This window comes from Anthonomus grandis, chromosome 8, assembly GCF_022605725.1.
Source record: "Anthonomus grandis grandis chromosome 8, icAntGran1.3, whole genome shotgun sequence".
Lineage (NCBI taxonomy): Eukaryota > Metazoa > Arthropoda > Insecta > Coleoptera > Curculionidae > Anthonomus > Anthonomus grandis.
In genome coordinates, this window is record NC_065553.1 from 17,011,826 (window position 1) to 17,083,914 (window position 72,089).

Sequence of the window (72,089 nt, forward strand, 5' to 3'; positions counted from 1 at the left end):
GCCATTTCACAACATTCACACTATGTAAATAGGCAAAAATAAAAATTATAAAAATATAACGTAACAAATAAAGATTCAGCTAAAATTGAACCTACCACTTCAACTTCCACCCCTGGAAAAAAGAATTATAAGTATAGACTCGTAAATGGTTAGTTAACGTTAATTTGGTATCATTGATCTTGATATTTTTATGTTTTTTAAAAATCTAGATTCTTCTACCAGATTTACCAATATATACTGCATTACAATCCCCGCACTTTAAGGAATAAATAGATTCCTGATATAGAAAACATGCTTGTCTTGTCCACTACACTAACCTATTGGTTCTTTAAATTATTGACCGTCTTAAAAGCAATTTAAGAATTTAGGTATTTTAAAAATCTAGCTAAATTTAAGGAGATTAAACCAAAAAGCACAGAAATCTAAAGGAACTTTTCGTTTCATTTTGTTTAGACTAATTTTTTAATTTTTGGTCTGATGATGCTCTAGCTAGAGCAGAACATATTTCTTTGTTCCCTCAACTATATCTTTATAATATTCATTTATACATATACATAATTTTTATATTTCCAATATAATGATTGACGTTGGTCTATATTAAATATAAATATATATATTTTCTTATAAAAAATGTACCTGAATATTTCACTGGAGTAAAAATAGGTTCCCAACGTTAGAAACTTGTTTCTTGTTCCTAGCTTTTTTCAATAAATTATACTATGGATGATTGTACTGATTTATAGTAATATGAAATATTTTAAATAGAAAGAGAATCCAATAACTTTTTTTTTTCTAATTAGAAACGAAAAAGTATTCGAGTGGTCAAAAAATATACATATTTTAAAAAAAATCAAAAAATACGAAAAGAAAGTTTAATTTTCTAAAATATTAGTAAACTTTTTTTGTTCTTAAAATTTTTATATTTATTCTAAATAAAAAAAAATCAGTATTTAAAATTGTTTATATTATCTTAAAAAGCAAAATTTAAAAATAAAAATAGCGGTTCCATGAGCGCCCTTTAGAAACAATTGGGAACCCAAAAGGTATGTACTTTCCATCTCTTTACAACTTTCGTATTTATTTAGTATTATCTTACCTATTAAATTTATATCCTATAACATATTATTAAAAAAAAAAGCAAATTTTATACATTGTTCGTCAAAAATATAAATATTTTTTTTAAGAACTACATACTTTAAATAAATATTTAATTAAATTCTTATTTTTTCTTTAAAAAAATATTCTAAAGTTCTTTCAAAAAAAATTAAGAAGTTTCTATGAAAAAGCTTCTTAATATATTAGTTTGAAAATTAATTGATATACAGGGTTTTAAAATTAAATACATCAACCCATAAGCTATACATTTTTATATGAAAAAATGGGAATATAATGATTCCTTTTAGAAATATATTCTTTTATTTTGACTTTTTTATTTTTCATGTCATCGTTTAGCGGCTGCTATTTTATTAAGTATTTTTTTCGCAGAAAAGTATTTTAAATATTTAAGGAATTTATAAAATTAGTAGCGATAAAGAAACATCAAGTCAGTTTAAATACCTAAAACATAAGTATTCTTAAAATATAATTTTTTTTGTTGATAACATTAAATAAGAGAATTTATATATAAAATTTCTTAAGCTATCTTAAATCATTTTATATTTTAAGTAAATATATAACCGAAGTTTGTCCTTCGCAACTTACAAAAAAAAAAACAAGTTTAAGCTCCCAATAAAACATTTTATAGGGCTCAACTGGTGTACATCTTGAGCTCGAAATGCATTCGTGGGCGGATTTCAAATGGTTGTTAACAAAACAATACCGTTCTGTGTTTGGAGATAAAACGTAAATACTCCGTTTAAGTATCGACAAGCGTTGTTTGACCTTTCTTGTCTTCTAAGTGTTTACTCAATAAGTACATCGGCGGTAAAACATTTGAAGATAATATTATGCTAAGAGGACACGTATATAGTATTAAAAGTGATATTAGTGGGTAAATAAAAAAAATTGATATTTGTGGTAATTTCTACCAATAACTTTTCTTTTGAATTAAATTTTAACATCAGGGTTGCACCATAACTAATATTTTATTCAGGCTGTTGTCACATAAATAAATAAAAAAGCATCCTGCCGTCATCTAGGAACATATTTCATCGGGTCTTTAAAAATAGGAATAATTTAAATATGTACCTATCAGGAAGATTGACTTACGGTCCGTAGCTCTATGAATTCTAATGAGACTATGTTCATATTATTCGGAAGATTTATTGCTCGAAGAGGAGGCCTATTTTTAATTTTACGATTTTATTAACGGACTTTGGGTAATTATTGTAGCGGTTAAAAATATATTTTATAGGAAGTTTTGTGTTGGTATGGAAGACAAATTGCTTATAACATTAAGATGTTAATTCAGCTTAACTGACAAAGTCAATGCTCTGGTCCCCATTAACTTAATAATAAATTTTATAAACGATAAAATAGTTTGTAAATATTTTTTATTGTTGGGACTTAAAATTTTAAATCTTTTTATTTATTAATATTGTTTATGGAAAAAATGTCTATTCTTAAAATGTGTGTCTAAAAAAAATGATTTAAATCAGTTTTTTAAATTAAATTTAATTTAAATTAAATTTCAAAAGTCATTATGACTGATAAAATTATAAGTTGTCAAGTTTGCACTTAGGGCTTAATGCGTCAAATTGTAGGGTGGTAAGTTATTTAAGATCAAAGATCCTTGTTACCACAGTCTAACAGTCTTGAAATCTATATACTTTGTTATTACTTCCAAATACCGTATAACCAATACCATCTTAAGCAGACAGAAAGACAAATCACTAATTTGGTATCATATTAGATTTCAAATATCCTTATTTATACCACAATTAACGCCATAAAAAAAATTTGGGCTTCAAATCAGAAACTCTCAGAGCTTTAGTGCAGATTCTACTAGAACGCCTACATTGCTTTTTCCCTGCTTTGTTACGTCAAAATTTAAATAGTTATATCTTTTGTTAAGTTTTTATATGAGTCAATTAATAATTAATTATTTTTGTCCTGTTCTTCTCTGTCGTTTTTTTTTCTGGTCTGTAGGCTTAATACTAAATACCCACAAACCTTTTTACCAAGTTTATAATTTATGTATTTCAAGTAAAACTTTTTCATATTAAAATTTGTAATAACACTTACTGTTTATCAGTTCACATGTAACCAATTTGTAAATAATATTCTATTATTGGGCAAGTTGTCTGATGGAAGTAAAGGCTTAAATAAATAAATAAAATAACAATTTTTTAAATAACTAATAATAATTCTATCCTATCTAAATTGTTCAAATCTAAGGCAGTAATAAAATTTTAAGTTACAATTGAATTTTTGTTAAATTGCATTAACAACTAGGTATTCAGTTAAAATATTAGACGAACGGACAGCAACCAGGAAGATTTTTTTTCTAGAGCTTTTTTTAACCAATTTATTTATTCGCAGTAAAATTAGGCATAACAAAAAGACCCTTTTTCCTTGAAAATTGTAAAGTAGATTTCTCATAATATTTAAATGTTCTCCCATTTTAATAAAATTGACCATCTTGTTAGATATCTTATATTTTAGAATCTCTCTTTAGATAGGGTCAAGTTTTTTTAAATATGTCACTAAAGGCAAATTTATTTTCAGCTTAAATCGTTTGGCTTTTACATTTTCATTTCTTACATTTGCAGAAAACTCCAAGAAGTAGTTTAACTGGGATAGTGCTCTTCCGTTAAATTCTTGTTTCAAAAAAAAATAATAGCAATAATGATTTTTTTAACTACAACTAACCTTGTTCTTATTTTATATCCAAATATAAATTTACAAAATTAGTAATTTTGTTTTTTTTTTAATTTTTATTCTAGTTTTATTCATTTTAGGTTACACAAACATACTGTCCTGTGGATTATATACTATTTAATTACAATATGATGCAGTTTTAAACAACAGTATTTTGTGATAAATAATAAAAGTGTCACATCACATTTTTAGTAATTCCGATGAGAATATCAAATGTTAGATAGGCCATAGATTCTCTGCACGTTTAATGCAACATGTCGATATATATTATTGACTTATATTAACTTAGAGCTAGGGTTACTTAGATTAGATTGATCTATGTTTTTTGTTACTATTGATTTTTTTTATTTGTCCTTCAATTCTATTATGATACAGTGTATGTATTGTCTATAGATTGACTTAGTAATTTGTAAAACCGTTTATACAGGGTGTCCAGAACAAGGAGGCCAATCCGCCGGCCACATATAGGGTGGACCAAAATAATGCGACTTTCGTTATGCCATTTTTTAATTGGGCGCTCGGTATTCAATATACAGGGCGTCAAAATAAGAAATATAAAATCATTTTTTTTTTAATAAGTCGAGTATTTCATAAGATATTAAATTAAAATTTGGTGGGAGGGGGTTTCTTGGAACGAGAAATTGAAATCCCTTCACGGATTCGCTATACCTTGCAGAGGACTCCACCTGTGGTAGGTTGCATGTGTTAAAAATACGAAAACTTTTTTGTACCCCTGTATAATAAAGTTCTAGTAAAAAATTCTAATTATCCAATCTTTTCTTGTAAAAAAAGTATTCTTAGTAAATGTCGGCCTGAGAATCCATTTAAGAGATATCCTAATTTTAAAATCAATACATTATAACAAGTTAACAAAATAAACGTAAATTATTTTTCTAAATTAATGCTAAATTACTTATTATAATCAAAATCTTACAATAATGATCCTAAATTATTTGTTCTACGTTACCTCCATTTATTTGTATACACATACCTTTTTATTAATGAAAATCTGCAATGCAAGTTGCAATAATTCTTTCCCTTAAATGATCCTCGTTTAAAATCCAAACCATATACACAAAGTCTTTCATAGATCCCCAGACTGAAAAATCCAATACTGTAAGGTCGGGCGAACGGGGCGGCCACGGAACAGGAGCATCTCGACCCCGATCAATCCCACCATTAGGAAATACTTGATGTAAATAATTCCTAACATTTATAGCAAAATGAGCCGGAGCACCGTCGAGTTAAAATCAAAGATGTTGTCTTAAATTTAGAGGTAAATCATCAAGCAAATCGGGCAGTATTTCTCGTAGAAATAATAGAAATGAATCACCAGTCAAATTACCTGGTAAAATGACAGGTCCTAAAAATTCACCAAAGAAAGACACAAAAAAGACACCAAAATTCTTCTTTTATTTTCTAGTATTATTTCTGTATCTAACTTTATTTTTAAGTAGAAAAATTAATAAGGAGCAGTGCCGCACTTTTTTTTTATAAATCATTATTCTAATTAAAAAAATAATAAAACTAATGTTCTAATTAAAAAAGATCCCTTTTTCAGTTTCCAGTTTTGTTAAGAACTATTTTATACTTTACTTTTGTTTATTGACTTTATTTTTTGTAGCTGAAGGATTAATACTTGTTGTGGAATAAAATAATAGAATTTTAATAAATTCAAAACGTGCTTTTTAATTTATATCATAAGCTTCTATTTTTTTGCTCTATCGATCGAAAAAATAAACTAGTAAGTAAAGGTTCAAAGTTTTACTGAATGTCAATTTTCACAAAGTTTTCCTAAATTTTTATTTTTTTAAAATTTTTTTGTTTAATTTCATGTTTCAAATTTCAAAAATCTTATTTAAATAAAAATCCAAGAGACTTCTTGTGTATCTCACATCCTTAACTTATATATACTAAAGCAAAAACTTTAAATAAAGACAATGTAGAACTTTCGAAAAAAAAGGATCCTAAATTTCTAACATGAGCAATTATTTTTGATTTAAAAAAAAATAAAAAGTAAACAAAAGGATTTTAAGGAAAAGACTAAAGATTTTCGCTTTTGGTAAATTTTTCAAAATATATATTACAGGTAATCTACAAACGTTTAATTTAAATGCCTATAAGCTCTTACAAAAAAAATCCATGTCATCTTCTTTCGTATCTTGCTTAATTAAAAAAAATTAAAACTTTATCTTTTTAAAAAATACAAAAAGTTAAAAATAATTCTTTTTTATTAAAAATACCACTATAATATTATAATAAAATATTTTTTAAAGAATTATTAGTTTTTTTTTTTAAGAAAACGGCGGTTTATTTAATTTCACTCATAATAAATGTTAGCTAAGATAGGATCAGTATAATATAAAAAGAAAACTACTGATAAAATACTTAAGAATTTCTTAAAATTTAAGATATAAAAGATATGTGAAACTGTTGTGTATATGTCACGCTAATCATTTATTTTCCTATAAAAGTTAGATACCAAATTTAGAAAATATAAAATGGACCAAACATAAATAGGCAACCCGTAAGTAACGTCTTCAAAGCAACTTGACGACCAGAAAAAAATTAAACAAAACCACCATCAACCAGTCTAATACCGGGAATATCAGTCACTTTTTTTTTAAACATTTCAAGGCAAGCGACCCCATGAAACGCATGTCTTGTCACTTAAAACAAAAGAACAAGTGTGAATTGATGTATGAATGAAATCTCGTTGAGAGCACATTTATCATCTTAGGTTGCACTTGAGATGGTACTGACAGTGGCGTTGAAAATCATTAATAAAAGAAAAATGATCTCTTTAGTAAGAAATGAACAGACATTAGCGTTAACGTTAGAATAAATGTTAATACAGCTAATTTAAAAATGATGTATATTAGTTGTAACAAAGCAAAAAATAACTCAAGTACATTTTATAGGTACAAAGTTTATTGCTTTATTTTACATAAATCATAATATAAACACAATGAATAATAAAAAAACCTTACTTATTTCAAATATTTCCTGTTAAGAAGAAATGCCTTACAAACCTTTCCTCTAACCTATCAGTTCAGTCTTTTAGTATAATTCATATCGTAGTTTAAGGGTTTAGTGAGATTAGGACTATCTAAGACAGAAGGAGGAGGACTAAAGTAAGTTTTTTTATTACACATATCTACACTGGTATAATATTGCTCAGAATCTGAATAAGCCGTCGCATTTCTGCCCAATGTGTCACTAGGCGAAGCGTATCCCTCCTGAAGAGGCACAGAGTATTCAAAATCTTCTGCAGGCAGATCATAGTCAGGAGGAATTGTTATTATATCTAAAAATATTAATTTTTAGATTTTTCCATAGAACATTAAAGTGACTTACCTAAAGGAGGTCCTTCATAAAAGTTAAGTCCTTTATTGCCACTTTGAACTCCTCTAGGAACATCGAATTTCCTCAATCTTCTTTGATGCAAAAACACGAAAACAACAACAAAACCCATCACAAGAAGCAACAGCACCAAGGCACTTACAACTATTCCCAAATACATTCCATAGTCACTAGATTCCTTGATTTCGAATTCCACTAAATTACTTTTAGTTGTTGGCAACACACTATCGCTATCAGCTTCAACGAAATCAGTTCGCACATCCATGGTATCAAAACGCACTTCACTTACTAAAATCCACTTGGCAGCGAAATGAAGTCTTAACTTCACGAATTTACCCACTCGATGAAGAAGACCGACCGATATATTCTTGGCATCTTCGAAAATGCTGTCACTCACATGATCGTACCTTATGGGTGCTCCTTTGTATTTGGTACCGTCGATACTGAAAAACACTTCCAGGGCACTAAACACTTGCACATCCCGAAGAAATTGGTTATTGCAGAAAATGTACAGTCCTCTGAACTCCCGTAATTTTCCAAACTCAAAAGTGATGTCTATAAAGTTGTCTTCTCTTAGATCGCTCCTCCAACCCACCCAGCCTTGGAGATTTTTAAATTGGAATGACTCGCGGAAATCGTCTGGTGCAGTTAACCCATCCACAAGTTGCCCAAGACCTAGAAATTTACCTTTAATAAATATGCTCTAAATTTATCCTTATTCTATGTCTTACCAGACTTAAGTAAATATCCATCCCAATCTCCATCGTAACTAAAATCATAAAACTCCCAATTGTTTCCTTTTTTGTCGCCCTGAGGCATAGAATAACTTAAAATCTCATCGGTCCATTTGCATCCATACACTTCCACCCTCATGCAAACCGTTCTTCTATGTGAACTGTAGGGTAGAAACCGAATTTTACTTGCCCATATTGGAGGATCAAGAGATGTCTTAGATTCTAGATAAGTGTTCTGATTGCCTTTTAACAGATGGTTGTTTGTTTTTGATCTGTAACGGGTCCACTTGTTTAGACGAGGTCTAGAATATTAAAGCCATAATTAATATTAATCAGGTTATATATTTATAAAAATAACTTTTACCTAAAATATTCTATTACGTATTCTTCTGCATATTCTACTCCGAGGCCATTACCGAATCTTCCTTGAGTTTCAGTGCCAGTAATTAAATGAACAGAGTGCAGATCTATTTCGATCCATTCCTTAGTGTCTTGGGTGGCAGGAGACTGTGGACACCAGGCGCCTCCGTTTAGTTCCGTTCGTATTCTTAAATTTAAAAAAACTTATTACTTTTAAATTGTGAATGATTCATACTAGTCAGCAAAATTAATTCGTCGATCATTTTTTTTCTCAAAGATAACTTTTCCAATGCTATCTATGTTAAATTCTTATTCACATTTTATTTTTTTGAATCATCTTTTTTGATTTTTTTATGTTGCTTTTATTAAAAAATTTCAACTAAAATCCTTACAAGAAAGAAGGGGTTCAACAGATCTAGAATTTCTACATAAATTATTAATTGAGTTCGCTAATTACTCGAAGAACTTGCAATTTCTTAACTCACAGATTCCTCGTTTGTCAGTTCGCAGTCTTCAAATATTTTCTCTTGTTAGACCTAGAATCAACATCACTAAATTTTTGCCTTTACGAGGAACATGTAATACGTACAACTCTATACAGGGTCATTGTGATATTATACGCAATGAAATATTATATTAAAATAATACTTTTAGTTTATATATTATTTGTACTTTCTTTTTAATTTCTTAAATATTTGATAATTGGTAAACTATAATAAGTTAATTTCAACACAAATTGCTCAGTGGCCAAGACATTGTTTTAAGAGCAAAAGATAGAAGCAGGAGATACCGCTAAATATCGAAATTCTTTACTAGTTCTGCTTGCCATACACTAAAAAACTTTTCTATAATTTGTTCTACTCTTAACAATATCTATAAATTGATCTTTTATTAATCTATTATATTTTAATTTATATTTTTGTCTTTGGTGGTTTGTAAGAGAATTGAGTTTTTGAGGAAAAAACTTGAATATAAATTTGTTATGTACTAAGAGTAATTATAAAGTAATTTTTCCTTAACACAACACAATTTGTATCATATTTTAATTTTTATTGTGAGGAGCTTAATTAAAGATAATTGGTGGTCGAACTTAAATGGTCTCTACTTAATATAATGTAATTTGCTTCACATTTACATCTTTAGTGGTTCGTAAGGTATTTGAGTTTAAGTGGGAGTAGCTTGGTTAAAGGTAATCTTTCGTTGACCTGTCAACTTGAAAATCAGATAAATTAAAAATATTAGCTGAATTTATTTAAACATAAATAAAATATATAAATAATAATGTAATAATTCTACTAATTCTAATGTAACTATTCATGAATACGATTTAGATTGATGGTGCCTTAGACATGGATGTAACAAGAATCATAGCAAGCTGCCGATAATACTTATTATTTATAAAACTAAAACATGAAGAGAAGAAGAGAAAATCGCGAAAAGGATTTTTTAATATTTAAAGAACGGTGTGATTTTAATACAGTTTCACCAATATAAACAATTTTTCTTCTCAATCCACTCCCGTCATATAAAACTGGAAATAGATAGGCCAAATATGTTTTAAGAAAAATAAAAAAATTAACTACATCACCATCAACACAATACAAAGAATAGAGAAAATTTAATTAAGAAAACAGAAATTAAATAAAGTTATTAAAACTAGGTAAGCTGCAATATCAACTAAACTATATAATCTTATTTTAAATAAGGATGATTTAGTGTTATTAATAAAGAATTTTTAGGTATAAGAAAAAAATAGACAAATAAACCAAAGTTGTATTGTCTCTAGCTTGTAAGAAGTGTAAAGTTTTTAATGTAACCTATAGTGTGAAAAATTGTGCTAAAAACATACCAAAAATAGAGCAATATGAAAAGTTAGACATGATTGTCTATTGGAATTGATTATTATAACCAAATAGTGACCCAAACGATCGATACTGCGACTTTTTTTTTGAAACATCATTTTAAAAGTGAGCTTGTTATTTTAATAGTATATATATTTTATAATATATATAAACCTATTTTGTTTATTAATTATTAATTTTATAATAGCTGGATTAATTTGCTTGTAAGCTATATTAAATATACAAACATGACTTCTAGTGGAAGTAGCGTGGTCTAAGATAATCGAGAGTCAATTGGACGTGGAGTCGAATAACTTAAGAAATACTATCTATATGTCTTTTTACATATACAATATCTATGAAATATTCTTTTCTTAATGCAACGCAAATTATGATTAAATATTTGAATTTTACTGAAAGAAGATGGGCTAAATTATTTGTTGGACTACCAACTGGATTTAAAGAGTAGGATAAACAAAAATATTTGGATTGCTTTGCATATAAACAATAAATTTTCAATGGTGTTTTGTTAATTTTGCTTGCAATTTCCTCCATATTTTTCTGCTTAGTGATTTACGAAAGACCTTAGTTAAAGAGAAAGGAGCTTGGTAAAAAATATTCGTTTGTTAAACAGTCGAATACACTTGCAGTCAGAGTTTAAAAACTCTTACATAAATTGCCTTGTATTATCAATAATTTTCATATTTTTGTTTTTGCTGGTTTCTGAAATATATTACCTAAGTTTTTGTAAAATGAGGTCGGTTACAGTTAGTCAATCGTTGGGGTGTAAGCTACATTTGGAGTTGGTTAATTCAAAAGGTATTATATAAATTGCTTTGCACTTTAAAAGAATGATTTCTGCTTATTCCAACGAAATGTGTTTTATAGTTTTATCTTTAGTAGTACAAGAAGAATGAGTTTGACCAAAGAAAATTTTGTCTGTAGCAAGTAGAGTTATATAACTAAATATTTTTTGGGATTTTATAGATCAATATTGCCTCATTTTAAAGAAATATGATAAAGGTTTTTATTCTTAGTGGTTTTTGAGATTTAACAGTTCTAGTACAACTTAGTCAGGAAATAAAGCTATTTAATCATTAAGAGAATTATCTTGAAACTCGGACTTTTTGCAAAATGTTTACTAGGATTATGCTTTTATCACTTTGTATAGATCATTCTTTTGTTAAACTAAAGTAATTTTTATGATTTTTTTTTTTAAATTAAGGTAAGAGAATCAAGCCTTATAGGAATGGTTCAGTAAACTAAATTTAGAAAAACTTATATAAATCACTTTGCTGTTCTATGAGCAGCTCTAAATTACCTTCCATGTTGTGGTCCAACGTTTAAAGGATCAAAGGAAGAACTTGCTGTGACATCATGATCTTTAATAAGACCGTTTTCCATGCCAAGAGGCCCGATACATTGTGCTGCAAGAAATATAAAATTAGTTTTGAAAATGCTTCAAACTGGTATATTTATTTGGTATTGAGCAACTTATGACCCTATAAAGGTGGGGATAGTTATAGCCCCCCTATAATAGTAGGGCTATAACTATCACAAAAATAATATTGATTTAGTTTAGATATAAAAAATTAAGATTGCCATTGAACATTTTTGACGAGGTCAACCTTTTTATGGCTACTAAATTAATGTCTATAAAAAGGCAAAAATTTCAATAAAAGAGAAGGTTTTCCATTCCTAATCTAATATACTTACAAATATCGACAGAGCTTACTCCCCTATACAACAGGGAAAGTACTAAAGAAAAAATCCCTGTTTTCCCCAGTAACTTTCTCATTTGTGCCTCTTTGATTTTTCCGCTCGGCTGGTGGTAGCGGCCCTTTTTTCCGAAAAAACTAGGGGGGACCTTAAGGGAGACCGTGATACGAGTTCATTTTCTAAAACAATAGTGATATGAGAACTTTTTGGGTCGGTTGGCAGATTTAATGAAGGTGTTACAGTTCGAGAGAAAAAAAGGAAAGAATTATATTTGTTGAAGCTAAAAAAGGTTTGAAGACCCGCCTTTCTTATTACATATACCAGGTGCTCATAAAATAGGGAATAATTCATAGAGTCTCAACATTAAAATGATAGTTTTAAGCATATGGAAGAAAAAATCCAAGAAATCTCTCGCAAATTTTAACACAAATTACTATACAACAAAAATTAAAATAAGCAGATAAAACTTTGTGTAAAGGAAGTTTTTTTCTAAAATTAGCAATATAGTATATCAATTTAATAATGCAGTATGTAAAAATAAATTTAAAATTCCAATATTCGGTTTTTGATTGCGAATATTATTTTTCACAGTTCAAGTTTCTTTTAGAAAAAGAAAAGGCGGAGCATAATTAATCAATAATAATTTAACTAATTATATAAGTATTAATAAATCAGACAGAAACAAGGCTTAAAATAAAAAGTTACTTTTTTTAATTTAGTAAAAGTTAATTTTCAATCCATGGTTAACGATTAAATTTTCTATCAAAACAATTTGGTATTTAAGTTTGACATTTTTCTACAATTCGAAGTCAGCAATTTTTTGAAAAAATATTAAAGTATGGAGGGTTTAAATATTAGGTAACTCATTTACGAATTTTTAAACTTTACCACGTCATTCCACCTGGTGCATAATTTTTTTTTATAGTATTCCTTGAAGTGATCTTCGTTTAACATTACGTTATGTGCTGAAAAAGCTTTTAAGAAAATACTTGTTTTTCATGAAAGTCTCGATGTTGTTTAAAGACCGATACGTACATGTGTAACGGCTATTACGACAATCTTTTTTTGAACCGTTATTTAATACTTCGCTAAACAATTAAAACTTTAGGATTCGGGGACTAAAACAATAACCTTTTACGCTTTGTGTGTGGTATTTCTTACATTTACCGATAAAAATCATATCTTCATTAGTTACGTGCTAGCACAAAATTAATGGTATTTTTGTCATAAAACGAAAACTTAAGGCCACAGAAGAGTAGGTTTGTGCATCATATGAATGTATTGCTTGCGTATTTCATTGCGATGAAAAATATAAACCACATTTATCGCATACTCGTTTTTTCAATTTAATTCGAACAGAAGGACAATAGAAATCATAAGATGTCTGCAAGAAATATTCAAAATCGGGCAACATAATATATACGATTAAATATATTTAAAAAAAAACAAGTAATACACAGATAATTTATCAAACATATTTATATATATATACATTCAAAATATTTATTTTTTTTCAAATAGAATAAAATGTATTACAATGTGTGCAAAATAATTAAATATGTATTAATACCATTTTAGTATAAAGCAAATTAGTATACAGGGTGTTTAAGAACTATGGGATCAAACTTGTAGGGGTTATTCAGTGTAACAGTAGAAAACATTTGAGTATAGAGACCCATGTCCGGAAAAGTGTGACTACGGCACTATGGCCCTAAGACGCGTTCAAATTTGATTTAAAAGACAATGATTACTTAAAGATAATGTTGACTTAAATAGGATTTAATCCATATAATTTCTGCTTTTTGTACATGATATCATCATAACAATTGTTTAAAATGCGAACGTCAATGTCAATGTTTAAAAATTTGATAGCTCTAGATTTTAAACAATTTACCAGCGCTTGTGTGTTATTATCTTTAAAAACGAAAACAGTGGAGCAGTTTCTTGGCCTCCTAGGTTACCCGATTTAACGTCGCTAGATTTTTTCCTGTGGGGAAATGTAAAGTTTTTGGTCTACGAAACTTCAGTAGAAACAGAAGAAGGCTTAATTAGACGAAATTATAGCAGCATTTGGAATAATTCAAAACAAGGATCAAATTTTTAGTTATTTTAAATTTTAAGTCCGCCGAAATCATGTCCGACGGAAATCGGTATATTCAGATTGAAGGACGACATTTTGAACAATTATTATAATAATACATAGAAATGATAAGACTTTGAAAATGTGTTGTGAACAGCAAACTTAATTAGTTATTCACTTAATAAAATTGTATGTTGCTACACAAAAGCCATAGACAGATCAGCTAAAACTATTTTTTTTAAATCTAAATTAATTTTGAAAAAATGCTACTTTTCACCAGTACTTGCCAATTTTATCCAGTAGTCACCCTATTAAAAACCAATAATTGCCAATAGTTATTTTTACATAGTTTTATTAAAAAAAAAATATAAAAATAACAGAAACATTTAAAGATCTTACATCTAAATATCCTACCATGTTGGATTTTCTATTTTAAATTTTTTGTACGGTATTTTAATTTGTCTTAAGACTGAGTTATGAATAGAAAACGGTCCAGTGCCGATCAGATTAATTGGCCCATATAACACATATTTTTGGTTCACATAATTTTGGGGCCAGTTAAAACTGTTCTCGGATGATTCTTTTAAGTACATAATTTTTAATCTAATTATATAAGAAAATAGGTTCATATAACATTCCGTTATTAGACAATTTATCGTCTTTTTAAATTTTAAAGTCTTAGGGCCGTAATGCCTTAATGACCATTTTCCGGACATGGGTTCCTATACTCAAATGTTTTGTACTGTTGTACTGAATAGCCCCTACAAGTTTGATCCCATAGTTCTGAAACACCCTGTAGAATAACTGAGAAGATATATTTAAACTTTTAAAAAGTCGTCACGAAATAGTCTATTTTTCCTCAAAGAGACCGGTTTAAATTTAATAGAAATAAATTGAACTAGAAGTCTCAGGTCTCAACTATATTGGAATAGAATGTCAAAGGATTACACATGTTTTACCTATACTAGACATTGTCAGATCTTTTGTAAGAAAAGAACAGAAATATTAAGCTTTATGAACACCTAATAATTATTCCTATATTACAGTAAAATTACATTACAAACTAGTAACTTCACATTTTGTGTATTCACCAATAAGGCGAGTAATATTATTGATAAATACACAAAATATGAAGGCATTGCGATGTAATTTTAGTGTAAATTAGGATTAATTAATAAATGATCATAAAGCTTGATATAAATCCTAGTTTTTTCGTACAAAAGATTTGATGATGCCTAGTACAGGCGAAGCACACGTACTTTTTTTTACCTTATATTCCCATATATTTGAGACCAATGACTTGTAGTTTAATTTATTACTATTATAAAGTTAAATATAATTTACAGTCTAAATTCCTACTAGAATTAATTAATTTTTATAAGAATAAGGTAAAATTAATCAAAATATATCTAAAAGATTTTAATACAAAAAAGAAATGATATGATAAAAATTTTATATTTTATTAAGTTAAAAATAACTTTCAATAGATCCTTTATAGTTTAATTTTTTATTAGGATAAATTTAACTTTCCAAAAATTATAGTTGAGAGTTAAGCAAAATGAATAAATATTTATTTTTTTCGTAAAAAATTATGCTAAATTCATTTTTTACAGTTAACTGAGAATTCTTTAAGCAAAAATCGTAAGAGGCAATTCTTTAAGCAGTTGTTGCTTAAAACATTCTAAGTTCTGTTTATGCAATTCAACGTCAAAGAAACACAATAGATAATGTAAAGGTGCTATTTTCAAAAATTAATGTTAATCTTAACTTGCGTTAAAATCTATCCATGTTTATTGCCTTTTACAATGTATCTATTTTAGTTTTGTTTACAGGATTTATTTTATTAAAAGACAATTAGTAAAAAATTTGGGATTTATTTGATATCTTTAATTTAATTGTCAATGTGGTTATGCTCAAATTATAGATATTACGCTTGCACACAGTTTATTCATTTTAAAAACTAAGCGTTTTTTTTTCTTTGATCCTAGACTATTTTGACGGGTATACAATATTTAAATATTTAAAAACCTTAATAAAATCTAGCCTGAAAAAAGTAAAAAACGTAATCCTACATGTTTCTGGTAATAGTTTTAAGTTTGATTTAAATATAATAATTAATAAAAAGATGATGTTATAATTTCACATATTATATCTAATTTTTCATGAATTTTTATAAGAATTCATCATAATTTTTAGCATTTTTCTTAATTAGAAAAATAATTGAAATACAATAAACTGGTTAGTTCAGTTCTGATGAGATCTGAGTTCGAATTAAATAGCATTCTTTTAGATTAAAATAACTGTGTAAATTTAAACAAAAAAATTAATTATTCTATTAATTTACTTTTATATTTATCTATCGATCTTTTTTATAGTAGAACCCTTTTAGTTACTAACTAATATTACTATATAAGATTGTTAAAGAAATATACAGGGTGATTTTTAACCTATGCGCGTAAACTTGGGAAATGATAGCTGATGAGTAATAATGAGTAATAATGAAAAAAAAATGTAGTAAAATATTTTTAGTTTTAGAGATATCCATATTTTTTTAAATAAAAAACGTGTATTATTTAACGTGTTTAATTTAAACTAATTTAAAGCAACTGTTCGAAGTTGTTTCCATTATTTTCGATACAGACTTAAGCTCGTCGAATCCATGAAGACGTATATGCACGGGCCAAACCAGGCTGTAGGCGAATTGCGTCACTGGCAGCGTTTATGCGATGTCGTAGCTCTTGCTCAGTATTACCTTCGTTTACATACACCATTGCTTTCTTATGACCCCACAAATAAAAGTCTAATGGATTAAGGTCAGGCGAGCGAGGGGGCCACCCAACTGGACCATCACGGCCTATCCACACATCCGGGAAACACACGATCTAAATGTTGTCGCACTAGTCGTGAAAAATATGGTGGAGCACCATCATGAAGAAATTACATGTTCTGCCTAACGCTGAGATTCACATTTTCAAGGAGCACTGGTAAATTGTTGTGCAAAAATTCTAAATACCGAGCACCAGTCAAACGATTTTCTAGAATAAAAGGTCCGATGAGCATCCCGTTCAGAATTCTAGCCCATACATTTACAGAAAAACATTGTTGAAAGTATGTTCTTCGTGTAATATGCGGATTTTCCGAAGCCCAGTAATGAGTGTTATAAAAGTTGAAAATTCCATTGCGCGTAAAATTTGCCTCATCCGTAACTAAAATGTTCATCGTAAAGTTTGGGCTTAACTGCTGGTGATGTACCAACCACTCACAAAAGTGTACTCGAAGCGGCAAATCTCTTGGAAGTAGGGCTTGTACCCTCTGCACATGAAACGTGTACAGCAACTCGTGCCTTAAAATTTTCCAACTTGTAGATTGCGATATTCCAAATCGCGCTGCAATTGTCCTAGTGCTAATTCCAGGTTGTTCTTTGATAACTTCTATAATATCCTCCTCCAGATTTAGAATGTGCCTAGCCCTCCTCCATCTTGTCCAGGCCGCGGCCGCAAATTGCCAGTTTCTCTACCCCGCTGAATAACACGTAAGAAAGCTCCACATCTCGGGTGATATCTTCAGGGAAATCTTTAGGCATACAGATCAGCTGCTGCCACTGCATTCTGATGCGTTTCTCCGTAAACCAAAACCATGTCGACAAGTTCTTCGTTTGTAAAAATGTGCGCCATTACATTTGACGCTTTCATTTTGTTCGTGTGAAAAGTACTGCTAAAGATTGATTCCAAACAACAAATTCCAAACATTATGACTTGTTTACTATCAGTTATTAATAAACAAAATAAGTTCATCTGACACGTTCTGTTGACATTTGTTTAACTTTATTTCGGAAACCAAAAATATTTTACTACTTTTTTTCTCATTATTACTCATTATTGATCTTCATCTACCATTTCCCAAGTTTTCGCGCATTGGTTGAAAATCACTCTGTATAAAGAGCATAGTTTAAATAAAATAATATGGTATATTCTAACGTATTTTTTTTTTAATGCAGACAATATTCTTTCTCAGTTCTAAAAATATTCTAAAAATATCCTCAATTCTTAAAAGTAATACATGCCAGAAGGTTCACAAAAACCGTTTTACTCCCTATCTGATCGGAATTTGTATGCAATTTAATCTTCGCAAATGAGGCAGCGCACTTTAATGACTACTTAAATGGGACAACCGGTAATTAAAAATCGCATAGCATAAAAACGTACTTTTAAAGAACGAACTGTCTTTATCAGCGTGTTGCTTTTGGGTTTTTGGTATGCAGATATCATTCGAAAACAGCGATAATAAATGTGTTAATACAGTTCAATTTTCTAATTACTTACATTGATTTAACGAACACAATATTGTGACTGGGTACGTAAAGAAAATAAGAGAGGAATGGGTATCGGTTTCAGAATGAAATGGATACCGTGAGCTCGTGAACAGACATGTGCTTAGGTCTCAAGTTTCATTGATTAAATTTTAATATATACAGATGCATTTTACCGATTTTATAAAAGATTCTTTAATGTTTTCAGGTATGTTGGAAACTAAATACACATTTAATCATACAAAGTGTTTTAATAATTTTCCACAAAGAAATATCATTTTATATTTAACTGGGTATATCTAGAATACTCTACACAGTACAGCTACTAGCTTGACTTAGAATCAGACCCAACTTAAAATTAGGAATATTTTTTTAATAGTGAAGAAACAAAAAACTCAAAAACACCTTGTATAGAAATAAATATATTAATGGATATAATGTTTTACTATTTGATGCATCTGTTTATTTTTATTAATTTATCTGGATTAAAAAATTAGATGACTATTAAAAATTTTAATTATTTTAGGAATATAATAAGCTTTTACTTAATACAAAGTAAGTATAATGATTTTTTTTGCTGTTATCAATACTTAAGTAATTGTACTCGTTTAACTTATATATATCTTATATAAAATTGGAACTCTATAAATTTTCCAACTTGTAATAAATGTTTATAAGTGTGCCAAAATATTTATAAAGTTTAATATATTAAGTATATTTTTGTATACATTTTAATAATTTTTGCTTTTTTAATCACAATTGATAAATAATGTAAAAATTGTTAAATAATAATTATAAAATAGGGACTAGTTCCCATTTAAGTTATGCATATTCTTTATGTTATTGGTATCTCATGATTTTATTAAATTAATTCATTGTGTTTTGATGATAAGATAAAATAAAAATTTATCTGTGAACGAAAAATATTTAAAAGAATTGAATGTTTCTTAGAAGAAAATTCTTCAATTTTTACAGTTAAATTTTATTTTATTGATCAGGAGGTACAACGTCAATACAATTTAATTTAGTTTTTATTAATCGTGATTAAACAGTTGAAAATAACACCGATATAAGATATGACTAGTTTCAAATTGCAGGATTAGGAAATCTTATAATTTAACACGTTAATCAACAATTTTTATATTTTCTATTTTAAATATTCTCTTAAATAGCTTAACGCATAGCTGGTAGAAATATAATAAGTTTAAAAATAATTAATTTTCTTTTTTACATATATTGGTTCAACTTTATTCTTAAAAAATTAAAAATTAAAAAAAGGAAAATACCAAGTTAGATATCCAATTCATGAGTGTGGAGTTCAATGAATCTCAACATTTTGAGAGAAAATTATGGTACCCATTTAAATAAAAAAAAAGTTCACGTTTCGTTATTTGTTAAATTTTAGTAAAAAATAGCGTAGTATTAACAGCAATCGTATTATTTTATGTATATATTTTTATAGGTTTAAATATGTTTCCTGCCAAGGAAACAATTTTCGATCGTATGCTTTTGAATAATTTTTGTATGGCAACTACATAAGAATGTTGATTTTGATCTCCTATTTTAAAAATGTATTTTTGCATATGACGCATATTGTATAAAACGAAAGTGCACTATTTAAATGAATAACCAATGTATTGGTCATAAACTCAATAACATGTTCAACTGACCTTATGTATTAAATTAAATTCAAATGCATGGAATGAAATTTAAACTTTATAAAAATAGAAAAAAAAATCTATAATTTAGATCGAGAAAGTAGTAAAAACATGTTATCGGAATTAAAATTAAATGTTTACATTATAACTCATGGATGTGGAGTTCAATGTTAGTACTTTAGCAGTTGAGAGCGATGCCCATTTAAATTATGATAAATTATTTATTAGTTAATTTAAAAATTCTTAATATAATTAAAATGCAGAAACGCCAAAATCTTTATTTAAGGGAAATTAATTGATCTAATTCGCCTAAGAGATAAACTAAAATACTATCAACTTTTAAATAATTGCCACATTAGAAAGCAAGTACTAAAATCTACATTTTGAACTTTCGTTGCTTTTATTTTGAATTTAGCACGACATTTCGGTTGGCAAGTATTTCCAAGTGTAAACTATACAAACTTTTCTACAGGCTTATATAGTAGAGGTATATGACGTCTGGTCATCAAAACACCAATAGATGTCTAAGGACATAAGTCAACTAACACACACAGGATAAAACCTACACTATAACTCTAATCATCCTGGTTTACCAAAGGTGAAAATCATTAAAGCCCTGTATGGCAGGGCAGCCACAATATGCAATAACAATGTTGATTCCAGTAAACTAATAAAGACAACTATTAGGAAAGCAGCAGAAATAACAAAGAAAGTTCCAAAGCAACTGAAGAGTCGTACGGGATTTTGAACGATTTATTAAGGAAACTTCGAAGAAATTGCCAAAAAATTTAATATCAAACTGCTTTTACTTTAAAAACAACGATACGAGGTTTAGTATCGAAAACTGAGCTACATTGCCTATAAACACCAAAACCTGCTTATACCAAATCTTCTATAACTGTGAAGAGTCATGTATAGGGAAGACAAAGCGACTACTGGAAGTCAAGTCAAAAGAACATCGAAGGTGAACACAAACAAAAGAATCTTCCAGATCAGATGGTTTAGTTGCCACAACATACATTGTATAGAAGTAAAGGTTTTATGCAAGTAGCAATATTGAAAGAAAAAATTTCTGAAAGCACCTTCACGCAAAACCAAGGAGTCTTTAGAGATCCCAGTGTGGATATTCCCAACATTTGGAGAGCTGACAGTCATACAGCGCTACACGCACCTCTAGTATATAAGCCTGTAGAACAGTTATTGTTGTTAGGTGACTTTGATTGATAACAGTTGGAGACACCTTCTAACTGTACTCTAAGTGATAAGTTGGAAAATGTGTTTTTAGTACTTCAATAATGCCTATCACTTTTAAATTAAGTACATTATTATTTTTTGATATTTTTTGGAAAAGCAATAGCTTTTAAGTTATGCATTCTTTTGTCATTTTGGTATAAGAGTATGGTTGTATTAATTTTGGTATAAAGTAAAAAAACATGATTTTTTTTTAGGTTAATTTTACTTATAATAAATAATTATTAAAGACAAAACAAAAATAGTTTTTTTTTTTTTAATTTTATTCGTACTTTATAAAATAACTTTTTGTCCTGACGATTCTTTTACAAACATTTTTTTAATTTTGCTGTAATATACACCGTCAAATATATTTTAATAAATCGACTATCCTATTGCTTATTTTTAACATTAAAATAATATATTTGCCATTTGGCGACGCCGAGCAACGAGCCAATCCTCTCCAACTTAATGCGAAATGGCCAAGCGAGCGAAATGACGTACGACCTGTCATTGACAGGAAGAGGCGTCAAAACTGCGGTAGGTCTCATGATCGACTCAGACAGTTGAGTGCATGTCGTATGTAGTATGTGACCGAAATGCGAACATCGCGGCCATTGAAATTATGTATTGCTTATGATGATTTTATTGCGTATTTGTGCGATTTTTCGGAGGGGTACCAGTAAACTGTTCTATATATTATGTCACTTAAGGCCTAATAATAAAAAACACAAGATAAAAATACCTAGCTCCGAGATTGACTAAAATCACAAAAGTGAAATAAAATATTTTGTCAAAGACATATTTGTTCTGTTACTTAACAGTGCCTTGGTTTTAAAATAATAAACTTGGTGGAATTGACTTTTGTTCCTTCCAGCACGTGCTGCCCATATGAAAATAAGCAAGCAACACGGATAGGGCGGATCTCTTTCCGAAAAATGCCAGTATCGCATTCTGGATATAAAGAATTGCGTCTGCGGAATTTATAAACTCGTGTGCTTGCCAGCGTTTTCAATTTTCAATTGGAATCAGTTAGATGTGATTATTCGATTAAGCCAACTTATAGCACTGTAAAAAGTGTAATTCTTGTCATGTAATGTGTTAAAACTTAATAATTCCTCCCACCAAAGAAATCTTTAAAAACAACATTCTAGTCACTTAAATCACCAATTATTTTAATCAAACTTTATGGCGCCTTAACGAGAAGAAATATGGTGGCAAGGGGTCAAGTTCATGATACTGTACCGAACGCGTGTGACATTTCGGTGTTTTATTTTCTGATTAAAAGACGACAATAATTACAATGATATATTTATCCTCGATCTAATAATATGATACCAATTGTTTTTTTTCAATAGTTCTGAACATGAACAAACGAAAGCTAATAGCTGCCAGCGTCAAGTTTCATTTGTTTTCCGTAATAAGACACCATCGAGACATTAGCCCATGCACTATGTAATGCGAAGGGTGGAACCCTTTTAATGGCATTTTTAATTAGGAGTTATTAAATTGGGTTTTGTAATTGGTAACCCGACACACCATATGATTAGATGTGAATATGGGCCTTTTTTTTAATTTGAGGATGAATACATTAGTGAAAAATTAATTTTAAAGGTTAATATTTTATTTAGATAATTAAAAAATTATAGTTTAAAAATCAATAATTTATGTATTTTTTAAATGTTTAAGTTTTTATCAAGTGTCGTGTTCGAATGAGCAAGATATATATAAGAGATACATTACGATCTCTATAGATGGTGAAATATGTCGTGGAGATTAATAATTGTATTTTTCTTGTATCGTAATACTCACTTAAGCCTATATGAAATTTGATGTTAATTTTGTACGATTCTTGTTGTTGTTGTTGATTCTTGAAGTTTTGCGATTGACACTTTTTTTCCTTATTTTTCCTGGACTTATTTTAATACTTGTGTTAATAAATTAAGATGGCGCAATTAAATTAAACGAAAAATTTAATAATGTTTATCTAGGATAAATATCAAACTTTTGACATTTCCTGATAGATTTCTGACATTAAAGATAAGTAATAAGTAATATTGTTCAAAAAAAGAAATATTTTTTTTTTTAGATTCTTGAGATTTTCTTGTATTTTAGTTCTAAATATTTGTCTAAATATGACGTTCTTCTAAGCAAGAATATAACTTTGTAAGTTTCATTTTTTACGACTGCTGGGTCCTGGGTAGCAAAGCCCAAAAAATGTTGAGTTTTGTGTTTCATGTATCCAGTGTCGATTTTCTTAAGACCAACATTAATAATTATTGTTCTTTTGTCAGAGTATAGAATATCGTGTGAAAGGCATTATTTTCATCACACCCTTGTATCATTTTGTCACAGAACTACAGTCTCCTCTCAGGATCATCTTCTAAATATGAATAATATTTTCTATTTCTTATAAACTTGTGAATAGTATGTTGTGTAATATGGTGATCTTGGCATAATCAAACAGTGGATTCTAATGAATAGACAATAACATATAAATTTTTATCTTTGCTCAAACAAGAGCCATTGGTCAACCATTTCTTGGTACACTACTGAATAAGTCTTATTAAACTTGTGGAATATCCTACTTATAGTTATTTTTAGAATATTTTGCTTTAAAAGTGCATATACTGCTGCTTGATTTCTTGTTTCATCATCATATTCAAATGTCATTAAAATTTCAATTCGATGTCTTTTAGACAAACATTTTTTTTAGAAAATAAGGTAACACAGAACTTTTGAATAATACCAGCTTAATACTTGAACTATTAATAATGCTACAGTGAAATATGGTAAGGAGACATGAAATCTTAAAAAAATTGACAGATGCAGAATATTATAAAAAGAAAGATAATTTTTCTGTTTCCTGTGTTTCACCGTTTTGCTAAAAATAAAACCGTTAAATAAATATGAATTTCATGCAGGACTTTTAAGTAATACACCTTAATTATATAAAAGGAGCCTTTAAATAATATTGGCTATTACACCTGATCGACTAATCTTCTTCTACTCAACAAAAATAGAAAATTCCAGTTCTTTGATAAGTAAATCTGCCAAATTTCATTCCTTTAACATTCAGGACGCGACCGGTTGCATAAAATATCAAAGCTATCGAACTGACTTTACTTGAAAGAAGGGAAATAGAAAAGATAAGGCATCTCTTTGAACCGGGCGAAGTTACACTGGCTATAAAACTGTCTGGCCTAGTACTACGAGCCAGAATACTATAATTTACTGGCTTATTTTCCACGGTAAAATAAGTATGTGTGTGTAATATGTACTTTTGTACTTTATGGCGTCATATTTTACCTTAGTCGGGACGCTACTTCATAAAGATATAACTAAATGAATTAAGGCTATTAGAACATAGAAATTTATAGTTTGGCTATAAGTAAGCCGCCATTAAATTGAACGAGTACACGTAAAATAGGCTTCAGTGATACAAAAATAAAAAAATCTCAATGTTCCTGATCGAAAAATTGTCTGAATCATAATATTCGTTTCAAGTCGAGCTTTAAATCGAGTGGAATTAAGCGGGCTTCACACGAGCGTAGCCAAGCGATCACAGTTGGCCCTGCCTAAATAATTTTAAGTGTTTAAGCTCTCTCCTTGGTCTCTGGCTTTTCTAACTTGGCAAAGAATAGCAGTTGTTACAATGTTAAGTAGATTAGTGCATTAAGGGGTAATTTTTAAAAATGTTTTTAGTTCAGAAAGGCGGATATAGAAATTAATCAAGCTTGAATATTTTGTAGACCTATTAGTGTTTTATCTTTTTCTTTATTTAGGTAATTAATCATTTAGGTTATTTAAAGTTTATAAGGCTTTTTTATAAAAAAATATGTAACAAGGATTGTCCAGTAAAATAGGGATTTTTTTGTGTTCAAGTCTAGGTCCTATAAAAGTGCACGTCAAAAGATTGGCTCAATTGTTGATCTTTATATGGTTTTACAGTGAACTTGTGGTTCTGATGCAAACTTTTCCCTATTATAATAGAAATAATTCCATCACTGAAAAACATAAATTATCCTAATATTTCAAAAGTGTAAAATTTTGGCTTTAAGTGTATATTTAAATTAATAATATGTTACAAATCAGGTTCATATTATTCCTGGAGTATCATCTCTTTTGAAAATTAAAATATTAAATAAATATCTTTAAAACGTTTTTGTAGTTGTATTTTCTAGTTGTGCTTTTTTTAAGATTTATTAAACTATATAGAAACAACTTTAAAACTCTGAATTTAAATAGAAAATACTAATAAGGATTTGAACTCTTGTTAAAAAAAATTATATTTAAATGAATGTTAAATATCTATTTAAAATTTAATTTTTTTTTAATTCTTAAACATTCCTGGAATATTGATAGAATAGTAATCAAATACTAAGGACGAATAGTCTGAAAAAAGTTAATTAAAAAAGCCAAAGAAAGAAATACAATTTAAAAACTAAAAGTATGATAAAGTATTAGTATTTTCCAAAAAGACAAAAATTTTAAGTTTTTATGATTTCTCAGTACTACCTAGAGAATTTTGTTAGCCAAGGCCAACGTAAGAGAGTTAAGCTTTCTGAAGACCTCTAAATCTGACCAGTAAGCAAGTTATATCTCAGAGTACAAAGGGCAAACAATAAAGATATAATTGAATGTTTCGAGCACATGCATATTATATACTGATCCCCGTTCATCACTGTTAAATCCATAAATGAACTCTTGTATAAAAACTTATTTGATACATAGAAAGATTTGTGTATAATAACTCGGGCAGTTGAAAGAGACATATGAAACGAAGAAAAACAATCAAATCACGGTCTCTCAAACATATATTATCGACGACACGTATTGCATCATCAGGTCTAAAACTGTTCAAAAACATGCCGTTAAAATGAAAATAAGGGTAAAAAAGCTTAAAGTTACCTAAAACACCAAAATACACATCACATTTTACACACAATTAAAAGTTACGCAATTAAAAGTCTAAAATGTGTGCGTATTTTGCTGTTTTAGGTAATTTTAAGCTTTTTTACCCTTATTTTCCTTACCTGGTCTTTTTGAGAAAATGGATGAAGCCTTTTTATTGGAAGAGACATGTTGAAAAATAGGAAAGTAGAAGGTCATTATATAAAACTAAAAAAAGAATAGAGTCATATACATGAAGCCCTGTTGACAAATAAAGTACTCAGTTCGAATAGTTTACTTTTATACTTGTGTAAAAAGACGAGCTCATGCCATGTTAAAGTTACATATAAATCAAGATATTTAGTGTGTCACAGTAATCGATCTCGTTAAAAAATTATTTAAGTTGCGCGACCCAACTATATCACTAGAGTCCATTGATAACTCAGAAAGGCAGAGCAATCGTATAAAACAAAAATTTGGGTGATCTACTATCATCCATGAGGAGCAAACTGCGAAAAATGTGAGAACTCAAAAATAGTACGCGGAATATGTGTAGTACCTGTTTCAAGCCTCAGAATTTTACTTAAGGTTGTTTGCGATAAAATTAAAATGAGTTTAAAAAAATATGTAATTTTTTTTTTAATAGGGTAAAATGATTCTGTCATGGACGTCAAAATACAAGTGCATCATCGTATTAGTCGATCTCGAAAACACGACCGCAGTGCGTCATCGTGCACAACAATTGCACATTTCAAAGAGCCCTCACCACCCATTGTATTCTCACACAACATCTTCATTTCCATGCTTATAAGATTCAATTGACTCAAAAATTAAGGCCATTGGATCATATAACACGCCAAGAATTTTCTTTAAAACAAATAGATGTTAGTTTTTTAAAGAAAACTCTGTTTACCGAGAAGGCACACTTTCACCTTACTAGTTTTCTTAATAAAGAAAATTGCCAGATTTGGGGATAAGAAAATCCTAAAATATTCATGTATGAGAACAAATGCATCCATTAGGAGTCAACGTTTGGTTTGGATTTTGAACCGGTGGAGTAATTGGACGGTACTTTTTCAAGGGCGAGGCAAAAAAATACAGTTACTTCAACAGCGAACGCTATTGCAACATGCTCATTACATTTTTATAGTCCCAATTGGATGGTATGAATATGGAAGGTATGTGGTTCAGTTATTTCAAGAAAGTTTACTGGTTATGTCATTTCAAAGAATGGAGATCAGGACTGGCCCGCAAGATCGTGCCATTTAACGCCCTAGGATTTTTTTTCTTTGGTGTTTTTTAGAATTCCTTGTATACGCTAATAACTCAATAACAATTCAACTCAACAGTTGAAGAATGAAATTAGGCGTGTTCTTATTAAGCCACAATTGTGAAAAAATTTAACTCAACATTTTTCAAAACGATTAAGAGTCCGTCACCATAGTCGACGCGGTAATCAGCTTAAAAAACTCAGGTTAAAACAAATTATGACATATTGGGATACCTTTAAGGTTCACATAACCATTTTTTCACTATTAAATCGAAAAATATATTTATAAAATATTAATATTATTAATTATAGGATATATAGGTGCTAGACCTCCCCACTTTAAATACATAATTTGCCGTTTGGAGGCATTAACAGAGATATGGTTTTGGTGAGAATCTACAAATAATTATTTAATTGTTGTTGTAAGTCGATTTCAAGTATACGAGCCTTGTCTCAGTGAAGTTGGCCATACTACGAATCAACTACGTCGTTTGATGAAATTTTTTGTCATGTTAGTGAAATAAGACTTATTAAAAACTAAAATATGTATATTTCTGATAATACACAATATTTTTATTTAATAAGAACCTAAAATACGACATATTTTGTAACAGAGACAAGATATCTAACAAGAATTAAAAAAAACTACCGATTAATACCACTGCCTTACATCGGCTTTTTGGACTAATTACTGCCTTAATACGTCTTGAGTGTCAATTAATGTTTGGCAGTCATCTGGTGTAAAACTGTTTCAAATTTCTTGGAGACGGGTTCGGAATTCTGGAACGGCTCTTGCGGGATTCGATCTAGGCTTTTTTTTATGATATGTCACAAGGTTTCAACCGGCGATAGATCTGGACCACTCGACGTCTATTTTAAAGCTAGAATACTGTTTTCTAGCATCCGATCTTTTACTTTTCTGGCCGAATGGCAAGCGGAATCTTGTTAGAAGATGACATTCGATATTGCTTAAACGCATTTGTTCAATTTGGGGCACTAAGTTATTTTGAAGCACATTACTGTACTTCTCAGCATTCATAATACTTTCCACAAAGTGTATGTTCCCTACTCCACTTGCTGACATGAATCCCCAAATTGTAACAGAAGCGGGAAAGTTAACTTTTTTTATATAGTCATTTTGAGACAATTCTTCTTTTTACCAAAACGCATTTCTTCTATGCATACTTCAAATCTGGCTTCATCACTCTGAATAATGGAGTTCCATTGGTTCGAAAACCATAGTTTGTGTTTTTTCGCCCAGGCTAGTCTATTTTTGAATAATAAAAAAAAGCAAGTTGCTCTCGAAAACTCTTTTTTGTTTGCCTGATTCCACAATATTTTCAACTCATTATGATTAGCACGCCGATTTCCCTTGATACTCCGTTTTAAGGCTTTTAAGTTGGTGTTGGAATAACGCGGTCGGCTTCCAATTCTTGGTTTTTGAGCAGCATATCCCGTTGTTTTGTACAATTTAATAATTCGAACTGTATCCCTCGACTTGTTAATACTGTAAGCGATTTAGGAAGCATTTTGACTTTTAAAATGCAGGTGAATGATCACTTTTGGTATTTCGCCAGAAACAGCTTTACCACGCTTCAAAACGCTTCAAAAATAACTGCATTGGTTTTGTTCTCTGGCTATAAACATTTAAAGAAACCAAAAATCTTATATTTGAAATAAAATTTTAATTAGCTCTTAAATGAATTTAGAAATATCATATTTTGGGGCGTGGAGCCAACTTCACTGAGACAGGGCTCGTATGTCATGGATATTGATACCAATTAGTATTGTTGATATTTTTAAAACAATTATTAAATTTTGATTTTTTAAGAAATACAGTTTAACAAATTGTTTTTTGTTGTAAATGTAAAATATTTAATGAATTTTAAATCTGAGTCTGGAAAATTTTATAATTTGTTTTTTTTTTAACTAGTTTTTAATATTTTTAATACCTCTACATGTGAGAAAATAATAATTCTTCATTTAAATTAAATAAAATAAATTTGCTTGCTAATCTCTTTTATATATTTTAAATATTCTAGTAACAATGTTTAAATTTGAAATGTGTTTAAAAGGTTTAGTTTTTAAATATTATATTATTGAAAAATTAAAATACATTTCAAAATAAGATCTAATCTATCTAAGTTTTTATACATATAAAATCTATTTAATCAGAACTGATTTAACTTTAAATATTCTTTTGAATGTTAAAGTTTAAAATAATAAATCTTTTTCTTTAAAATATATGTTAAAATATTCAAAAAAAATTAAGTGTAATCTCAAGTTTCGGATATAATAAGCGTTTTGTGATTTAATCTAAAAAGAAACAATAAAAACAAAGAAAATTATTTGATTACATAAATTCATTATAACACACTCAAAAACTGCTAATCTCCTAATTAAACAATAAAAAAAAGCATTAATATTAATGTAGGAGATATATAATATGCTTACCACAAACTTACTGAAAACATCCTAATCTTAAATAGAAATTTCTTCTAACATTACCAACAACATATCAGGTGTGATCGAACTAATCGCAAGTCGATGGCTTTAGTTTTGGAAATAATATTTTCGACGTATCCCGATAAAAATAAGTCTGATGAGGTCTGATATCAGGGAATCGTGCTGGCTACTCCATCGCTCCTCATCTCCTTATCCACCGATTTGGAAATATTCGGTTGAGATACTGCCCGACATTGATTTGGTAATGTGGTGGTGCTTCATCTTATAAAACGATATGATATTAGCTGGAACTGAGGCAGAACATTATTTTGAAGCAGTGTTAATTAATTATCACCATTAAAATTGCCATCAATGAACAAAAAACCTATGATACGATCTTCAACAATTCCTGCCCAAACATTGACCCTTTCAGGGTGCTGGATATCTTGTTCTCTTATCCAGTAAGGATTTTCTTTAGACCAATAGCGGAAATTTTATTGATTAGCATGGCCATGAAATGTAAGGGTGTACTCATCAGAAAATAAACCATGCTCGGATTGGATTTCATTGTTATCTAACTTTGCCATGATTTTTTCACAAAAATCCGTTCTCCTATTAAAATTTTCTCCCATCCCTATAGGGATGCATTTTATTTTCTTTGAATATTCAAATAATTAATGAATGGCTAAAATCGAATATTAGCGCTGCTTTTCGATTTATTGCATTGGCAGCAGCTTTTATAATGCTTAAGCTCACGAAACTGCTTTTCTATTTTTCTAATCATCCGTCAGGATATAGGAGGAAATTTGTATCCACGCATCATCTCGATAACCAAACATCTGTAGAATTATTACTTTTCAACGTTTTTGATAAATGATCTTCTGATGAACAGTTAGCAAATTTCAAATGATTATGATACTGATAACTATTGCTGACAGGCCAAGTATCTTAAATCAAAGTGAATATTTTTTTTCTAAATCAGTAAGAACGTATATTAAAACGGTTTATGTTTACTATCCCATTGTTAAAACTAAAAAAGTATTAAGTTAATATCTCCGAAAATAGCACATTGTACATACATGGAATATATCAAGTATATTCTGAGTAATCCAAAAATTGAGTTATATCACTCAGGGTGTCGCATTTAAAATAAAAAAAGTTGATATTCGACACTGCTATATGACACACCCTGAAATTTTTCTCTATCGAAAGAAATAGGCAAGAGAAATAGCTATGGACATGCCTGAGCATTTTTTCGAGAATAGCATCATTTATTTATTACGGAATTTAGTCTATTTGGCTGATACACACTGTATAGGTTTTAGGGTTAATAAGTCTTAAAAACCAAAACAGCTGGCAAACCAATATACTGGCGAACTTAGTAATTTTATTAATAATATTATTAATTTATAAATCTATTATTAATAATATCAGAAAAAGTCATGTTTACTTTAATAAATATTCTGAATTTCTGGTGTTCTGAGTTTGGTTTTTGCTTAAATGTAACTGTTTTTTTAATAGGTATTATTGCTTTTACAGTTTTACAATATTTATATCAAATGTATGAAATAAGTATATTTTTTAATAGATATAGATTTACTATTTTAATATTATTAATAATTATTTATTATTTTGTATACTTTTTAATTGTTTTCTTTTACAAAAGTGTACATTTGTTTTTAGCGAACAGGTTTCTAAAAAAATTAACTAAATAATACTAATTGCATTAAAAATATAAATATTATGCTTAACTTAATTGGATGCTATTATTCCTTTTTTTAAATTGCCTACGTTACAAATATATACATACAAATTCAAACAAGTATAAAATAAAAAATTATTAATTTTATTTTCCTTTTTTAGTTTCATATATATTTTAATGAAAATTATTCAAAAGGAAACAATCGCTGCCGTAAATAGCTTTTGTGAGTAATTAATCATTTGTCATAATTTTTTTTAGTCACAAGGTTTATAACTATGAACAAATAGATAGAATCAAAAGCCTTATCATTACTATTTAGGTTTTATTAAGTATGTAGTAAATAAATAAAAAATTATATTATTTTTTTCATTTACAAAAATATGCTTAGAAGTATGTTTATCAGCGGCTTAATTAATACCTCCTGTCAAATTCCAGACGTTGTCGATCAATTCAATATTGGACCATTACCGAAATAAAAAGCTCTCAAGTTGATAACAAAAAATAATAGTTTTCACCCTTAACGTTACCGGGCCCACCCTCGAAACTAAAAAAAGTAATTCAAGCCGACCATATGCCCTTCAATGAATGACTTGCAGTTCAATTGTTTGAAAATTTCATTTAATTTGACACTGTGACGCTTTCGACAGACGAACGTGTTTATAAAAATACACTATGTGAAAAGTAACTACTTGCACCTGGCATGGAACGATTAAAACTTCCTTCAAACGTGACTTTATGCTGCTGTAGCAATCCTTAGGTCGGTCATAAAATACATTTACAAAAAAGGGCAACGATCACGAAACGCTTTAGTTATGGCATGGGTATTAACTAACCTTTAAATCCTCTTATTGCACAGATTTCATTACGTTAGAACGTACGCGGTATAACTCACAGGCACTACAACACAACATAGAAAATTCGTAAGCTCGGTCAACACGTAAACGTAACCCTCTTTTAACGTTTCTAGAGCCACACTGATTGTTGGAGCTTCTTTCGAGTGTATTGGAAGCCAATAGGGGGACGTGAAGAGCGGCCGTTTTGGCGCTTATGGTGCACCAGACACAGTCGAGAAGGATTTTTTATTTTGTTTTGGGTTTTCAATGAGTCGACGTAGCTTATTGTCTATTCAAGACGAGGTGGTTTTTAGCAAAAGGCGGATGTCAGGGAGATGACTTAAAGAATGACTCATTTTTATATTGAATTAAAATCCTTAGAATTCAGTTTGTCGAAGTTAAAAATAGTGAAATGTTTATTGTTTGTAAAAATTCAAATAATAAAGTACGGACTTAGCGCTATCTCTTACGACAAGGCTCGTTCATCAAGGAGATCACAAAAGATAAATGAAGAAGACATGTAGGAAACAAGAACAGATTTTTTTTTATATTTTTTACATCTTAAAGAATGGTAATGAAGCATTAGAACGTAAGTATTATAAAAAATGTGCTTGTCAAATATACTAAAGAGAATTACGAAAGAATGCAATTTTTTTAATAAAATTTTAAATTTTGGAAGTATTCTTAAATCTTAAGTTGTATACTCCGATTTCTTTATTACCCCTGTGTATTTTCATAATCAATAGGTCTATTTTTTTTTTGTTATGAGAAAAAAATTAGGAAAGAGTTGATGCTTACATACCAATAAATGAAAAATGTGTAATCTGAAAGGTAATTGTAAAAAAACTTTAGCCTTAATTTATTCTTAATCTAAAATCAATAAGACCGTCAAAAATTTTGGATAGCTTGTATTTACCCAAAAGTTATTTATTCGTCAATATTGGAAGTTATTTATGAGATCTAGTCGATGATCAAAGTAGCACAAAGAACACGTATTGAGCCAAACTCTATGATATGATAATACAACATAGTCACAGATTTACAGAATATTCTGTAAATCTGTGACATAGTCAGCAAGAACAGGTGCTACTACTGGTTAAGCGATTTATTATATATAATGTAATGAACATCAAGTTTAATATTTTTAATCTTGAAGTCTAAGAATAAGGGTTAACTTTTCTATGTTTCATTTACATTTTTATTCAGGGAACATTGAGTCTTTTTCCCCTCTCACTAGGACTTTAATTTTCTTAAATGAAAATAGCTTGGATTCATTGCAGCAAGTTATGGTCATTCAGACCAAAGAATCTTAGACTTTAACCTGCGTTCCTTGTAGAGTGTTAAGTTATTTGTATCTGAATTTTTTAGCTCTGTTAATGATTATTTGTTCTAATTTTAACTTCTGGGGTTTTATCTAGAATTATATATTTTTTTGTAATTCTAGTATTATTTTTATATTAAATTGATCAAATACTCTGACGTGCAAACAAATATGAAATTTAATACATATTAATAATAATTATTATTATTTTATTAGATAAAAGCCAAGAATTCACATTCTGTATAGCTCTATGAACTAAGTAGGCATTACAATATATTTCAATAAATCTTCAAATGTCAGCTTTCAAATTTAAACACTAAACATGTCCAATTTATCCAGACGATTCTTAAAACAGTTTACAGTGAAAGCAGTTATGGCATCTACGGGTAACAAATTCCAAACATCAAACACTCTACTTGTATTAGGTAAAAACATTTGACGTGTTTTTGTTTTATACATCTGTTTTTTTAATTTTAAAGTGTGACCGCGAAGTCTAATATCCCGATTTCTCTCAAATAGTTCGTTTAGATCAGAGCCCAAATAATAATACAGAATTCTGATTGTAAAAACTAAATCACCACGAAGCTTTCGCTTATCAAAAGTTAGCAAGTTTGCATTTGAAAGTCTCTCGCATAGGTCTCGGCATACGCAAACCATACGTAGATCGTGTAGCGCGTCGCTGCAACAATTCAAGTAAATTTTTGTCGCGCACCAAGTCAAATTCAATAATAGGCCGGACAAACGTGGTATACAATTTCCTAAAATTGTGGAATGGAATTTTAACAAAAGCCTTTTGTAGCAGATACAACATAGAATTTGCACGTTTCAAAATTGAGGCAATATGCTGGGAGCAAGAGAGATCCTTAGTTACTATTATTCCGAGATCACAATAAGATTCGACTTTTTTAAGTTCAGTGTTATTTGTTTGGTAGGGTAGCTGGAGACTATTTTTTCCTAAATGTAACACCACATACTTGTCCGCGTTAAGAGGAAGTAACCATTCACTTCCAGATCGGTTTGCAATTGTTGATGAGAAGTTTGTGTCGTCAGCAAACATTGATACTCAACATTTTAGTTCTGAAGGTAAATCACACGTGTAAGCCAGGAACAGGAGAGGGCCGAGGACGGAGCCTTGAGGGACTCCGCTGGACACTGCGAAGACACTAGAATTTTGACATGGTGCCCCTCACCCTCATACTAAACTTTCTGTTTTTTAAAAGGTCTTAAATCCAATTTAACTATTCTCCTCTAATGCCAAGATGTTCTAGCTTATGTAACAATCGTTTCGAGGGAACTCTATCAAATGCCTTAGCAAAGTCGAGGTAGATGACATCTATTGGTTGATTTTTGTTTAAGGCTGTTATTTTCAGTAAATGTTTGCACTTCATCTCGAACAATGGACTCATAATTTTTGCAAACAATCGATACTAGGCTTATCGGCCTATAGTTGCCTGCTGATAACTTGTCGCCTTGGCGTGACCGATGCGACTTTCCACTGTTCAGGTACAGAGGTTTTATTCATTGAGTATTTCATAACTTTTGCAAGAGGCGCAGCTATCACTTCACTGCATTTTTTTAGAATAGTTGCAGTTAATTTGTCCAAACCTGCAGACAAATCGTTTTTTAATTTTTAAATTTTTTGTTTAATTTTTTCCTCATTTATATTTATTGTTGTTATTGAGTATAAGATACGAGAACAGTATGGGGTAGGTAATACATCTTGTTCAGGCTCTTTAGTGAATGCCTGTTTCAATGTTCTCACCAACTCTTCCGCGACTTGCACTTAATTTTCACACATGCTGTTGTTGCCCTTTTTTAGTAACGGTATTAAAACCCTTGGTTTAATTGAGGAGCGAATGTATTTAAATAGTTTTTTGGAGTTTTTATCGTTTGCTCAAATAATTTCAAAATTTTGGCGGCATTTTTTTATTGAGTTTGTAAGCATTTTCGAAAAAATACGATGATTCGTCAGGTCAATGTCATTTCTTAAACGCTTATATTTTGTCCAGATATGTTTCTTCCATTTAACCATGTTAAAAAGATTTTTATTTATCCAAGGTTTCTTTGCTTTCTGTCGCATTGAATTTTCTTGAGAATTTAAAGTAATAGAGTCGCAAAGATTATTATAAAAAACTGACCACATTTCAGATGAGGATTCACAGGATATAAACATTTGGTCCTAGTCCAACTTTCCTAGATCATTACAGACATGTTCGACGAGGACAGACGAGGACAGATTACTATTTAATATTAGGTCACTAAAATAGGTTTCAGAATTGTATGGTTCAGGAAATAACGTAAGCGGCCAATGAATGAGCTTAGTAAATTATTTTTCTTTGAAAAACTTTCAGTCTCCAAAATTGGTCCAAATAAGTGTACATTATAGAGAAGATAATATATTCCAAATAGATATCCTGAAGTGTGTCATTTATCCATTGGATATCACTGGGATGCCTTTTGAAGGATATTAATTGAAAACCCTATATGGGTACTATCTGGAAAAGGATGTTAGTTTGTGGACTTTTTAAGAATTTCTTTGTAAAGTCAGTCTTAAGAAATTTATGTTAGTAAAAATTATTGATAATATAATAATAATAAACATTTTGGAACTTACATGGAGCAAAACATTCTATCAAATATTTTTTTAAGAAAGATACTAAATGCAAAATATTTTTTTTTAATAAATAAAAATGTAATTTTAATTATAAGTTCATAATTAAAAAAAACTTCATAATGGTGTTAACTAACCCCCACCTATATTTTCTGATTAATCACCTTGTCTGTGCAGTATATAGAACGAATATTTGACAATCTTAATTAACACATGTGTACGTACCTTCCATCCGGGCCAAGTCTATCAGACCGCTTATATTATGTAACATAACATTGATAATACCCCCGAAAATTGAATAATCCAGAATTATAGGCCACAATCCATACAGAATTAATTTGATCGAAACAATGGCCGATCCGGAATAATCCGGGGACCTCCGCCGCCGTCAGATCCCTTGCGTGTTTTAATTGGTGCCATGAATATTAATGACGTAATACCTTTTTGAGGTGATAATTCCCTTGTGGGCCTACTGGACCACTTAGCCAATAAACGTTGTGGTCGTCCATTTTGTTTAGTTAGGATCATACCTAAAAATATGATTATAAACCCCGGAGACAAATAGATTTATTTATTATCTTCGGTTTGTTTAATTGGTAAAATATTTCGTTTGTGCTAAGGGACTGAAAAATAATTTTCCTTCAAGTTTAGGACCCCCAGAATATCGTTTAATAGCACTTCTTAAGCCGGTGGCGTGAAAAGACCATTTATAAACCCAATCGTTCACTGTCCGTCAAATGAGACAGTTGACAGGCATGAATGATGCACCCCTACTCATTCAAACGAACGATATTAGACGGATTTTCTTGACCGTAATAAAGTAGCGAATTTTAGCAGAAGGTATATAGAGTCATCTCGCAAATAATAATTAAAATAATGAAAACTTACGAAAAATCGGATTTCTTTTTAAATAAAAACGGTTTCCTAAAAGGAGGAAACTATTAATCAAGCTGTTTCCAAGAAAGAAAATGTTTCCTCCGAACTGAAATAAAATAACCAAGACAAATAGGCCATTTTCCGTCTAAAATGCGCCCATGCATGAACAGTTAAATATGAATTTCTTATTTGCCGAAAAGTTTCCCCCATCGGGGCTTATAGGAGGCCTTAATAGTTTTGGGGATATTTGAATTTCTTCGAATGGATAAGAAGGGGGGAATATGGGCATTTTATTGATATAAAGTTTGGTCTTGTATTGTTATTTAATAGTTTCCTTTGTCTGATACCGAAAATGAAAAGGTATAAATTAATTTGGAGAGGATGTCGTAAAATTTTATTTATTGTATAATATGTCGCCAGTATAAATAAATTCGAATAGCATGGTGCGTGTTCAGGTAAAATAAAGTTTATTATTTCATGTTCGTAGTTATTCTTATGGAATAATTATTTAGATGTAGCTATAATATATTGTCAGTACAATCACCCTTCTTCTTTTTTCAAGTGTTTTTACCCTCTGGAGAGTATAGTGATACTATTTTGATATGTATTTGAATTTGTTGTTTTCATGCGCTTCTATCTTATAGGCTAGATCTATTGCATTGGGTGCTGTAGATCATTCTCCAATTCATTAGGCTATTTAGTTTTACATATTTTTTTTTTAAATTGTACTACCATGAGGAAGAAGAAAATTGGTCGACTCTATATAGAGGATTCAAAATAGCAACAAAACTTTATTAAGTATTATCAATTAGTTTTGTTATAATGGTTCACTATTTTATTTTTCGCAGCTTTATTGCAGTAGATTATAGCTTATTAATAGCGTCTTTGTCAATTTTATTATCAAGTTCATGAGCCCAAACTGTGTGCTATATTTTTTCCCTTTTATTGGTATTGAAAAAAGTGTTTTAAAGCTTCTCAGATACTGATAAAATTTACCGATCAGAACCCATCTTACAATTATTTAGATTTTCAATGTTATCGCAAAATATAATTAAAATTGTTCACACTTAAACCCTATATTAGCAATTTGAATGTTGAATGACTAACGCGTTATCCGAATCAGAACGCCCATTTAGATAAAGAATTTTTTTACACATTAAAAGCAATGTTCCAAAGTTTAAAGTTTTTCAAGCACGAATCATCACAAAGTGATGCCGTAAATGTTCTAGAATTTGCGACAAGGGTTTAAAGATAACCTGTTCAAAAACTAAGCAGCAATGTATAGGAAATTAAAAACACTTTTTAATGAGTAGCATTTAGAAGGTTGAAGGTTTTACAATGCTGTTTGCACCTAAATTTGTTCCGCTCAGAAACATAAGTTCTTTCTCACCTATAGTGTCTTACGGTCCCTTTTTGATTGTTTTTATAATTCTTATGGAAATTAAGACTAATATTATGAAATAAATTATAAAAATTATATTGAGTAATAAGTTCCCAAACAGCACAGATACGTACGAAAGACGTAGTTTGTACGTACTCCATGACATAATGTACGTAGACAGTACGTTCATTAAGATACGAATTACGTACTATGGACATTTAAAGGACGTCCTCCACTTTCCGCAGGATTTTACGTCATATATACGACTTTTAGGATATTTTACGTCATGTATTGGACATAATATGACTTATCTAGAATGTTTACACGACTCCTTTTTTTGTGTGTTAAAATGTATTTGTGAAGAAATAACTCATTTATGAAAATATATTAAGTCTAAAAAAAATATATAAAAATATAAAGCAAAACATGTATATGTCTAAAAAATAAAACAAAAAATAAACTTTTCCAGAAAATACAAAAGGAACGTCATTTGTTTTTCGCAACTATTGTGAAATACAGTCTTCAAATTTCTTTGTGCTTCCAATCCCTGCTTGTATTGCTACACCTTAAAATTATATCTTAAAATAAGCAAATCATCAAATGAGTAATTCATTACTAGTGAAATGAATAAATATGCTCTTACCATGAAGTGGGCTAAAACATAGTAGATCCTTCCTATCCCTGATGGAACAGTAAAAGTAAATTCAAATGTAATAAGAAAATATTATTATTATCCGAATTTTCACAGGTGTAAACTTTTATTACAAAGGGACAATCCATGCCATGACGTCAATACTGCCAAGCCGACTGAAAAAAGGGCCTTCGTTCTCGCTTCTGTCGCTTGTCTAAAACACTGTCAACAGTGTCAACATTCTCATGTTGCGAATTACCTATTTGACAGTCAGTAGGAGCAACAAAAACACTGGGTTGCTTTTGTGACCGATCTTAATTATTTTGATATATTATTATAATAAATACTCCATTACTTATAGTTTTTAGATGTTTTAAAAATCCCATAGCTAATACTTTTCGACAAGATCAACATGTAAATTAACTAAAGTTATAGGGTTTATCATAGTCCTTTGAAAAGAGGGAATCTCGATTTGACAGTTGTTTTCTCATTTATACCGAATTCGTTGACTATTTTTATCAAAGCAAAGAGGCGTGAAAATAGTTTTTTTCCTGTTTACCCTACTGAATTTAGAAATATTGAAAATAAAACTTCAGCAGAAATCAAACTTAAAAAAATTCTAGACACCTTTCATTTATCTCAGCATATTAACGACTTTACCCGAACAAATACGTTATCATTGATTTTACAATATCTGCTACAAAGTTTTCCATAAGAGATAGCGGCTCTCTTACAGTTTCTAAGGAGGTATCAGACCACTGCTTGATACATACAAAATTTCATTTAAATACTCAAAAATTAAAATATAAAACCCTCCAGTTTAGAGACTACAAAAATATAAATTTTAATAGTTTCCATTATGATGGTGAAAATTTGCCATGGGATCTTATATATATAACACCGAGAACATAGATACAAAAGTTGACATTCTTAATAAAAATATATTATTTTTAACTGGTAAGCATGCTCCAATTAAGACTAAAAAAATTAGAGAAAGGCCCTTTATGCCATGGATTACAGACAATATTAGATTTTTAATAAAATTAAGGGATAAGGCACATAAAAAATATCTAAATAAAAGAAATGAAGCCAGCCTTCGCTACTATCGAGATCTTAGAAATTACACCAAACATGCAATTATTCGCGAAAAATTTGACCTAAATCTTCACTACACCGAGTGCAATAATATTACAGACACTACATCCAATGAATGCTTATTATTTTATCAAAACAATTAACACTCTAGACAGACAAGCGAGTTAAATTTTAATTGTATTGATGAAATGTCAGTTATGAAAAAAATGAATTCTATTAATACGAATGCACACGGAGAAAATAATATTTCAATTAAAGAAAAATTCTAAAGCTTTGTTTACCATTTTGCCTAAAACCTTTGACTAACATACTTAACACTTGCATTCTGGAAAATGTATATCCTGCTATCTGGAAAAAATCATTAAACCCATACCAAAATTATCCAATCCTTTAAGCTTTAATGATCTGAGGCCAATTAGTATAATACCTGCGGTTTCTAAAATTTTGGAAAGGCACAATTATTTTCCTTTTGTACCTCTTCACATGTTATTACGGATTGTCACTCGGGTTTCAGGAAAAATTATAGTACAACTACAAGCCTTACAAGTTTAGTCAATGATATTCGAATGAACGGAGACAATAAAAATGTAACGTGTTTGGGATTGCTCGATTTTAGCAAAGCTTTTGACACTCACAGCTGCTTCTAGCAAAACTGCAATCGATAGATTTTTTTCGTCTTATCTTAGCAACCGTTCCCACTGTGTTGCAATGCGTACTAATGACTACCTTCTAGCTTCAAGTCAGATTATTCGATTATGCCATAGGGAATACCTCAAGGGTCTATTTTGAGCCCACTGTTGTTCTCTATTTATGTTGCGGATATGTATAAGCATCTACAATATTGTAAGATACAACAGTATGCGGACGATTCGCAAATATATATATCATTCCCTGATGGTCAGGTGCAAACTGCACAAAACTCTTTTAATACTGACTTGAATCATATTAATAATTTTGTAAAAAAATCACAATTTAAAACTTAACCTTCTAAATCGCCTGTAATATTTCTTGATGGTACCAAACTAAAACTTAGGAGAGTGTCCGAGAATTTTGTTCCTAAAATAAATGATACACGCTTTCCAATAGTGGAGGAAGTTAAAAATTTAGGTATTTATCTGGATTCTGAACTATGCACATGTGAAGCGAAAACTAGGTATTGCCTATATGCGTTTGAGGAAACTCTTGAGCATTAAGAAATATATACCGTCAAAGACAAAATATTTTCTCTGTAACAGTTTGGTCTTGTCTATTATGGATTATGGAGATGTTGTTTACGGAAGTTCACTAACAGTGGAAACGGCAAATTCAATTCAAAAATTACAGAACTCCTGTTTACGTTTTTCTTTTAATATAACATACAGAGAACACATTACGCCTCATTTGACCCGCTTTCCATTTTATCAATTGCAAGTTTTGTGCATAGAGTATTAAAAACTAGTCAGCCACCTTATTTGCGTCAGTTATTTTACTGTAGTTGACATAACCATGATACAAGGCATACAAATAATTTCTTAATTCCGCAACATAAAACTGCGAATTTCCAAAAATCATTCAGTTACGTAGCTATTAAGTTATGGAATGAACTAGCGGACGAAATAAAAACACAAACATATACATTTACATTTATAAAGAGTGTTGAAAGTAACTTATTGACCAAGCAAGGAAATATCTTGTGATTTAAATATTTTAATTTTTTTTGTGTTTCTTGTTGCATCAATATAAGTACAAATAATTGTTTTATAAAAAATAAAAATTGAATCCCCTATTATTTTTTAATTGAATGTGTATGTGATTGAATTGATCTGTGTATCACAGGTTATTGCTTTGATTAAATCTATTATAGATTTCTAATTAGTACAATTAGTACAATACAAATTGCTTGCATCTACGGTTCTTTTAGCTTTTTAAGTGAAATAATTTAAGAGAACTTATTACTGCGTGTGTTCATACATAAAAGTTTTTACGATTTTATTTTATTTTGTTTTATTGTAAATCTAGGTTTAGGCTTTACGTAGACTTAGGTTTTAATTTATATTATAAGTATAATATTTTTCTATTAGACACTTTTATATTGCTGAAAATAGTATATTAGTACTTTTAGCGGGTAGCATTCCGCAGATATATCGACATCTTGAAATAATCTTATCGTGTTATAAGATTATTTCTGTATTACTTACTGTAATTTATGTCTATATTTTGGGCAAATAAATAATACGTTATTTTTATAACAATGGACGTATGGACATAAATTTGACATAAAAATTACGTACATACCTAGGCCGTATGATGCTGTTTGGGTTCTAATAAAATTACTTTTACTTGCTTAGAATTAATACAAGAAGACGACAGCGATGTGAACATAGTTGGATGTTTGTCCCTTCGTGAAATTATGAAATTTTTTAATTTATATAATTAAGATCACGCTGAATTATGCCAAGAAGTAAAATGAACATTGTTAACAGTATTACCACCAATTTTAATCTTATAATTATTAAAGAATTCCGGAATCATGGCGGTTTTATGCTTTGGAACTGTACCTACAATGGAAAATGATTAAATTTTCTGCGAAAGTATGAACCTCTTTACTCTTTTCAAACTGTCTCAATACTGCCTCAATCTTTAAATAATTACAATCTAATCGCAATCTAAAACAAACTGCTCTTATACCTTCCGTAACGCAAATAAAAAAATCATACTAAATAATATTGGCACATCTTAGATCTTACTCGATCTAGTAAATTAGATCAACGATGATTATCCGGCTGATTCCTAAATAAACATAATTAAGGCAGGTTCAAATAGGTCAGTGGTCTCGGGCAGAAAAGGTGAAAAAAAGACATCAAGAGATGAAAAGACCGCGAGTCTGTACAGGATGCGAGGTCCAGGATGCGAGGCACTTGCTCAGCCTATTTATTTTCTACGTATAGGCGTTAATCACTCTACCTAAATGGCATGCCTCTTTATAATAACTCGCAGTTTCAGCATGGAGATTCGGTCTTAGAGAGGATTTGTTACATGTTTTTGCACGGTAAACGATAAAATAGGAATATTAATTTAGCAAAGTAAAGAAAATACTTCAGCGTGGTATGAATTAAAAGAAAAATAAAATTTGACAATTTTCTTGGTAAAAGGACTGCTTCGTGATTATATAAAACCGATAGCGCAATTGAGTGACACAGGCCTTAACAAGAAAATTACATACAAAAATTACACAAACCATCAAAGATTATAAATAAACACAGAAAAAAATTCCTAATTAACCTAAAAAAAAACAAAACTAAAACTAAATGAGAATCACCAGCATATTGATGTAATTTACAATGTTCAATACAGTTATGCATATCCGCAACATAAATCGAAAATAAAAGGGGTCCCAATATGGAGCCCTGAGGAACACCAATTTCCAAGTCAAGATACTTTGAGTGCTCTAAACTTCCATTGTTGGTTTTTAACAACACCGAATATGATCTATTTTTAAGAAATTAATCAAAAAAAGAAACCGTGGATTCGGAACAACCAAAATATCCTAACTTTGCAAGGAGCATTGAGTGATTTATTGTATCAAACGCTTTGCTAAAATCAAGCCCACCATGCAAGTACTTTGTTCATGTTCTTCGTTAAGTATTATATTATCTAACATTCTCACCAGACTAGTAGTTGTACTATAATTCCTCCTAAATCCCGATCGCGTATCGCGGATATTAACGGATAATTCAAAGCAGTTGAGACTGTTTGCGTTGCTCTCAGATCCAATGCGCTAATTTATAAAATCTTTTTTATCTCTTTTGTTTTTTTTCTTCGTGTTTTTCGTTGACTTCTTATAACATGTTCTTTTGATATATTTCTTTCCAATGGATACCTAATAAGCTACTTTTTCTTTCTTATTAGTAACAACTATAGTCAAATCAGTCAAGTAAAAAAGCTATAATTGATCCAGAAATCCTTGACAAAATCCATAGTAAACCTTTTACCAATATGTATCAATATGAGCATTATATAATTTTTTATACTTTATAATTAAATTTGATCCTAACACATGAGTTACTGCTTATTTGAAAGCAGGTCAACTATAAAATAAATACTGATGAAGTATTGCCTGCTATCATTCTTAAAAATAATAAAATAAAGTATTAAACTCTACTGCAAAACACTCTCAATCTTTTGTATTAAGATAAATATTATTTCTATTTTTTGCAGTGGTACCTTTGCTTAATTAGGATACCACTCCTAAATAAAGCCGAATACGTCTTCACATTCGTCTCGTTTTTTTGAACTCTAACATCTTGGTCTTTTTTATTTTTATTATTTCTTTAATTACACATTTTTTATTTGTGGTCTTTCTTAGTTCAGCGTTTCATCTTTTTCGCTGCTTTTTGGTCTTGTGTCACAGCTTTTAACAGGTTTCCTTAATACTTAATATGATTATCAATTACTTGCAAGATATTAATAGTTATAGTAATATGATTTTTAAAACCCCATAATCTTTTTGATCTCTTTTGGATTTATAGATGATTGCATTAAGATTTGGTCTCACTATTTCAAACATGATTTAAATCTTGTAAATATCATTTTTCTACAGCATATTACTTTCTTTAGGTTTTTTTTAAATTGATTTCCTTATTTATTAGGATTTTCAAATTTCTGGAGAAAATACCAGATTCCGTTTATTTAATTTACAAAACAATTAAAATATCAACTAAGTTACTTGTAAAAAGTGTGATAAGTCATATTTTGAATTTAATATTCAATAACTCTCTACGGGATCGTGCCTGGGTTTCCTATACGGTATCTCGTTGGCGTTAACTTCAAAGCAAAGCGACTCTTTAGCTTTAGCCCAGAGCTTTTTCCGTTGCGTATTAATCATATTTTTGAAAAGGCGATTATTTAGGAATAAATCTGCTTTCTAAAAATAGTAATTTTATTGAGAATTCTTGGCGTTTTGTTGTCAATTAAATTAAAAAAAAGCTTAAGACAGTATAAAGTCGAGTTCAAGTAGAAATGTTAAAATAATATAGAGGTTGAAGTTGATTTTGAGGGTTATAAAGAAATGTTTCTTAAAGGAGATGGGGAAGTCACACATACCTTTAAATAGGAGCCTTACTTTGAAGGAGTGACTCATTCTCCAAATATTAAAAGAATTTAACCTGAGAATTTTTTGTGGAAGAATTTAAATAGCTTGAGTATGTTGAAATTGCTTAATAATTTAACGAAACTTTTAAAGATATTATATTAAATGGAAGAGTTCTCGCTATTTCCCAAAGGATAGTGTCTTGGGTTCAGTCTTTGTTATTCTCAGTTGCCTGTCCTTGAGGTTATTTTATATTTCCTACCTGCTTCAGACATTGGCTATCTCAACATTGTTGAATGCAGCCTAAAATACCTCAGTTGTACTAGCTCCAAACCAGGTTCTTATGTGTTTTAACGATAAAATTCGTCTCCTAGTCTTCATTTTCACTTCATTTTCCTCGTACTTTTTCTTGTCAGATAGTCTTCAATAAGTAAAATCGGCTTTCATTTCTTATTACGTGTATCAAATATTAGAGCTCTCGTTCCTTCAAAGTAACAATCACTTCGTTTTCCTAGAAAATTCTATATTTGTTATATGGTCTATTCAAGGTATTCTCAATATTCTACGACATAACCATAACCCGAATGTTATAATGGATTTCTTCAGGGTGAAGTACCAGCTATAGTTCTCCCTTGACATTGGTGTAAAAATCAAATACGCCAGATTTCCTTTTGTTTGGAATCCAAACCGTTGACGAAACGGTTTGGATTCCAAACGACAACTTCCTTAGTATAATGTTTTTCAGGCAGTTCAGAGATAAGATGATTTTGACTGATGATAAGATGATGATTGCCAGATAGAGAAGGTTAATATCAACTATTTGGAAAAAAATTATAGTTATATTGTGCTGGTATACATGAGCACTAGTAGATACGCAAGTTTCTTCTTAACAGGCGGAAAATCGGGTAATTATCTCTTTTCTGTCGCAGTGAGTTTTTTTGAGTTTTGATTGTGGAAATAAACCTTAGGGCTTGGTTATTTTTCTTGAAATGGCTGATTTTTAATTAACTAGTTGAAACTATGCTATGTTCTAAATCCATGGTTTGGGTTGGGTAAGATCATCTTGACTCTTGGAAAGTGCACCTAAAATAAATAAATCAGAAAGTAATTCCTAAGTAATTTTTGAAAAAATCATTTATTGGTGAGGCTTTCATATGATTAAAAAAACACGATTTGCATCTGCACTTCACCAAAACTCCATAACGAAAAATGATTTTTAGTTACAAAAATATTCTTGCTGCACCTTAATGATAATGTTCTCAAAAATATTCAAAATAAAAAAAAGGAATCTGCGCGGCATATTTATTTATATACCAAAAAGACCGGGACAACATATAACGTAACATCTGCACGATGTGGCGTGAAGAACCAAAAAAGATTAAAGGGTGGTTTTTTTTTAGTCCATGGCGTGAGCGTAGATAATTGGACTTAATTAGTCCAAAAGGAGAACTCCGTGCACGTTAAATATGATGCGGAGCTGCTTAAGAACAAACTTTCTTGTTGCGTGCAGTTGTGCAACATATAATACAAGCACATAACGTATGTTTACTTGGGCAAAAGTGCCATTTTTGGCTTGTTAGGATTTCCGACAAGTTGTAATTATTTTTAAATTAATAAATAATCTCGGGCGTAAGTTTTGCATTCAGTATCCAAACAGTACATTTTAATTTAAAATAGTATTTTACCCTAAAATTGAATAACGAATTCAATGTGCAAGTGAATTAATTAGGTGCTGCCAAAGCTACGCTACATTGACTGTAACTTATTCGTCAAAATACCTCGCTAGCTTCATAAACGGCAATTAATTATTTCGAGGTGATGGAAATAACCCTGTTGCACCGAATCCCGGGGTGCGGGTTAGGGATTATTCCGCAGATCCACCCTCGGACCGAGATGTAGCCCCTGAATAATTTAGAATTCAGTCTGGTCGTCCGGGATACGCTGACCGCACGACAACACAATTGCTATATTTGCAGTTTCTCTTTTCTACTGCAAAAGAAAGGGAAGTAGTAATATGGTAAGGTTTGTTTATTTAATTAAAATTATCAAAATTATATTGGCCTTTTTTCTTATTTCCCTAGTGTAAATGATGATAAAAATGCGTTTAAAGATTTTTCCCTCGTCCATCTTATTAATTTTTATGAGCAATGCATTGAAGATCAGCTATTTTTCGTCTTTGCGGAATGATGGAAGTGATCACACCGTACATCTCTGAAGACGCGTGAAAGTTTGAAAATCTTATTCAACGAGTATATTAGAATAAATCAAAGGAGAACAACACAAAGTCTCGGTCTCAAAAAAATTCTTTAATTTGTTAAAGTGGTTACACGTGTTTCGCTCCTAAGAGCATCATCAGACCTCAAGAAGGTTAAAAACACGCCCGACTGGGTCAAGTCAGTGTCAGTGTGTGTGTATATTATACCCACTCGGGCGTGTTTTTAACCTTCTTGAGGTCTGATGATGCTCTTAGGAGCGAAACACGTGTCACTACTCTGACAAATTAAAGATTTTTTTTGAGACCGAGACTTTGTGTTGTTTTCCTTTGATTTATTTATATTAGGGTCTCTTTGAGAATATAGACGACTTCTTTCAATTTGAGTATATTAGAAGCCGCGACTATTAAAATTGATATTGGTCAATTGTTGCAAGGTTTGAAAAATTATTTGCCGGAAAATACTGTAAAGGAATTAAAGAAAAGGAATTAAAAGAAAAAACTGTGAAGAAATCTTCGTTACTGGAAAATATTTTTTCTATATTAAGCTCAAAACAGAATCGTAATATTTAACATCAACACCATCGATGAGCTGCCCTGTAGACTTTTACATTTATTCGGTGTATATAATAAATTAAAAATTGCTGCCTAGCCTTTCGACCGCTTTCTTTCGTTTAATTAATAATAAACAAAAAATCCCTCATACTGATAGAAGTGGGATATATAAGCTAAATTGTCAAGACTGTGCCGCCACTTACATTGGTAAAACTGCTAGAAAACTCGAGACAAGAATTAAAGAACACATTTCTAAGCCAATAAATCAGCTTTTGGTCTACATTTAAAAACATCTAATCACAATTCGTCTAATTTAGAGAACAACAGAATTATACACCAATTCAACCATCTTTAGAAACTTTAAAGAGCTGTATTACTGAGAAGAATACCAAATTAAAAAAGAAATAAAAATTAACCCATACTACTTAAACTTGATCGCGCACAATCGTAATAAATCTCTTTCTCTCCTTCTATATTCTATCTTAACTTGGGCTCTACACTATTCTACTTTTATTTTCTTTTATTTCATTTTATTTTTTAACCCATTTAAACTTAATTTTCTGTTTTCCGATAATTTTAAGTTTTATTCTGGTCATTTAATTTAACTAAAACTAAACTAACTTTTTTTTTCTTTCTGACAGACATCCTTACTGTACCCCCTAAGCATTTGATTATAGTATATTATTAATAAATTATATTATAATAAATATAATATAAATTTCTATTTTCCTTCATTTCAAGTCATGGAATAGGCAGAACCAGATTTGTTAATAAAATTCATTTCCACGCCGAATCGGCCTGTTAGTTTATATTGAATACGGAATCTACATACACATTTTTTTTCCTTTTGCTTCAATACCGTCCATCGGGAATAGGTTTACTTCGTTTTGCTTAGTACTTAAGAAACTATAGGCAATATGTATGTAATGTACCGTTTTTCTAGAATAGTGTGGTTGCTTTTAAAAGTAAGTTGATCTTAGGATTGTATTGAATAGTATATTTTTATTACGATTTGTATTGTAACAGTGTTTATCTAATTCTAAAATGCTCCTTCCCGTGAAAGCGCTAGGCAGCAATTTTTAATTTATTATATACGCTAAATATAAGTAGTGTGATTTACTTAATTAAGCAAACACAGACACTAAACTTTATTAAGCAAACACAGCGTGCAACTGATTTTTAACTCAACACTCATTTTTAACAAGAATGAGGTTTGTGTCAATACGGAATCTGTTATTGCAGGTAGTTAAGGCATAAAATGTACTTAATTTCTCAATAAGAAACATCAAAGAATGAATTTTTTCCAGCATAAAAAAATCTTTTTTTAATTGAGACACAAGATAAGAAATTATTTATTCCATGGATATTTAATAAATTTAAAATAACTACCAACAAACTGAACCTTTTGTAATCGAACATAAGCTATACCCATTTATTTATTAAGGCTTTTATATATGTATATTCAAACTAAACATGAATACACTTGGGGTAATGCAAATGAGATTCATTACATCTTGCCCTTCTCGTATATACGGCGAAATATTAATTATTTCTTCGGCAAGCGTGTTGCTATATACACGCCATCAATGCCCAAAGCGTTACTAAGTGACATATTGAGATATACTAATTAAGCAGTATTGGAAAATCCACTTTATACGGTCTAGCCAAATATTCAATTTAACGTCCTCCGAGGTCCGCCTTCTGAATAATTTCGTAAATCTCTTGATGCCCCCGCACTTCGTTTTAGTTAGGTTAGTTAATTCGATATTTCCTATTTCGCTTTCTCTGAGGTTTTCTCTCATTATAGAATTTTCAATTGCATACTTATTTACTATAAATAATATGATACAAGTATTTTGCATTAAAGAATTTTATGCTTAAATTAATGAACGTGTTTAGAAAATTATATTTATTAAAACTATCTAAATAAAATTGGTAATGCAGAATATTAAAAAAAAAATGCAATTTCGTTTTCCATACTTGATTACCACTATGAGATTAAAGTACTATTGGGGAATGTAATAATATCTAACTGATTTGAAAATAAATGTGGTAAACAAGTACGGTAATAATTTTAAAATACACTAGATTATCTCGTTAATTTATATTTTTTAGAAGAACTTGACCCGGAGACTTTTGATTCAGATGACTCTGTTAAAGACGCGAACTAAGTCCCAGCAAATTATCAGGCTAGTATACAGGGTGTTTTAGAACTATGGGATCAAACTTCTGGGGGTTGTTCAGTGCAACAGAAGAATCCATTTAAGTATAGAAATACATGTCCGGAAATGCGTCACTACACCACTAAGACGCGTTAACATTTATAAAAAACATTAATTACCTAAATAGGATCTGCTGCATTTATTTTTACCTTTTGTACATGATTCCATAACAACAATTGTTTAAAATCAACGCTTATCAATGTCAATTCTCAATGTCATGTCTAAAAATTTTATAGCTTACAATTTTTAAACATTTATTGCTAATGGAAAACTTTACCAATCAAGAATTGGCGGATATGCATTTGGCATACGGAGCAACAAACTGCAATGCACGAGCAGCATCGCGGTTGTATCATGAACGTTATCCCGAACGACAGCATCCTGGATACAAAAAGTTTATTGCGGTTCATCGGCGGCTCGCTGAGACAGGCATGTTTAAGACCAAGATGCATGATACTGGTGTTGCTCGAACCGTAGGAACGGTCGAATTTGAAGAAGAGGTGCTTTAGCGAGTTGCGCACACGTGACGTCGCTAAGAATATGAATACGAGTAATGCTTCTGTCTGGAGGGTACTTGTGGACCGATGAAGCCTCTTTCACAAGAGACGGTATTTTTAATAGTAGGAATAGCCATGTTTGGGACGAAGAAAATCCTTATGCAATTTTTCCAAGAAAACATCAGAATCGTTGGTCTGTCAACGTATGGGTAGGCATTGTTGATGATTATTTAATTGGGCCATACCTTCTACCGGAACGGTTAACAGAACCTATTTATCTGCGTTTCTTGGAGGAAGTTCTCCCAAAACTCCTTATAAATGTTCCACTAAACGTTAGACAGCAAATGTCGTTTCAGCATGATGGAGCGCCGGCTCACTTTGCTGTACCAGTATGCGAGTATGTGGCTCAGCGGTTTGGGAACCGTTGGATTACCAGAGGCGGAGCAGTTTCTTGGCCTCCTAGGTCACCCGATTTAACGTCGCTCGATTTTTTCTTGTGGGGGACACGTAAAGTCTTTAGTCTACGAAACTCCAGTAGAATCAGAGCTAGACTTAATCGGACGAAAAACAGCAGCATTTGAAATCATTCAAAACGAGGATCAAATTTTTAGTGTAGTCCGCCGAAATCATGTGCGGCGTTAAAATCGGTGTATTGAGTTGGAGGAAGACATTTTGAACAATTGTTCAATTGCATCAGCTCCTATTTAGGTAATTAATATTTTTTCTAAATTTAAACGCGTCTTAGAGCCGTAGTGGCGTAGTGACACATTTCCGGACATGGGTTCCTATACTTAAATGGATTCTGCTATTGCACTGAACAACCCCTAGAAGTTTGATCCCATAGTTCTGAAACACCCTGTATTAAAACGACGATCACTTTAGATATTAATAATTTTTTTTTTTTTAATCTAGATAATAGTGATTCAGAAAATCAAATAGTACTCCTAAGCACTGATGGTATACTAAACGATACTGTTAAACCAAATAATAAGAAGAAAATATGTCCAACGACTACCGTATCAACACGAAGAATGGACTCCAGGCAGGTTCTTAGGTGAGTCATGCAATATTTCTTGTTGGTAGTAATAAGATTAACACTATTTTAACCTTAGATCATAATATTTTTTTATTTTACTTTTATGATAAAATACAGAACTCGTGTTCTTTATCACATCAATAATTTTGGAATCTTGCGAATGTTTTGATTTTCTCAATAACCTGGTAGAGGTTATCGATTTTAAAAGAAGAACAACTGGAACTAGCAACAAAGGAAAATCCAAATTCATTAAATTTTATTTATGCGTTTAAGACTGTATAATAAATTTATGCCGAACAATGCTTAATAGCATTGGTGTTAAAAAAAGATTTCTTAATTTTCTTATTATCTCTATTTACATATCTATACTCTATTTCAGAAGTGTGTAGAGCAATAAAACCTCATTAGGTATGCAAAAGTGGTACCTGGTGATCCACCAATATTTTATGCCACTACCTTAGTTGGGTATTAGTTTCAATGTAAAATTCCTTCTTTTCGTTGATTGCAGGTAGTGCCACCCGGTTTTGGGTCAATTTATGAGTTTTGCCCATTGTTACCCACTGATAAACATTGAAAACGGTTCACCAAAGGCGTGCAACTGGGACTTGTTTTTTACCTTATAATTAATGTACTTAAATGCTATTTTATTTTAGAAAGTTACTTTTGTTTAAATGGAATAATATATTTTTTTTACAAATTTATTGAACATAATATGTAGAGTAAAACAGTTGAAAATGTCACTTTTGGATCTGGCACTTTTTGAACAGTGTATAACAATTTTAAATTATAATAGATTGTAGTCTTCTTCGTCATCTGACGAACTGTCATCACCTCTTGGCATTATAATTAAAGGATCGACTGTCTGATCGATGAGGTTGTCAAGATCCCACATTTTGTCCTCTTGCTTAATTACATGCTGGACTGCTTTTCGCCAATTCTCTGGTGTCGCTTCCGTAATGGCTTGATCAAACAGTAGCTTAACATCTTTCATTTTAAAAGTCGTGTTTTGTCTTGCTACAAATCCTTTTACCTGCGCCCATATCAGTTCTATAGGATTTAGTTCGCAATGATATGGCGGTAAGCGCAGTACAGTTATATTATATTTTTCGGCTATATCTTCCACGGCGTATTTCATGAAACGAGTTTTGTGTAAGTTTGCTATTGCCAGCAGTTCTCTTTTTATCAAATTTGCTTCAAACGCAATACCTTTTGCAGTCAGCCAATCGATAATTTCTTGCTTTCTCCAACTTGAAATATGTATATATACTTGAATATTAAAATATGATTTAAAAGTATTTATAGTCTGTATATATTACCTGACCCCATTTTTGCATGTTACAAAGCGTTAAAAGATAGGTACCTATACAAAAGGATTAAAAGTATTTATTTAGTATTTAATCTCTTTCAAAATAAAGGCATTTAATCCGTGAAAATTAAATTCATAAATATTATAAGTACCTGCGCCTATGAACTACCACGAAATGTAGCCAAACAGAACGGAATTCCCCAGTTTATTGCTCTATACACTTCTGAAATAGAGTATAGAAGCATAATAAACCGTAAGGAAATAAACTTTAGTTTCATTATGTAGCGAATTAAACTTTTATTTTGTAAGAACAAAATATCGTACATATTTTTGATAATGAATTAAGTTAAAAATTACATATACTCACATATTGAAAATTAAATAGTTAATATTACATTTTAATTCAATAACCTAATTAATTTAAAAAATCAATACAAAATAATAAATTAATAAAATCGGATAAATCATGGGTTAAAAGAGATAAATAAAAGCATATTAAAATAGGATACAATTAAAAGAGAAAAGTAGAACAAATATTATTTTCCATTATTCTTCATAATACTGATTTATTTCTTTAGTCTCACTAAACTAGTATAATAACCTATAATAAATTAAAAAATTTTAATAATTAATTTATTGTAATATAATTAATTTTATTAGTAGGCAATATAGGCTTCAAAATAAATTTCATACATAGGCCGTATCTGTCTGATCGGCGATATCTGACTTACAATCAACTGCGATGGTGGTGTAATGGTCAGCATAGTTGCCTTCCAAGCAGTTGATCCGGGTTCGATTCCCGGCCATCGCATAACTTTTTTTATAATTTTTTTATTGCATAAAAACGCATCAAGCTTTTTTAAGAGTCAAAGATTTACATTAGAAGAAATTTTAAGCAAATTTTTTTTTTAATAATTTTTAGGATTAAAAGACGACAATATAAAATACATAGATAGATAGATAGTTAAAAGACATTTTATTCTGTAACATTATATGTGTTTGAATAATTTTATTATTAATAAAATATATGAATGTCTGACTTTTTCCTCTCTTCTGTGTTACCTTAACTAAATATCTTATGTCATATTTTGCTGATACTCTGTATAAGGAACTTAATCCATTTTTACGAATTAAACAAAAAAAAATTAAAATATATGAATAATTTAAATGTTTTAAATTTAATTTTTAATATTTGCTTTTGTATTTGTCACAAAATTTGTCAGTGTTAAGAAATAAATAGTTTAACCACATTAATGTGTGATCTGCAACAAAGTGGTTTTTTGCTCGAAAATAAAGCGAAATACGAAAACATTTTAAGAAATATCAAAATGTTTATATGTATAAACACATAAAAATTCTAAAATATTTACCTTAGGAAACCCAAAAGTCACTAACTACACGCTTTATATTGTTTATACCTCGTTATATTAAAACAACATATTAAAAAATAAATAAATAATACCCCTTACAGAGAACCTATACAGTCCCTTTATGTCCCATTCTCTTATACATAATAAGCATTATAATAAACAATCCCAGGCGATGTTTATCTTTTTAAAACAACAAGTGTTGATTTTAAATGAGATTTTTATTATAATAATCTTTTCAGAAGCATATAAAAAGGCACCTTTTTTGCTCAAAACTCTAACCGACCCTCTGGGTGGCTGACAGATGTCGACTGAGTAGTAATAAATTTTAAAACAGGCCTGCGTTGTTTTACTGAATGGTACTTTAATTATTTTATTGAGAAAATATGCTAAATATTTAGAATACATTTTCTAAGTGCCTTAATGTTATGGTAACTATAAGAGAGTTACTTATTTTTTACGGTTTTTAGGGAGAATTAATAGGTTTCTTTATAGCTAAGTAATGCTTCATTTCTATTTTTGACGCTCATATGAAACTAAGAGTTAAGAATACATTTAAAGATTTAAATGCGTATGTTAAGAAATATAATGAACAGGCAGTCACAATTCGACAATTCGAGCGTCATTAAAATATAAAATGTTGTGTTCATATATCTCAGTAATTTTGCTCTGCGTATTTTAATATAATCAGCAAAAAGATTCCTTGACTTTCCATTAATTTTTTTGGGTGTTTATCTGTGTATATTTCGTATGGTTTTTAGGATCCCATAAAGAAATTTGACAACGCATAATATATTTTATAAAGTTTTATTGTTTAATTTCAGTTTAAAAATGTGTTTTATATTGTGTTTTTGCTTTAATATTGGTTTTAAATATCCCTTTATGAAACTTTAATATTTATTTATTTTTTTTTTTTTTATTTTAATAGGAATTTTATTTTATTTTTATATTTTACCTAATTTCATTTACCAAACATTAAATTTGATGTGTTTTTTATTTTATATTTACATTCTTTTGCTTTTCATATGTTTTTTTTCTTTGAAGCAATTTTTCTATTTCTTACGTTTCTATTTTACTAATATTAAGGAACTAGGTAATATGAATCTTATGCAGTGCTACTACTCAATGTATTTGCATAATTATTTTCAAGCTTTAAGTAGTATTAGTTGTATTCCTTTTGAAAATTACGTATTAATTAAACTAAGTGTTAAAGGATAAACTAAATAAATATGAAAAATTATTAATTTTAGTTGTCTTTACTCCCCCAGACTATCATTCTGTCAGTATTTGTAGTAATTTATAATTTTGATCTTTATACTTCCGACTCAAAAAAATTAATTTTTTAAAGCCTTATTTTTTTTATACTTTAATGATTTTTAAATTGTATGTAAATTATATTTTTTTTTAATAGTTTTCTCTCTAATGGCTTTTATTTCTATTTTAGATAAAAATTCCTAAGCAGTATTTTTGTTTTATGAGCCAAGAAATTGTATAGATGTGCGAAAAATTTTTTTTTCTAAAATTAAAAGGATTAAAATAAATAGGATTTATATTTGCAGTAAAAAAGATTTTTCAATGTACTTGATGGTTTTTATATTAGCCTATTAATTCATGTTTTTTAAGTTTTGACTATTAAAACCCAAAATATTCACTTGCCAAAAACAGACAAGGTCTTTTGCCATTTACAGGCACTCCTGGAATAAGAACTCTAATATCTTGCCGTTTACTGCATAAATTTTAGTAATTTTTCCAAAAAAGACTAAACTGGTCTTTTTGCTAGTCCATAAATTAATAGTTTTTAAATTTTGGCTACTAGAACTCAAGATATTAACTAAGTAATAACAGATAAATTGTTTGCTACTTACAGGCACTCCTAGCATCAGATTTTTCATATCTTGCATGTAACTGCATCGATTTTAGTAATTTTTTTTTAAATACTAAAATGGTTTTCAAACTAGTCCACAAATCAAAAATTTTTAAATTTTAACTACAAGAACCCAAGATATTTACTTGCTTATAATAGATAAGTCTTTTGCTATTTACAGGCACTCCTTAAATAAACATTTTAATATTTTGCCTTTTGCTGCTTTGATTTTAGTAATTTTTTTGAAAAAGACTAAAATGATTCTCATACTAGTCTATTAATCAGAAATTTTTAAATTTTGACTACTTAAACGTAATATGTTTACTTTCTCATAGGAGATAAATATTTTGCTATTTACAGGCACTCTTGGAATAGGAATTTTAATAATTAACCTTTCGCTGCATCGAATTTAGTCATTTTCTCAAAAAAAAAAACTAAAATAGTCTTTATATAATCAATAAGTTCTAAATTTTGACTACTAAAACCCAAGATATTCACTTGTCAATCACAGACAAGGTCTTTTTCTATTTACAGGCACTCCTGGAATAAGAATTCTAATATCTCGCATTTTACTGCATCATTTTAGTAATTTTTCCAAAAAAGACTGAACTGGTGTTTTTTGCTAGTCCATAAATCAATAATTTTTAAATTTTGACTCTTTAACATTGAATATTAACTTAAAGAGATACATTTTTGCTACTTACAGACACTCCTGGCATCAGATTTTTCATATCTTGCATGTAACTGCATCGATTTAAGTATTTTTTTTTTTAAATACTAAAATGGTTTTCAAACTAGTCCACAAATTTTTAAATTTTATTTTGAATTTTTTATTTTGAACAACTAGTTTAATTTTTGATTTTAAGTTGTTATTCTTTGTGTTTTTTTTTTATTGCGTCGGCCTTTTTTATATATAGGCAGCTTAAATTCCAACTTCATTTTTCAGAAATGAGAGACTTTAGGGGATACGTAGTAAAAAAACTAGAATACAGATTATATTTTTATATATATTGAAAAGTGTATTTTTTATATTTTTTTTCAACACACAAATCGAAATCAATTAATTTTTTTCAATAGGTCATTGGATTTTCTTTTGTTATCTCTAAATATTTTAAATAATTATATATCGATCTTTGTCCGATACATTATTTTAGCTCTAAGTTTGCTCTATTAAGCCCATCATGCTCTAACAAAATGCTGCCAGTTCAAAAATTATTTCAAATCTCAAATATTAAAAATATACTCTTTACTTTTTATTTTGTGTTTAAAAATTTTATAAAAAAACTTAATTTAAATATTCACAGATTTATTGACTAAAGTTAACTTATCTAGAATATTATATATAGATATAACATGGAGATCAAATAATTGTGTTTATATTGTTTTCTTATATCCATATATTTTTTTAATGTATTATGTTATCAAGTAAGCACGAAAGTACTATTATTAAAAACTTATACTTAAAAAAGAAGTTCAGCGTACCCGGAGAGAAAATGAAGTCAATGAAGTTCCCTTTATTTTAATAAATAATTTCAAGTGGTCTAAAATAAATAAAAAAATGTAAACAAACAATATTCTTAAAAAAACCTTACATCATCCTCCCTCTTTATTTTTTCCATTCCACCAATAATATTAAGCACATCTGCTACTTTAGGGGAATGATTGTTATCACAACTAATATTCAGTCCATTGCCGGTGCCTGAGTGTCTATTGTATCGGTCCTTAAGCACATGATGCTATTAATTGAAAACATAATAAGGTCTACAATAATCCATCATTTATTTTCATACTAAATATCGGTCAAAATGTTTACTATCATCCTTTTCAAACAGGTACAAACAATTTACAAAAGAACACAATGAATCGTGATCTAAAGCAAAAAGCACCTTTTCCTAGATTTATAGCACCCCAAGTAACCTGCAGAGTACCACCTCTGGCGTCGGTAAATTTTTCGGTAAAAAGGGTGCATCTCTAGGCGCCCTTTGTGGCAACCAATACGGATTAACATACGAAACCCATTTTTGCCTCAGCACCTTTTTTGTTCCCGATGATAAATAATGAGTCGGGCTTTGTTTTGGAATTATTATTAGCATCTCGTAATATTAATTCAAAGATTTTTCACGCCACAACATGTTTCACAGCTAGTGAAATTCCATCCCCTAACATGTCTAAAACGACAAACCGAGGGCGTGACAAGAACAGAATTTCTCTTAGATCTTTTGTCGGCATATGAATGGCCCTTTATGTTCTATTCAATTAAATTGGCTTAGATCAAAAGTTGGCCGACAAAGATTCTGAGAAAAAAAGGGCCTCACACCTTGCCCACCCTGGCAAAAGGATAATTTGCCGTAACCCGAAGTTCAAAAGAATCTTTTTTCAAATGTAGTGTCATGGCGTTTTGTTAAAAAATGCCACGTCTAATATTTTTTAATTAGGCCTTTGACGGTACATTGCCATCCTCTAAATCACAAAAAGAAAATTTATTGCTTTTAAATGAATAAAATTGTATCGAAATACGATTCTATTAGATAGCTTGAATGTCCTTCCGGTTTATTTATCTAGCATTCTTTAAAGCCCCAAATTTTTTTTAAATAGATCTATAAAAATTAGTTTTTTAAGGCTTAACCACCCTATATGCGCATCTTCTTTAAATGTTTGTCTACTTAGGGTGGCACTAGGCCTTAATCCCTATCAAGATTCACCTTCAAGCAACTTTTATATCTTTAGGTTAACAGGAAATTTTTAAATAAATTTGTTGCCCCAATTTCTATACTACTTTTCACCAAAAATATAATTAGAGAATGTTATTTTATTATTCATACATATATTTTATATTACTTAAAATAGACCGAATTTTTGTATATATATGGTTAATACAGAATTATAAAAGCTGGATGCTATAGGAGAAACGTCTAAGATATACAATTTTTCACCGACGAATATCTAAAACTGGTTAAAAATTCTCAGGTTTTCTTTGGTCTTAGAAATAAGAATGAGAAAGAAAATATAATTTAGGTATTTTTCCTTAAACTTTGTTAAATACAAATTTTATACAGGAAAAAACATAATAATAATAATAAAAAACTAAAAGAGTTTAAAACGCATTAGAAACTTTGTTGCTGGTATTCTGGATATTCTAAAAAACACATCGAGTTTTTATGATTTTTAAATAAGTAAATTAAAAATTGTCATTATAACTTTAAATCATAACCACTTAAATTTTGTGAAAAATAAAGGACAATTGGTGAAGTCAAATTTAATTCCAGTAAGATTTAAATTTCTAATTGCCTTTATAAACTACCTACTAAGTAATACACACTCACTAAAATTAAATATCAAATTTTAAAAAAAATACATAAACTAAACCTAAAGAATACTGGGGTTTTTAAAGAGAAAAAATAAGACAGTGCAGTCTAACAAAAGGATAAGATTTTTATATTAAATGAATAAAAGCTTAGTTACAAAAGGATACTTCTAAAGCATCTTTTTTTTTTTAAATAATTTAAATAAAACTGCCAGAATAAAAACCAAAAACTTTATGAATAAAAACAAACATGCATATTTCCCAGTAATAGATCCGAGGGTATATTTAGTCCTAACCATCTGGTATTAATTTGGTGGTCACTCTTATATTCAGAAAATGTATTTCGGTTTTTGTGGAAAAACATGAGACATACATAAATGACCATCCTAGGCGGATCAACATGTTCAGAGATCTGAATCTACTTTGGTAGTTGTCTCTGCAAAAAGGTGGCAACTACACATTGACTGTGCAGTTTTTAACCAACAAAGATCCTGCTATCAGCATCACCTTTCCAAAACATCATCTAAGGGTAGAATAAATATTTGCAAAATAAATTATTTTTAAGAAATTTGAGTCAAGATATTAGGAAATAACTTTTAGTGCTAGATAAAGTTTATATTATGGTACAAACACTTAATTTAAGCACATAGATCAAAACTGAACCCAAATCTCATTTAACACCAAATGGTTTTTGAAGAACTATTCTGCCTTAATCTGACTACGAACTACGTCAAGGTACTCTTAATGATGTCAGTGAGAAGCTTTGTATCATTGACGAAGTTCACCAAATGAGTGTTGCTTAAAAGCTGCCATATTATTCATATTCAAATTACTTAATAGTGAACCCATAACACTTCCATGGGGCAACAACCCATCTAAATACCCTTTATCTGACACATGATTTTTATCCCTATTTTCGATAACTCTTTGACAGTTATTAGTTAGTGTTCAAAGATCAAAGGTCAGAAAACTGAATATGGCATTTTTCACGGATTATTACTTAGTTTTGATAAAATATTTCTTTTCTCTTCTATTTAGACTACAGTATTTTTGGAATTGTAGAAGCATAGTAAACATGTACCAATCTAATGGAGACTATGACAATGTTGGACATTGTAGAAGTATATGTCTCTAATCTGCCATTCCGAAATTCCTAGATAATCTTATTTATAACCAATTATATTTTTATAGTGAAGAGCAATTAATTAGCCACGAGCATGGCTTTAGGACAAGTAAACTACATTGACAAATTTGTTGGTATTTCAGCGAAGCTCGTTGAGTGTATTGGGGGAGAGGATTCAGATGGATGCCATAAATGGATAAAATTTATTTTCGAAAACAGCCAAAACTTTCTAATAGTTTTAAGTTTTTCATTAAAATCCATTTACTTCTTTTCTACTACCTGGGTCATCTGAAATATGAGGATAAAGGTGCTAGATATTTTGTAAGGATATATGGTTAGGGTTACTTAATTACTAAGGCAATGGTTATTTAGTGGTTTTTCCTCTTTTTCAAACATAAATGTACCACTTTTGCAACCAATTTAAAATATATCCAATGACCCCTTTTTCAAGTTAATTAAAAATAAGTAATTTAGAATAAAAAATAAACATTTCTTTCACCGTCTATAGCAATAAGCTTGACATCGAAAACTTGTCTATATGGATAATACAATAATATCTAAGTACACCTATCTTAATAAATATACTACAAAATCACCGCAACCTAACAAACTTAATACGATTTAAACTGACATATAAGTTGATTTTATCAAACGCATCTATCTAGTTTATTTCACCCCAAATAATTCTCATTCGTCCAAAATCTAATTATCGGCTCGCAAAGTACGATTTGTATATTAACTAACGCTAAATATATAGGTTTATTATGCAAGTATAATTACAGCAAATACCTATAAAGGTTAATGTTTCCAAGCTATTAAATTTGACAGCTCGTTAAAAAGCTATCTTGTTGCAGAACCGCCGTGCGTATTATTGCTACGGTGTATGTAAGTATTATGCAGCCCTTTGATTTATAACATACGACTTGCTAAATAATTGAAATGTATGTCTTAGTGAATTATATGATTTATGTTTTTTCGTTATGGTATCGACGTCCATAAGATCTTCTCGGTATCATTCGACTGTGAAAGTAGTATTTAATATACAGACCTTGTCTCAGTATTTTATGATATAAAAAAATTTTTCATTTCAAAATAAATATTTATAAAATGGATTTTTTGAGAATCTGGCAACCAGAACAGATGAAGGTAATATCAAATTAAAAATTAATATAAAATAATTTTAGATGAACGTTTTTTTAGTCAGTTGTCTATATTGAACGAAAGTCAATAACCATGATCGCCTAATTACTGCAATTCCAGGAAAAATTAAAATTTAAAACGTGGTAATTGAAGATGAACTCCTGGTAAGATCCAGGTGAAATTCATGTTTAACAAATTGACTACCGATAAATACTATTTAAGGTATATTCAGGGTTGTAATATAACTAAAACTGATATTGATCAATGGCCGATTACTTTTTTCTACCTCATAAAGCAGATCCTTAGGATTGAATATTTTTTCAGAATATAAATTACAGATAAGACCTCAGAAATCAGATATTTAAGTTTTAGAATTTTTTTAAATACAAATTAAAAAAAAGTACTCTGAAAAATCATTATATCATTTAAAGAAATTTATTAAGACTGACCCGAAGACATATAGCAACTATATTACCATTGAAAAATAGTCATAATAAAGAGAAAAAGAATATGCGGCAAGCAAACGAGAGTATTATGGAGTTACTAGATGTTTTAAAGGCGTATGTGAAGAAAAACCGAAAAGAAAAAAGTCACCCAGTTGGAAGTAAGCATTTCCCGGTTATCCCTGACTCAATTTTGTGAAACGATCTTGTGAATCGATTAGATGAAAGTGACTCCGATGTTGTAATCCGCTATATAATTCGATTAATGATCAGATGTCAAACTGTCGAGGTCAGGGTTCTGATTCTTAGAGATCAGATGCAAGACAATGCACAAAGTCGTTTTCTTCTTTTACTCCTGGAGGTAAGTTTCTTCCAAGGCATCTTTCCACGCTCTTCTACCTCTCTTCTCTAGTAATTAGGATTCAATTTCTTTCTGCAACATTTTGGATATCGTTCCGCCATCGTCTTTGGAGTCTACTGATGCTCCTTTTGGTCTCTTTCGGGCGCCAAATGAATATCCTATGCGCCTTCTTTGGTCATCTTGCCTCGTTATATGACTGGCCTATCTCCATTTCACTTGTCTCTAGTACATCCATCATTTTAGTTCTTTTACGAATTTCCTCGTGACGAAGTTGATCCCTTAATCTGATCCCTTTACAGCACTATCCATTCATCGTTTGAGTGGTTTGCCGCCTATTGACAAATTTGAAGGTAATTGCCATTGTCTCGAGTGTATATTTGAGCACCGGTATCACACAGAGGTCAAACACTTCTTGTTTTAACTTTATAAAAAATTGACTATACTTAAATAAATTCTACTTTGCTAGAATGTTCTCAGGAGAAGCCTGTTTTTCTTGTGATTTTAGAAAATTAATTTTCTTTGCCAAGCTGAATTTTGTGGCCTAAGTAAATATATAACTTTAAAGGGTTGGTCGCTAATAGTTACCCAGATGTTATATGTACTCATGATCTTTGTTTTAATAAAGTTCATTTCATGTTCAATTTTTAGCGATGTTCAATGAAGTTCTCGAAGCATGTTTTTAAGCTCTTGGCTAAATCATCATCTATTTTTACATAAATGGCACCGTTAATATAGACATAGTTTAATAAGGCGTTAGTACCTAGAGTTGATCCCTGCGTTGTTAAGGAAGTTCAGCATTGCCCAAGTTTTGACAGAGTCAAATGCCTACCAGAGGGCTTTTGACAAGAAAGGCTAAATGGAATGCTCTTAGTCATATAACTCATTTGATCAACAGTTAATGTATCTGAAAAAAGCAAACGGTTTAAATCCATCCTGCTAAGGTGCACTTTGGATGACCAAAAAAGGGGTCATAAAGAGCTACTTAGTTACTTCGAGCGACTAAAAGTGCAACTTTTTGAATGAAAAATGTCTGTCCTAAAAGCGTAGTTTTAATACTTTTAAAATACAAATTACAGATAAACTGTGTAAAGAATTATCATAGCGTATAGAAAGATTTGTTAAGACTGAACACATAGCAGCTACATAGCCATTAACATTATAATTATAAATTAAATATAAAAACCAACCATTACCTACCCCGACTTAGATAATCAACCATTATTGATGTTTCTTTATTTACTTCTTTGGTAACTTTTTGAATCAGTTCTGTTTCTTCGTCCATTAGATGTCCTCTAGTGAATTTAAAATATTTCAGGCCTACAGAAGGTAGTGTGTATTTTATATCAGGCAAGCTAGTTTGCAATTTCGTTCCCTTTCAGGTTTTTATACCCTAGCACCCATATTAAGGTGAATCTATTACTGTTTTCTAGTTATTCTATTGAAACCGACAATCCCGTATTAACCAAGAGTTATTTCTGTAGGATGCAAGCACTTTAAAAGGTAGCTTAGCTATCTGATTTAAAATTTGCTGGCCTTTCTTGACACATTCAGAAAAGGACATATTCAAAGCGTTTATCTTTGCTTAAAAGGCAGTGTGAGTATTCCCTAGGGATATTTTACATCTAGGGCCATAGAGTCCAGATTCTATTTCCTCATTGGACCTTAATTAATCTATATCTGAGACTAAGGACCCTGTTTCTAATATTTTTAGTTTTATTCTATCTTTTGGCAGTCGAATTTCATGCGAAGTCCAGTTAGTAGAGGAGCAATAAGAGAAAAAACTATATTTCTTTTTTAAGCTTGAGCTTTTCGCAGACCAATATACAATAGATCGTTGGTCATAAGTAAGTTGAAGAGCGTAGGTAATATGTTATCCTATAGTTACCCTATGAACAAATAGTTCAAGACGTTCGGATACTGTGATTCTCAGAAGTTAGAATATAAAATAGATGAGTTGCTAAAATGAATTTAGGTACCAGATCATCCCAATAAGTTTAACTCTAAAAAATACATAAAATTTTAACTCAATTTTTAAAATCAGTCGTGCAAAGCAAAATCGTGCAATATAAATCCGTTCAAAGAATAACAACCCAGTGTACCGAAACAACAAGAGAAAATACGATATCAAAAACATAAAGTAACTGTATGACACGAGCTTAAAATTGTTTGCCTGTCAACCGCACTCTCTATATTTTACTCGCGGTAATTTAAAACTGAGCTGGCCGCTTATTTTTTTTTTCTGTTATTTTATGTTCGTTTATTCCGAATAATGTTCAGTGTATTTTTGTGTCCCGCCGCGAAACACTTGTCAGCATCAAAACGGAACGAAGTGCCGACTCGGTGCTTTGAAGTTTCTGGTTAATATTCTCGTTTTTTATTAAATAAATTCAAAATAACCTAAAACTTAGTTCCGGATACCAAATATTCTTATTATGGAGGCGAGCACAATGTAAGCTGACATTCACGGCAAAACTTTTTCTATTTCCATTTAAAAAGTGTCATATCTTTCTTTGGGAACAAGTTTTTGAATCCAGAATACGGCTTTAGAAACTTTTAGTTATTTTATTCTGTATATTTTATTTCGATTGGCAAGTCTAGTTGTAAAGCCGAAAGAAAAATGGAAAAAAGATATGTTTCAAAATTTGGAAATTAAGCAAGTTGTAGATTTTTTGCGTATTATTTTCTCTATGTAGAAGGTTATTTTATTGCTAAAATTGATCTCGAGGACTTATTTGTTGCATAGTTATTTCTTCGTTTTTTCCAGGCAGTCTAGTAATAGTTTTTTACTCAACAGTTAGACTCTAGAGTATCTTTTCGAACTAGGTACTTATTTCTTCTCGCTTTCCTGAATTTTTTAAATCAGGCGATTCAGAGTATTTAACTGAGGAGGTATTACTTAATTTATTTTAGGCACCTTATTTCTTTACTTAGGCTCTTGTACTCTATTGGGCTTATATCTGCTGTACTCTGTTATATCAAGTTACTTCTTTTATTTTTGGTCTGTTATTTTCTTCTTCCACATAATAATTTTCTCTTCTAGATAGTTGCAGTATTTGAGAGAATGTTTCTAAGCTCCTATGATTTTAATTGAACCCTGGTGCTTTCTGGTAAGCTACTGGAGTTGTTCCAGGAAGTTGATTTAGACTATCGTGTTCTCTAATAACTTGCTGAAAGGCACTAAACACGATTTCCTTTTTATACTAATTAATCTTAAGTACTTATTTTCGAAGTAATTTTTTAATTTATTTCAGATATCTGAAGTCAGTTCTTTCATGCAGTTTAAGTCATATTTTTTATTTAGAAGATTGGATTCATCATGTTTTTCGTTCAAACCATTTATTTCAATTTATTTTTATGATACTTTTAAAGTCAGGTTATCCCAAGAATTGGTATCCGTAGTCATTTCGGTAATTCTGCCTGGTATCAGGAATTATTTTCTCATTTTTACGAAGCAAATATGACATGCATTTTCTCCAGATAGTATAGCTCTTTATTTTCGACTTCCAGGCATTTATCACTTTTTATTATTTCACTTTTTTTTAATAAGACATTTCCTAGCACTTGATTCGAGAGTCTTTTCTTCATTTCTTCCAGGCAGTTAAAGTCTTTTTTTCAGTGGCTTCAAATTAATTTTCTTCTTTCAGGCAGCTAAGTTAATTTCTGTTTCATCCAGGTGGTCAGATTGGATAATTTTTAAGATTCATTTATTCAGTTCCGGTTTCCTTTATTTTCCAAAGTGTCAAAATATCAGTCATTTTGGTGGTCAAGTGTTAATTTTTCAGTGTTATTTAATAATTTCAATTGGCCCTTTGTAGTTTTTAATAGCTGCTATGCTTTCCATTACATGGAAGAAGTTTTTTAGTTTTTTACTATGGAACAGATTTCTGATGCTGTTTCTATGTTGACCTTACAGAAAACCCAACTTCCTCCCCCTCAAGAGAAAAAACAAACTTTTCCAAGCAGTTAAACTAAATCGAAGTAATATTTGGTAACCTGCTGGAAGGTACTTTTATCGACGTTGCGAAAACTTCTCTATGCATTTAAAATAATATCCACTAATAAGAAGTGTCTTGGTATAGCAGCACAGTTTACACATAAAAGAACTAAATTATTTTACTATTCTTAATTAATTTAATTAATTCTCATTGTGGTAATTTTTGTCCATTTTTTTTCTTGTTTGTATCATAGGTGTGTGTCGACGTTGGTTGTATCAAAATTGGGAAATTCAGGTTTTATTTATTTCTATTTTTATTATAATTCAGTTTTAACTGTATAAACACTTTTTTTTCTGTTATCTTAATTATTATTAGTATTGTAATTTAGCGCCCTGAGGATGCAAATACATTTTACAAAATGTCGACAAATTTAAATAGACTTGGACTCTTGTTTTATTGATCCCTAAACCCAACAATATTCCAAACGGTACTTTTAATTTCGTCTTCTAGGCAGCTAGGATTTAAGCAGGTTTCTTATTTTAAAGTAATTTACTTTCTTTAGAAGTCTAAATCAGATTTTTCTCTTTTAAATGTTTAAGTGGAGAATTTGTACTATATGGTAATCAGCTGGAATGCACCTGATTGCCTAAAATAATAAAAATCCTATTCTAGGCTAATGATTTTAATTTTGATGCTACCTGTGAATCTAGTGGAAGGCACTGAACTGCCTGAAAGAAATTAAAAAATCTTCCAAAGAGCTAAATTAAACTCTAGCGATGTTTCGTGACCTACTGAAAGATCTTTATTCTCTTCTTCTAGTATTTATTTATTAGTTTTTTCTAAAAAATTAGTAGAGCATTTTCTATTCTTTAATTTTATTTAGGTTTCTAGGATGAGCCATATTTCGCTTCTTTTAAGATTTGTGTTGGGCTCTGAAGCATTTTGGAAGCCCACTAAAATGCTTTTGACTGCCTGGAAGAAATCACTAGATAACATATATCCACCTGAAAGAATTTTTTTTTCAAGCACTTGAATTAACTTTTGTTACTCTTTGGTATCCTAATGAGTGTCACCTAGCTGTCTTTATAAAAGAATTGTTCCTAAAACTTGAACATCGTATTTCTTATTAACCTGTTGAACTGAAGGCACTAAACACCATTTTTATTTTAAAACTAATTAATCTCAAGCACTTATTATCGAAGTTATTTCTTCCAGGTGTCTGGAGTTATTTCTTCCAGGCAGTTTAAGTCACATTTTTTTTCAAAAGGTTGGATTAATTATTTTCTTCGTCCAAACATTTCTTTCATCATTCCTTCATCTTACTTTTACATTTTTATTCACTTTTGAAGTCCAAGAACAAGAATGCGGAGTCATCATCTGGCACCATTTCTTGATTTCTGCAAAGCAGTTACGAAATTTTTTTTTCAGATGGTGCAAATTATTAATATTTTCTTTCAGGTTTATATCTCTTTTTACTTTTTATTTCCTTTTATATAAACACTTGTTTCCAGAGCTAATTCTTTAGTTCTTCCAGGTATTTAAAGTATTTTTTTTCAGTGGCTTCAAATCCTTTTTCCAGGCAAATAAATTAATTCCTTTTTCATCCAAGCAGTTGGACTAGACATTTTTTTCCAGACATTCACGTCTTTAGTTTTGGTATTTCTTTAATTTTAAAACCATTAGTTATTTCTTTATTTCTTCCAGGAAGTTTAAATCTCCTTTGTTCCCTTTTTAAGGAATTTTTTTCTGCCAAGCTATAAAACTCTTTTTCTAAACAGTTGAGGTTTCTTTATCAGAGATAGAATTATAACTTTTGAGTGCTCTTTTGTAATTTGAATTGGCCCCTTATGGAATTTAATAACCTACTTGTGTGCTTTCAATCTCATGGAATAAGTGTTTTACTATTGAACTTATTTCAGTTGACTTGATAAAAGACTTCATCAGCACTTCACCTGAAAGAGATAAAAAAATTTTCACCTTCGGTAAAGCATTCGTTTAATATTTTGTTCAGGTTTTTGCCATTAAACTAATTCTATCTTTAAGCAGCTGGAATGCTCTTCATTTCCAAGAAAAAATAAGTCTTTCTCTAGGCAGTTATTCGTTTAGTTGCTCCAAGAAGTTGAAGCACTTTAATATATCTAGTTTTCTTCAATCAAAGTAATTTTTTTTCCTTAAGAAAGTTTTCCTAAGAAAATCTTCTGCCAGGCTCTCAAAATAATTTCTGATGCTCTCTGGTGACCTAATAGAAGGCACTGAACTGCCTAAAAGAGATAAAAAACTTCTTCCAAGCAGTTAAATTCAACCCAAGTGATATTGTGAGGTACTTTTATTTTCTTCTTCTAGGAAGTTACTCGTTTAATTTCTTAAGAAGTTTAAGTATTTTTTCTGTTTCTGTTTTTATAGATTTCTCCAGTTTAGGTAAATTTTCTTCATTAGGAAAGTCTAAATCAGCTAAACCAGCTGGAATGCTCTTGATTACCTGCAAGAAAAAAGAATCTTTTTCCAGGCTGCTGATATGATCTCTCGTGCTCTCTGTTGACCTTCTAGATAAGAGATCACCACCTGGAAGAATTTTTTTTTTAAGCACTGGAACTAAATCGTGGTACTCTTTGGTATCCTAATGGGTGGCACCTAACTGGCTTAATAAAAGAATTGTTCCTAAAACTTGAATATCGTATTCTCTATTAGTCTGTTGAACTGAAGGCACTAAACAATATTTTTATTTTAAAACTAATTAATCTCAAGCACTTATTATTAAAGTAATTTCTTCCAGGTGTCTGGAGATATTTCTTCCCGGCAGTTTAAGTCACACTTTTTTTCAAAAGGTTGGATTTATTATTTTCTTCACCCAAACATTTATTTTATCCTACTATTACGTTTTTATTCACTTTTGATGTCGGATAATCTCAAGAACTATGCGGAGTCATCATCTAGTATCATTTTTTGATTTCTACAAAGCAGCTATGACATTTTTCTTTCAGGTATTTATTTCTTTTTACTTTCTTAGTTTTATTTCCTTTTAAAACTAGGTTTCTCCAAGCCCTTGTTTCCAGAGCTAATTTTTAATTTCTTCTAGATATTTAAAGTAATTTTTTTTCAGTAGCTTTAAATCCTTTTTCCAGGCAAATAAGTTAATTCCTTCTTCATCCAAGCAGTTGGGCTGAATTTTCATGATGACATTCACGTTTTGGTATTTCTTTAATTTTCAAACTATTACTGATTTCTTTATTTCTTTCAGGCAGTTAAATTCTTCTTTTTTCTTTTTTTTTAAGGAATTTTGTTTCTGCCAAACTAAAACTTTTGGATGGAAGGTACTCTTATTTTTTTCTTATACGCCATTATTTGTTCGTTAGTTTATTCAGATTTTTGCCATTAAAGTAATTCTTTGTCTTTTAAGATACGAGTTTGCTTCTGGTGCATTTCCTTAATTAGCAGGAAATTATCCGGAAAAAGTAACAGTCTTCGTCCAAGGAGTTATTGGCTTAGTTGCTCCAAGAAGTTAAAGCACTTTCTTCTGTTTCTTCATTATATCCAGCTATCTTCGAATGAAGTAATTTTTTTTTATAAGAAAGTCTAAATCTTCTGCCAGGCTGTCAAATTGATTTTGATGCCCTCTGGTGACCTAATAGAAGGCACTCAACTGCCTGGAAGAGATAAAAAAGTTCTTCCAAGCAGTTAAATTTAACCCAGGTGATATTTAGTGACCTACTGTGAGGTATTTTTATTTTCTTCTTCTAGGAAGTTACTCCTTTAATTTCTTATGAAGTTTAAGTACTTTTTTTTAATTTTTTTTTGAGGTACATTTTCTTTATTAGGAAAGTCTAAATCATAATTTTCTTCTTTTAAGACTTATGTAGAGGACTGGTAGTTTTTGGTAACCAGCTGAAACGCTCTAGATTACCTGCAAGAAAAAATAATCTTTTTACATGCTGCTGATATGATCTCTCGTGCTCTCTGTTGACCTGCTAGATAAGAGATCACCACCTGGAAGAACTTTATTTTTTCAAGCAGTTAATCCTGGAATTTAATTGGTGTCCTAATAGGTGGCATCTAGCTGCCCAAATTAAAGAGTTGTTTCAGAAATGTGAACGTCGTGTTTTCCAATAACCGACTAGAAGGCACTTAATACTATCTTCCTTATTAAACTAAATATTCTCAAGGACATATTTCTGAAGCCATTTCTATATTTCTTTTAGGTATATGGTCACTTCTTTCGTGCAGTTTTTTTATTTAGAAGGTTGGACTCATTATTTTCTTCTACTCTGCTCTTTTTGCCAACTTTCAGGAAGTCAAAGTTGAAACTTTTCAGTCTCCTGGTATTTAGCAACCTACCGGTAATTGTCCAAAAAAGGTTTTCCACTTGTTTAAAAGCCTGAGGTAAGTTTTGATAGCGTGTTGTAATGCTCTTAATTACCTGGGAGAAATAAATGTTTACTGGAAGGCTACTTAAAAAAGTTTTCGATAAAAATATGTATAAACTGAATCTCACCACAATTTAAAAACACTCTATTGAGCATAAAATTTCCACTAAATCAATCTTTATTTTAACTTATTTTACTTTTTCTAGCTTAGAGAATAATACAGCCTGTTATATTAAAATAATTTTCGTGCTGCACGAATCCCATTTAAAAGAATCTGCCAAGCTTTGTCACCGTGTCAAAAACATCCCTTAGTTCACAGAGGTATGCTTCTCATAACTACTACGGTAAATTAGTAAAATGGTTGGCACGAAGTAACGTAAATAACATTTTATTTTAGCTCGTTTTTTTATCAAACTTCTTTTAAAATCTGAGTGAATGTAACAATTGGGCTTTTAAGTTTAAAATGATTCTAAAAGCAGTATTCAATTAAGTAAATACTAAAAGGGTTCCAAGATATACAATGAATTCTGCTTAAAAGGGACAAAAAGTTTCAAATCCCGAGAAAAGTCAACATTATAGACGTGCCGGTGTATAACAAATGCAGTTTTTAGGAGAGGGTGGGACATACGGTTAGAATTAAAGTATATTTTCAAGTTTTTTAAAAAAAGACGTATAAAAATAAAAATTAGTGGAAAAGTCCTTAATATATAGAAGGAAATTAAAGCTCATTTTGCAGAAATGAGGGCAGAATAATAAAATTTTATTACACTTAATAAATCTCAAAAAAAAATCAGAAATAGCTAATATTTCGCAATCTGTCTTTATTATAGCATATGTGTGAAATAAAAGAAAACGCCGGGTCCCCCTAAATTCATGTCCAGTTCTGAAGTAAGGTCTTATTTAATTTACTTCGGACCAATCGGATTAAACGGTTATGGTTTAGGAGAGACAATTTTTTAGTACAAGTATTCATAAATATTTAGAGATATTTTTTAAGTATTTTCTACAAATAACTACTGAACTATATAAAACTCATAAGCAGCAAAATTATATTTATATTAATTCAAAATAACAAAGCATTTAATTATTCATATAAGTTTTCTTACATGAATGATAAATATGAC

At 30.0% G+C, this 72,089-nt stretch overlaps 1 protein-coding gene and 1 non-coding gene across 3 annotated transcripts; one reads left to right on the top strand and one right to left on the bottom strand.

Moving 5' to 3' along the window:
• Positions 1 to 6,728: 6,728 nt before the first annotated feature.
• On the bottom strand, positions 6,729 to 32,409 carry LOC126739496 (discoidin domain-containing receptor 2-like). 2 transcript variants are annotated; one of them, XM_050445200.1, is made up of 7 exons: positions 32,257 to 32,409; positions 11,834 to 12,015; positions 11,439 to 11,544; positions 8,281 to 8,463; positions 7,914 to 8,218; positions 7,177 to 7,857; positions 6,729 to 7,126 (listed from the first exon to the last, which is right to left on the bottom strand). In XM_050445200.1, the coding sequence occupies exons 2-7, from the start codon at positions 11,913 to 11,915 to the stop codon at positions 6,867 to 6,869; spliced, it is 1,617 nt and encodes a 538-aa protein (XP_050301157.1). In that variant the 5' UTR covers positions 11,916 to 12,015; positions 32,257 to 32,409; the 3' UTR covers positions 6,729 to 6,866. The 2 variants fall into 2 exon arrangements, with proteins under 2 accessions (XP_050301157.1, XP_050301158.1); XM_050445201.1 differs by lacking the exon at positions 32,257 to 32,409 and adding an exon at positions 22,926 to 23,079.
• Positions 32,410 to 53,806: 21,397 nt separating this feature from the next.
• On the top strand, positions 53,807 to 53,878 carry Trnag-ucc (transfer RNA glycine (anticodon UCC)). Its single transcript has one exon. It is a non-coding gene; the product is annotated as a tRNA-Gly (tRNA).
• Positions 53,879 to 72,089: the final 18,211 nt, after the last annotated feature.

Excerpts from the sequence above, each read along its gene's own strand:
- LOC126739496 (XM_050445200.1), bottom strand. The coding sequence starts at position 11,915 with ATGAGAAAGTTACTGGGGAAAACAGGGATTTTTTCTTTAGTACTTTCC. Across the intron at positions 11,545-11,833 it reads AGTAAGCTCTGTCGATATTT|CACAATGTATCGGGCCTCTT; the intron begins GTAAGTATATTA and ends TATTTCTTGCAG. Across the intron at positions 7,127-7,176 it reads TTATGAAGGACCTCCTTTAG|ATATAATAACAATTCCTCCT; the intron begins GTAAGTCACTTT and ends TAATATTTTTAG.